The sequence below is a fragment of the Mobula birostris genome, chromosome 11 (assembly GCF_030028105.1).
Source record: "Mobula birostris isolate sMobBir1 chromosome 11, sMobBir1.hap1, whole genome shotgun sequence".
Taxonomy (NCBI): domain Eukaryota; kingdom Metazoa; phylum Chordata; class Chondrichthyes; order Myliobatiformes; family Myliobatidae; genus Mobula; species Mobula birostris.
This window is the reverse complement of record NC_092380.1, coordinates 21570382-21623232: the sequence shown is the minus strand read 5'-3', so window position 1 is coordinate 21623232 and position 52851 is coordinate 21570382. Positions and strand designations below refer to the sequence as shown.

The 52851-nt window shown below is 43.9% G+C and overlaps 1 long non-coding RNA gene across 1 annotated transcript; it reads right to left on the bottom strand.

Moving 5' to 3' along the window:
• Window positions 1-27380: 27380 nt before the first annotated feature.
• Window positions 27381-32188, bottom strand: LOC140205432 (uncharacterized). The gene is made up of 3 exons (XR_011887841.1): window positions 32069-32188; window positions 27963-28043; window positions 27381-27428 (listed from the first exon to the last, which is right to left on the bottom strand). It is a non-coding gene; the product is annotated as an uncharacterized lncRNA (long non-coding RNA).
• Between the last annotated feature and the right edge of the window lie 20663 nt (window positions 32189-52851).

Genomic DNA, 52851 nt, shown 5'->3' with positions numbered 1-52851 from the left:
TCCTGTCTATCCAGATAATTATATATACCATTTCTAAGAATACTTTCCATCAATTTACCCGCCACTGACGTCAAACTCACAGGCCGATAATTGCTAGGTTTACTCTTAGAACCCTTTTTAAACAATGGAACAACATGAGCAATACACCAATCCTCCGGCACCATCCCCGTTTCTAATGACGTTTGAAATATTTGAAAAACCTGATTGCATGAATATTGATTTCTCCTTCCAGTAAAAAAATCCCCCCCCATCCTTCTTCTATTTCCCACTCTGGTCTCCTACCTCTTCTCACCTGCCTCACCCTCCTCCCTCCCCCAGTGCCCTTTCTCCTATGGTCCACTCTCCTCTCCTATCAGATTCCTTCCTCTCTAGCCTTTACCTTTCCCACCCACCTGACTTCACCTATCCCCTTGTGTCATCCTCCTCCCCCCAACTTTTTATTCTGGTATCTTCCCCTTCCTGTTGAAGTGTCTTGGCCTGAAACGTCGACTGTTTATTCATTTGCATAGATGCTGCCTGACCTGCTGAGTTCCTCCAGCATTTTGTCTGTGTTGCTTCTACCATAAGTTGCACAATCAATTAAGTGATTTCACAAAAACCCGGAAGCAGAAGATGCATAAAGTAAAACGAATAATAAAATCTTCCTCATGGTCTTTTGAGTGTCGTGGCAATGTTTGCTTTTTACGTTGGAAACAGTGATTTTAGCTTTTGTGGTCTTTCTGCTATACAACCTTCTAAGACCTAAGTAGAACAATCAAATGAATGATCCCAAAACACACAGCAGCATAAGATACATAAAGTAATGCCATTTAGCCATGTTTTAGAGGAAAGTAGCAATGTATGCTTCTCGATCCAGAGACACCAATTTATCTTGTGTGATCTTTTTGTTACACAGCTGCATATAACTTTTAAGATTTAAATAAAATCATCAGCATAAGATGAATAAAATAAACATGTTTAAAACAAGTTTCCACATGTTTTTTGAGGGAAGTACAATGTGTGTTTTCTACTCTGGAAACACTGATTTATCTAATGTGGACTTCTTGTTCTACAACTGCACATAACTTCTAAGAGTTGCACAATCAGATAAACAATTCCACATACTCAGCAGGATATAATATATAAAATAAAGTTGTTTAAAACAAGTTTCCACGTGGTGTTTTTGAGGAAATTGGCAATGTTTGTGTTTTGTTGTACTCTCTAAACACTGATTTAACTTTTTGTTATTCAACTGCACATAACTTCTGACACTTAAAGTAAGTTGCACACTCAAATGGCAGTGGATTCTGGTTAATCGGGCCACCGGTTAATCAGTGCAGCACTTATTTGGACAACCCTTAAAGAACAAGCACTAATCAAGAAAATAGCTGGAATTCCCTTTGTTTATTTGGCACACTACGCTGCTTAATTGGGGCAGTTTCTAACGAGCATCAGTCATATGCACTGGCGTGGCTGTTAGACACTACACAATGCTTCCAGTTTGCACATTGTGCCTTTGAGGAAGTTAGCCATGTATGCTTTTTCTGAAGTTGTCTTTATGTTATATAACTCACACTTAATTGCTCATTCCAAACCACTAAACAGAATATGATACATTGAATAAAGACATTTAAAATAAGTTTCCCAGTAATGTTTCTGGGGAAAGTGCTAGTATATGCTTTTATTTTTGTCTGGAAACTTTGATTTTGCTTTTGTGGCGCCTTTGTTATACAACTCATGTAACTTTTAACATCCAAGTTACACAATCAAAAAAATGACGTCAAAGCACTCAGCAGCATATGATCTATAAAATAAAGTTGTTTGAAACAGTTTCCATGCAGTGTTTTTGAGGAAAGTAGAAATCTATGCTTTTTACACTGGAAACATTGGTTCATCTTCTGTAGCTTTACTACTGTAAGGATCTTCAAAGACTTAAGTTGCATAACCAGGTAAATGATTCCAAAACAACTCAGAGTGACATTAGAGACTGAATCGGATGCACATCAGCTCTGGCAAGGTTTGCAGGCCATTACTTCCTACAAGGCGAAATGTAACATTATAAATGGCTCCAATGTTATGAGCTCAACACCTTTTATTCACGCTTTGAATGAGACGATGAACGAATAGGCTGTACCAATCCACACAGCATCTGGCAACCCTGTGTCACCTATCCCAGAGGCCGGTATCAGAACGTCTTTGAAGAGGGTGAACTCTCACGAAGCATCAGGCTCTGATGGTGTACCTGTTAGATAACTGAAAACCTGTGCCAACCAGCTGGCTGACATGTTCAAGGACTTCTTCGATGTCTCACTGCTGCAGATCTCTCACTATTCCCACCTACTTTAAAAGGGCATCATTCCCACTTGTGTCCAGGAAGAGCAGGGGAGCTGCTTTAACGACTATCGCCCAGTTGCACTCACACCTACTGTGATGAAGTGCTTTAAGAGGTAGATCGTGGCTAGAATTAACTCCTGCCTGAGCAAGGGACTAGACCTAAGCCTGATTTACACTTCTGCGTCAACTCGACGCCATAACCTACGCGCATTGTGAGCATTTATACTTGTGCGTTGGTGTGTCTGCATCGCTCTGCAATTCGTGCACATCGCGCATGCGCACACAACTGCCCATGCAAGGCTTCATGGTCATGGTAGTCCTTCTCGGGTAAACAAGACGCGAGCGTCTTTTTTCGTAAAAGCGAAATGTGTCCTCCGTAATTTCGGAGGTCTGTAAAGCTTTATGGAAAGCATTGCAGCCAGAGTTCCATCCCTGCCCTTCAGTCACCCAATGGGAAGCTATTGCAGTGTAGGAGGAGATGCAATGCTACCAAGCGGACCAATCACAGTTGTTGCAGTCTGTGTTGCCGCGATGCGTAGTTACATTTTGGCAGAGGTGAGTGTCAGGCTCTGGCGTAGGGATCCGCGTCGGTTCTGCGTAAAGTTTGTGGCAATGCAGTACTTATGGCGTCACGTTGACGTAGAAGTATAAATCAGGCTTTACTGCAATTTGCCCAAAAAGTGTCAATAGCAGATGCAGTCTCACTGGCTCTCCACTCTGCCTTGGACAACAGCAATACCTTTGTCAGGCTTATTGATCACAGCTCAGTGTTCAACATCACCACCCCCTCAATGCTAATCGAAAAGCTTTGAAACCTAGGCCTCGAAACCTCTTTCTGCATTTGGAACCTTGACTTCCTCATCCGAAGACTGGTCAGTGTAGATCAGACATAACTTCTCCTCCTGGCTGACAATCAGCACTGGAGCACCTCAGGGGTGTGTGCTTAGCCCACTGCTCTACTCTCTCCACACCCTCAACCGAGTGGCTAGGCACAACTCAAATGACACCTATAAATTTGCCATTGACACAACTGTTGTTGGCAGAATTTCAGATGGAGACGAGGAGGCGTACAGGAGTGAGACAGATCAGCTGGTTGAGTGGTATTGCAATAGCAAACTTGTACTCAACATCATTAAGGCCAAGGAATTGATTGTGGACCTCAGGAAGGGGAATCGAGGGATGACACACCAGTCCGCATCGAGGGGTCAGCAGAGGAAATGATGGGCAGCTTCAAGTTCCTGGTGTCAATATCTGTGAAGGTCTACCCAGGGCCCAGCGTATTGACGCCAGTACACCAGTGGCTATATTTCATGAGGATTTTGAGGAGATTTGATATGTCACCAAAGACTCCAGCGAGTTTCTGCAGATGCACTGGGCAGAGCATTCGAACTGGTCGTGTCACGGTCTGCTGTGGAGGGGCCGCTGCAGAGGATCTGAAAACGTTGCAGAGGGTTGCAAACTCAGAACGAACCTCCACACCATCGAGGGCACCTTCAAAAGGCGATGCCTCAGAAAGGCAGCATCCATCGTTCAGGAGCCCCAACACCAAGGACATGCCCACTTCCCATCACTTCTCATCAGTTCATCACCTCTTCTCATCACTTCTCACCAGACAGGAGGTACAGGAGCCTGGAGACACGCACCCAACATTTCAGAAACAGCTTCTTCCCCTCCACCATCAGATTTCTGAAAGCTCAATGAACCCACGAACATTAGTTTTGCTCTTTTTTGACACTACTTATTTAACTTTTTACCTGTTTTTCTTATTGTAATTTATAGTACATTGCACTGTCTTTCACGACAAATTTCATGACATACATCGGTGATAACAAACAGGAGAAAATCTGCAGATGCTGGAACACCAGAGCAACACACACAAAATGCTGGAGGAACTCAGCTGGTCAGGCACCTTCTGTGGAAAAGAGTAAACAGTCGATGTTTCCCCCTCTCCTGGTTTCACCTGTCACCTACCACCTTGTACTTCCTCCTCCGCTCCCCCCACCTTCTTACTCTGACTTCTCTCTTCCTTTCCAGTCCTGCCGAAGGGTCTCGGCCCAAAACATCAACTGTACTCTTTTCCATAGATGCTGCCTGGCCTGCTGAGTTCCTCCAGTGTTCTGTGTGTCTTGCTTCAGTGATAAAAAACGTGATTGTGAATCTGATTCTGGCTCTATGATCAACTTGAGGTGAATTATTTTTCTCTCAGGTTACCGAGGCTCAAGGTTAGTCAGACCAGGTGTGATCTTATTCAGTACTGGAGCCAGTTTCAAGGGCTCGGTAACCGAAGCCTGATTCCACACCTAAGTTTGTATGTATGTTTATAATTTCATAGCTTGTCTCCTCCTGTCAGCATTCCTGTGCTCAGGGGACAGCACTTTTCCCCCTAAACCATCATAAAATCAATAAAGTTTGGCCTTTTCGGTCAGGAACCACTGCAGGAAGCCAGAGGTTAAAGTTCATCTAGTATGATAAGGTCGTTGCCGAGGTGCTGACCTTGTCATGGGTGTAGCAGACAGGTCTCTCCATAAAGGGCAGAAGCTGCAATGCCTTTCACTTGATCTGGACAACAGTCTCTGGATAGTCGGTACTTTTTCCAGTGGCTGAAGATCTCTGCGAATACTTTTAAAAGCCTCTTCCCAATGTGTGAAACCAGCGCTGGATGCCTTCCCAGAATTCCCGGACACCCCTCCCAGAAGCACCAGTGTCCAGCACAACCCTTCCCACAGTGACAGCACCTGGTTGCAGAGAACTCCTGACCCCTGCCCACTGCACAAGTATGAAGGACTCTCCCCTCAGTCTAGTGACCCGTAAGCGTGAGTGTGGCGGGAGCTGAATGGCAAACAGGAGGGTGAATGGAAAAGCAGGAGGCAGGCAAAACTTTTCTTGACTCAGGGCATGGCTGGAGCCAAACGGCAAACAGGAGACAGGCAGCAGACAACACTTACCTTGACATGGAGAGACAGAGTTACACAGGTAAACCTCGAGACTGAAGTAAAATATAGAATACACAATTCTAAGCGGCCGGGAACGTGAATTACCACACTGGCAGAAACAATGATCTGGCGATGAGTGGATGCAAAGCCGGGGCATTTATGCAGCAGGTCTAGATGAGAATCAAATATGCCGCAATCAAAGGGAATTAGGAGAATATGGGGAGTTAACGGTTGGGATCGTGACACTTAGATAACCTTCTCACTGTCCACCACAACCCCAAACCCACGACGTTACTACCCATGCCAACTATAATCCCATCCAAATCAAGTCAACCCTCCACTATCCTCCCCGGAGCCATCAGGCCATTTTTGTATCCCATTGGCCAACTCTGCCCAGATCCCAGACTAGCCTACCACGCAGGACTTTGTTAGGAATTTGGCTGCAGCCCACTTCAACAACTACCAGCCTGCCCTTCTAAATCCTCCTGATCATCTCTTCTGAACACTCAATCAATTTCATGAGACACTGTTTCCCATACTGACCCTTCCTTTCCAAATGCACATGGATCCTATCCCTTAGACACCACTGACGAGCCTACTGGCCTGGAGTTAATTGGCTTGTCCTTGCCACTCTTCTTAAATAAAGACACAATGTTTGCCATCTTCTAATCTTCTGGCACCTCTCCTATTGCTGACGATATACCTATCTCTACCTGGTCTCCTGGAATTTCTCCCCTGGTTTCCCATAATGCACTTGGTTAGACCCCTGGGGATTCAACCACCTTTTTGTGAGTTAAGACCACCTGCACCTCCTCTCTCTTCTCGTGGACATGATCCAAGCTATCACTATTCTCTCCCTGAATTCCCGAGCTCCCATGACCTTCTCCACACTTAATACAGACAGCACGTGGGCAACAACAACTGTTGCTGAGGGGATTTTACCTCTCTGAGTGTCGAGCTGAGGCAGGAACAGCTTCAGCACACGGGGGTGGGATACAACTCAGTCCCAGTACCAGTCCCATCAGCAGCACTCGAGCATAGGACCAAGGCTCCATGACCTGTTAGAGACACAAGAAACAACGGCCTGAATGTTCGTTTCAGGCCCACGGTAAAACACAGGGCAGGCCCTATGTGAAACCAGTGGAGTTGCATTGTCCTTGATGCTGAAAACCTGAAATAACAGCAGGAAATCTGGGAAATACTCAGCAGGTCAGGCAGCATCTGTGAGAAGAGTGAACATTTCAGGTCAAAGACCTGCTGTCTGAACTAGGAAGGAGACTAGTGAAGCTTGCTTAGCAGCAGGGAGAGTGGGAGAGTGGGATGTCACCCAGAGGGTGAAATTGGGATGATGTGCAGGTGGTAGCCAATGTTACCCAGTGAATGGGAACAGTTAGAGAATGAGAACAGAGGCCAGAGAATGAGGCAGTTGAAAAAATGTGGAGCAGGTAGGTGAATCCAATCTGATCGTGGCTGTTTGTGGTGAACAGGTCTCAGCGGGAGTTTCTGGTTGTGGTCAAGAAATCTCTCATCCCTGCACTTCATGGAGATCTACCCCAGGGTGTTATACATTGAATAAAGGGTTCAATCTGTAAGGGGGATCTGGTGGCCCACTGTTGCTGAATAAATAGTAGCCCCTTGTGTTGATTGGTGCATTCTGGTGGCTGACTGTTGCTGACTGGTGACCTCTTGAGAGTGACATGCCGATTGGTGCATTCTGGTGGCTTACTGTTGCTGATTGGTGGCCTCTTAAGAGTGACATGCTGATTGGTGCATTCTGGTGGCTGACTGTTGCTGATTGGTGGCCTCTTGTGAGTGAAATGCTGATTGGTTCATTCTGATGACCGGCCGTTGCTGATTGGTGGCCTCTTGTGAGTGACATATTGATTGGTGGGTTCAGAGGGGGAAGGAATTGTACTTATTTTTTTGTTTCACAAGATTTGATGTCAGTGGCACTGCTCACATTTAATGTTCATCCCTAATTGTCTCTAAAACAATAGGACTGTTGAGAATAAACCTGTGGGCTAGGCCGGTAAGGATGGCAGACTTCCTTCTCCAAAGGACATCATGAACTAAGTGCCATTTACCATTACTGAGAAGAGATTGTTTGTAAGGTTAAAATTCCAGATTTAAGAAATAACTTACATGGGAATTCGCTAGCTGTCCCCTAGAGTTTCAATTCACAATTCACTCCCAGTCACTGCATTGCTGATCACTGGGTTCTGGTGGGTGGGAGCCAGCGATCAGAGGACTACGGTGATAGAGAATTGGGTTGCAAGTGCCAATGGATGCAGGATTTCCCTGCTGATCAACGGATTAATGCAGATCTCTGAACTGCATCGCAGTGAGGTACCTATTCACTTTCATATTCATTTCAGTTCTGACTTCACTTTCGCAAAGAAAACATTGTACTCACCAGAAATACTGTGTTTCAGTCTTTGATATCAGACAAGTGTCTTAGTGATAGTGGATGGATGTCAGTCGGCGTGAGCTGGTCTCAGTGTTGGTAAGTGTGTGCTCGACCCTATACTGCTGGGTTTATACAAGACTCGGACAGGGCTAGTGACATCAATAAACTCATTAGGGAAATAAAATTCTAACAATGCCATTCTTTAAAGTTTATAAAAGTGCATTTCAAAAGACAGCTGGGAGATAATGAGGATGCTGTGGGAACAGAAACTTGGAGCAAGTCACTAAATTCCCTTGGTTTCAAGTCACTTGCCCTGAACTTGGTTTTAATAAACCTTCTGTGTGTCAAGTCCCTGTTGTTGTAGAACAAAACTCAGCAACCATTTCATTTAAATCTTTGAAGTGGACATGAAAGAATGGTTGCCACGGCTCTTGAACATTAAAAGATGATGTTCTGTTTCCTCAAATATGGTTCAGATTGTGTGTTCTCTGCAAATTAAAAGCTGTCCTTTAATGAGCGATGTAGATCTGGAAGATGAGATGTGATTCACTCTCATTAACCAGAGGCCAGGCCAGGCCCAGATGTTGATTCTCAGCATCTTCTCATTAGTTCATGTTTCTTCCCATAGATGTTGGGATGGTATTGAAGTGGCAGACACACCCAGCATCAGATGGTTACAGAGTATGAGTTGCGAGATGGTGTGTTCAATGAAGTGAAGGCGATTTTATTGGGCTCGAAGTTAAAGTCATGCAGTCAACATGACAAAACATGAGGTGTTGCGCTTTGGGAAAGCAAATGTGAATGAAGGACAGTATGCAGTAATGGCAGCTCCCTTAGCAGTGTTGGTGTACAGAGGGATTTAGGGATTTATAATTCCCTGAAAGTGAATGCACAGGTTGAGCAGATGGTAAAGAAGGCATGTGACATGCTTGCCTTTATTAATCAAGGTGTTGAGTTTGAAAAAAGATAGAGTAGACATGCAGTGTCTTTTACCCAAGGTTTGAAAAGTTTAATACCTGAGGGCATGCATTTAAAGCAGGGCTTTTATGCCATGGACCCCAAGTTAGGAAATCCTGATTTAAAGTAAGTTCAATTAATTGTGCAGGGCAAGTTCTTTTACACAAAGCGGTGGGTGTCTGGAATGCACTGCCAGGGGTAGTGGTGGAGGCACGCGGGATAGAGGCGTTTAAGAGGCTCTAAGATAGGTATACAAATGTAGAGAGATGGAGAGATAAGGACTTGTATAGGCAAAAGGAATTGGTTTAGTTAGGCTTTCAATGACTAGTTTAATTAGCTTGGTACAACATTGTGAGCCAATGGCCTGTTCCTGTGCTGTACTGTTCCATATTCAATATTCTCTGACCAGAGGCACCCCACTAGTCACGGCCCTCCAGTCTGAAAGTAACATCCTCCCTTCATCATCCTCTGCTTGTTATAATCAGGCCAATTCTGGATCTACTTAGACAGCTCTGCCTGGATCCCATGCAGCCAGATAGCATTCTACCACGTAGGACCTTATCAAAGTCCTGACTGAAGTCTACAAACACCACAACTAACCAACCCTCATCGACCTTGCTTACTGCTTCAGAAACCTCAATCATAGTGGCGAGACACTAAACCTGCAACTCAGTACGAGACTGGGATCTGAAAGGCTTTGTTTTCCTCTCGTTCAGCATGGTTCAATTCTCAGTGGCTGTTGGAGGGACCTGACAGACGCAGTATCCCAGGAGGCTTGATTGTAACTGCCCTGGGTGGGAAGGGGCTGTACAGGAGGAGGAACAACTGGCTGCGACTGTACCCAGAGGACATGAGTGTAGCTACACTGTATTGATGGGAGGGGGGTGCTGTTTGGTTTCTGTGGGAACAGTGAGGAGGGGATAGGCGAGACACTGCTGGTATGTTCCTGTTATGGGAAAAGAGAGGAGAGGAACTGGTGATTAGCGGGGAGACCCAAATGGTCAGGCACCACTTCCCAGGGTTACACGTCACAGACCCATGATCTCATGTCCTCTCTACTCCTTAAGTGTATTCATGTTTCATTTTTTATTTTGCTATTCCCAAGATTTGGAAAATATTTGAATACAAACATTGTGTATTTACTATTTCAGTAATATTTGAGTAATATTGTAAATAAATGGTTTGATTAAGTATTCTTTGTTAATGCAGGTTATATGTAAAAGTAAGTAAATGGCATATGTCATCACACCACCACGTGATGACATATGCCATTTACGTACTGTGTGTGTGCGCAATGCTTAAAGTAAAATCAAAGTTAGACTCCCATTTCAGACTCTCTGTCTTTTCCTTTAAATTAGTTTTATGTTTTGGAGTTACAAAATTTAACAACGTACTCAAGTGGAATTTAATCCTGAGCCTGTTGTCCCCATTATAAACCTATGGACTCTTAACCTGTTGGAGTCAGCTCTGCAATAACGTACAACAGAATCAAAGAGCAACCTCACAACCCCAGTCCCTGCAACTTGATCCTGAAGCAGTACCTTACAGTCAACTAATTGATTTGCAGCAACTTGCAGTTGACTGTGTGATTATTAATCAGTCATTAGCTAATCCCTGCTAGCATTCTCCTAGTTTAGCAACTATCATGGAGGGAGCTGCCACTGACTGAATGGCCATTTATTAATAGCTTCCTGAGAAAGCTAAAGAAATTTGGCCTGTCCCCCAAAACCCTCACTAATTTTTATAGATGCACTGTAGAAAGCATTCTTCTAGGGTGCATCACAACCTGGTATGGAAGTTGTCCTGTCCAAGACCGGAAGAAGCTGCAGAAGATCGTAAGTACAGCCCAGCACATCACACAAACCAATCTTCCATCCTTGGACTCACTTTACACCGCATGCTGTCAGAGCAGTGCTGCCAGGATAATCAAAACACGACCCACCCAGCCAACACACTTTTCGTCCCTCTTCCCTCCGGGAGAAGGCTCAGGAGCTTGAAGACTTGTACGGTCAGATTTGGGAACAGCTTCTTTCCAACTGTGATAAGACTGCTGAACGGATCCTGACCCGGATCTGGGCCGTACCCTCCAAATATCCGGACCTGCCTCTCGGTTTTTCTGCACTACCTTACTTTCCATTTTTCTATTTATGATTTATAATTTAAATTTTTAGTATTTACTATCAATTTGTAATCCAGGGAGCGCGAAGCGCATTATCAAATATCGCTGTGATGATTGTATGCTCTAGTATCAATTGTTTGGCGACAATAAAGATATTGATTATTTCCATTTATTATTTGCCTTTTAGTTAACTATCACCAGTTCATGCTAATTAGTTGCTAGTCACTCACTAATTAACTGGCTCTGGTTAACTGCTGCCTGATTGACCGTTAATGATTTCTGCTGGTCACTTGCTGCTCACTAATCAATAATGTTCAATGGCTAACATCCTATCAAATAATTTATTAATGGTTATTTGGCACAAGTAACTGTGGTTTAACCAGCACTGAGTAAATTGGTTTACTAGCTAGTTACCCTTTGGTTAATTCATGCTCCTGATGATGCTGTTTAAAAAAATAAAGGTTTTTTCTTTGGTTTATAAAGGTTATTTATAAACCAGCTTATTAAATACCCCCGATCATTTGTCTGCTAGTTATTTATCACTAATTAATGATTGTTTGTTGAACTCTGACTAATTAACTGCCTGTAAGTTCATTGCCACTGATTGCATGTCACTGGCCACTGGTAAGGATTCTGACAATTGCTATCACACTACGAACAGAATTCTTTTCTAAATAACTTGGTCCCCAGCTATATGAAGCTTACGGTTTCCTTCTGTGGGTGTGTTGGACGGTGACCACGTCTGTTCAACGATGCCAGCGGGCAGAGGAACCAGAGGAGGAGTACAGGACACTGACTGACGGACAGGGAGCTCTTTCCCTTCGGTTGTTGCCGGGGACTGAGCCAACGTGTGAGCAGCTTCCTGGGTGCTGTCTGTTGCCACTGAGGCAGACGGTGCCTTTAATGCACCTGTCAGCTCACTCAGTTGTACAAAGACCCACCCCTTCTCCTCCCCTGCCCTGGAACTCAGTCTCAGTGAATAGCTCAAAGCCATTGTGCAGAGGGGAGGGACTGCTGAACAGTTTCAGGGGAAGAAAGCCTGGTACCCACACTCAACACTGCGCTCCTCAACACTATTCTCTTTGCTTTTTATAAGAAAGATGTATTCTGTCAAGATCTTTTCAGATGTAACATTCCTTTTCCCTCCCTTCTTTCCCCCAAAGCCTTTTGAGAAGCTGTTAAAGACACAAACACAGAACAGAACCGGAACAGGCCATTCGGCCCATCGTATCTGCACCAACCATGATGCCAGCCTAACTTACCCCATCTGCCTGTATATGGTCAATGTCCTCCATTCCCCGGCTGAGTAAAATCCCCTTAACCATTTGCTCTCATTTCTGCTTCTACCATCTCCCCTGCCAACACATTCCAGGTACCCACCATTCTCGCTGTAAAAAAAAGTCTCATAAATCTTCTTTAAACTTTCCCCCTCTCACTGAAAAGCTGTGTGTTTTAGTGCTTGACATTTCCTTAGGGAAAAAGACTATCTAAGTCCCTCATGATTTTATATACCCTACCGAGTCATTCCTCAGCCTCCAGCCCTCCAGAGAAAAACATTCTAAGTGAGACCAACCTCTCCTCATACCTACAACCTTCTAAATCAGGCAACAGCACCTTCTCCACATGCTTTCTATAAAGTGTCCAGAACTGCACACAACACTCCAAATTTGATAAGGTGCCACACATGAGGCTGCTTAACAAGATAAATTCCTATGGCGTTACAGGAAAGATACTGGCATGGAGAGAGGAATGGCTGACGATTGGAAATCGTCTCCACCTTGCTGACAATCAACCCTGCCACAGCTCAGGGATATGCTGCTCTACTCTCTCTACGCCCACAACTTTGTGGCGAGGCACAGCTCAAATTTGCTGATGATACAACTATGGTTGGCAGAATCTCAAACGGAGATGAGAGGGTGTACAGGAGCGAGATGTAAACACAAAATAATCTGCAGGTGCTGGGGTCAAAGCAACACTCACAACGCGCTGGAGGAACTCAGCAGGTCAGGCAGCATCCGTGGAAAAGATCAGTCGACGTTTCGGGCCGGAACCCTTCGTCAGGACCCTTCACCAGTCCTGGTGAAGGGTTCCAGCCGGAAACGGCGAGTGCAGTAACTCGTTGTGAGTGTTGCCAGGAGTGAGATGTACCAGCTGGTTGAGTAGAGTCGCAGTGACAACCTGGCACTCGTTGTCAGTAAGACCAACAAGCTGATAGTGGACTGCAGAAAGGGTCAGACGAGGGAACACAAACCAATCCTCATGAAGGGATCAGTAGTGGAGAGAGTGAGCAACTTCAAGTTCCTGGGTGTCAATATCTCTGGCGATCTACCCTGGACCCAACATATTTATGCAGCTGCAAAGAAGGCAAGACAGTGACTATATTTCATTAGGAGTTTCAGGAGATTTGGTACATCAGCAAAGATACTCATAATTTTCTACAGATGTACTGTGGAGAGCTTTCTAACTAGCTGCATCACTGTCTGGTATGGAATGGGGAGGGGGTTACTGCACAGGATCGAAATAAACTGCAGAGAATTATAACCTTAGTCATGGGCATCAGCCTACGTAATATTCAGGACACCATCAGGGAGAGATGCCTCAAAAAGGCGGCATCCATTGTTAAGGACCCCCATCATCCAGATCATTGCTTGTTCTCGTCATGAAGGAGGTACAGGAGCCTGAAGGCACATACTCAATGAGTAAGGAACAGTTTCTCCTCCTCTACCATCTGATTTCTGAATAGACATTGAATCTATGAATCCTCACTACTTTTTAATTTCTATTTTTTTCGCCCTACTTATTTAACAATTTTATATATATATATAGTTAAATATTATATATATTTTAGCTCACAAGAGGTGATAGTGGAAGGCTGTTTCTCAGACTGAAGGCCCGTGACTAGTGGTACGCCTCAGAGATCAGTGTTGTTGTTTTGTGAGAATGGATCCAGGGTCAAAGGTGTGAACTTCATTCCAGATGTAGGAGATCTGGGAGTCCTCCAGTCTCCGATATTTACATCTGTGTGAAGTGCATCCAGCTCCTTACAGACCATATTAGGGAACTGGAGCTGCGTAACCTTCTGCTGACACAGAAGATTGAGGAGGTGATAGGTAGGACCTACAGGGAGGTATCACTCCTAAGTTAGAGGAGGAAGTTGCTTAGTGACTGTGAGGTGAAGGAAAGGAAATAGGCAGGTAGTACAGAGTACCCTTGTGGCCGTTCCCGTCAATAACAGGTAAAATTTCTTTGGATACTGTTGGGAGGGACAACCTACAAGGGGAAAGCCACAGTGATCAGATCTCTGGCCCTGAGCCTGGCTCTGTGCCTCAGAGGGGAAGGGGAGAAAGGCAGAAGAGAGTAGAGTGGTGATGATAGGGGGATCCATAGTTAGGGGAGCAGACAGGAGATTTTGTGGATGTGAAAGAGACTGCAAGGGGCAGGAAGGTCTCAGATTGGGTCAACAACATTTTAAAGGGGTAGGGTGTGCAGCCAGACCTCATGGTACATGGTACCAATGACATAGATAGGAAACAGGTTGAGGTCCTGAAGAGAGAATATAGGGAATTGGGTAGGAAGCTTAAATACAATACTTCAAGGGTAGTCCTTTCTGGAATGCTTCCTCCCTGGATCTCCTCTGGGGGATGAGTGACCTGTACAAAGAGGACGGATTACACCTGAACTTGAGGAGGACCAATACCCTTGAGGGCAGGTTTTCCAGAGCTGTTGCCAAAGATGAGCACTATCTTGGCAGCAGGGGTTTAGGAATCTGAGCGATAGGTCAGTTTGTATACCGGTAGATACAGCACGGATAGAGACTGTGAAGAAGGATAGGCAGTTGATAGGGCAAAGTTGCAGTTAGTGAGATTGGTTGAAGTGTGTCTATTTTAGTTCAGGTGCTAGGGTTCTGAACTTAGAACATGGGTCAGTACATGGAACTGTGATGTTGTGGCCATTACAGAAACTTGGCTGAAACAAGGGCAGGGATGGCTACTGGATGTTCTGGGGTTTAGATGTTTCAAAAGGAACATGGAGAAGGGTAAAAGATGTGGGGAAGTGGCTTTAATAATCAGGAATAGTATCACAGCTGCAGAAAGGGAGGGCTTCCTGGAGACCATGTTTTATGAGGATAGGTTGAGCAAGCCAGAGCTTTTCTCTTTGGAGAGGAGAAGGGTGAGAGGCGACTTAGACCATAAGATCTAGGAGCAGAAGTAGGCCATTCGGCCCATCAAGTCTGCTCCGCCATTCAATCATAGGCTGATCCAATTCTTCCAGTCATCCCCACTCCCCTGCCTTCTCCCCATACCCTTTGATGCCCTGGCTAATCAAGAACCTATCTATCTCTGCCTTAAATGCACCCAATAACTTGGCCTCCACAGCCGCTCGTGGCAACAAATTTCACAGATTTACCACCCGCTGACTAAAGTAATTTCTCTGCATCTCTGTTCTAAATGGACGTCCTTCAATCCTGAAGTTGTGCCCTCTTGTCCTGGACTCTGCTACCATGGGAAATAACTTTGTCATATCTAATCTGTTCAGGCCTTTTAACATTCAGAATGTTTCTATGAGATCCCCCCTCATTCTCCTGAACTCCAGGGAATACAGCCCAAGAGCTGCCAGACGCCTCTCATATGGTAACCCTTTATTCCTGGAATCATTCTCATGAACCTTCTCTGAACCCTCTCCAATCTCAGTATATCCTTTCTGAAATCAGGAGCCCAAAACTACACACAATATTCGAAGTATGGTCTCACGTGTACCTTATAGAGCCTCAACATCACATACCTCCTCTTATACTCTAAGACTTGACAGAAGAGTACAAGATAATGAGAGGCTTAGATCGAGTGGACTTTTCCCAGGGTGGAAATGGCTATTACAATGGGGGCATATTTTAAGGTGATAGATGGAAAATATAGGAGGTAGAAGTTTTACACAGTGAGTGGTGGGTGCATGAAGCCTGCTCCAGGAGTGGTGGTAGAGGCAGGTACATTAAGCACACTTAACAGCCTCTCAGATAGGCATGTAGATGACAGAAAAATGGAGGGCTATGTGGGAGGGAAGGGTTAGAATGACTTTGGGTAAGTTAAAAAGTTGGGACAACATTCCAAAGGGTCTGTACTGTGCTGTAATGTTCTATGTTATATCTATATAAACAAATGAAATGTAAATACACAAGGCATGGTTACAGAGAACAGCACAGGAACATGCCCTTTGGCCCACTATATTTTGGCAAACTAATTAAAGAAGTAATTAAATGCCTAACTATTCCCTTCTGCCTCTGCAATGTTCACATCTCTCCATTCTCTGCATATTCATGTTCTTATCGAAGAGTCAACTTCACACTACAGTATAGACTTTCTAAACCAGACAGCATCCTATTAAACGTCCTTTGTGTCCTCTCCAAAATCTCCCCATTCTTCCTGTAAAGGGGCAACCAGAATTGAATTCCATACTCCAGATCAAAGTTCAAAGTAAATTTATTATCAAACCACCATAAATGACCGTGAGGTTCATTTTCTTGCGGGCATACCCAATAAATCCATAATAGAATAATAACCATAACAAAATCAATGAAAGACCGCTCAACCAGTGTGTGAAAGACGACAAACTGCCAAATGCAAAAAGAAAGAAATAATAAATAAATAAACAATAAACACCGAGAACATGAGACGAAGAGTCCTTGAAAGTAAGTCCATTTCAATGATGGGGCAAGTGAAGCTGAGTGAAGTTATCCCTTTAGTTTAAGAGCTGGATGGTTGAGGGTTAGTACGGTGTAGTCTATCCAGAATTTTCTATATCTGCCTCATAACTTCTGGACTCTTGCACTCAATTTGTTGACTAATTAAGGTAAGCCTGCTGCACACCTTCCTTACCACCCTGTTAATCTGTGCAGCCACTTTCGGGGAGCTATGGACTTGGATCTTAAGGTCCCTCTGTACATCGACCCTGTTAAAGATGCTATCATTAATTGGGTTCAGTCCCTTTACATTTCATCTTCCAAAGTGCTATAACTGGACACTTGTCCAGTTTAAACTTCATCAGCCATTTCTCTGCCTATGTCAGCAGCCGATCTATATCCCACTGTATCCTTTGGCAATCAGCCTCATTACTTAATAAGTCTGATACTAAATCAAGTGTTATGTTGACAGTGAAGAAGGTTATCAACAATTTCAAGGGGTTCTTGATCAGCTCGATAGGTGGGCCAAGGATTCAATTCAGATAAATGTGAAGTGTTGCAGGCTAGGAAATCAAGCTATGGTAAGATTTACGGTCAAGTCCTGGGGAGTGTTGTGGAACAGAAGGTCTGAGGAGTATAAGTACAGAGTTTGTTGAAAGTGGTGCCACAGGTAGACAAGGTGGTTAAGAACATGTTTGATACACCTGGCCTCATTATTCAGAGCTTTCAGTATAGGTGTTTGGTTGTAGTAAGTTGTACAAGGTGCTATGAGCCTATACTTTTTGAGCATAGTGTTCAGTTTTGGTCAGCCTGTAATAGGAAAGACCCGTATAAACATTATTGGTTGACTCTGTCTCTGGGAGTGGGATTTTTGGTTTGTGTCTGCCAACGTGATGATTGCACACTGATCAGCTGAGCAGAGGGCAGGGTGGCCATGCCATCCTCATTTCCCACGGACAGCCAGTGACTGGTCCAAGCAGTGCCCTGTGAGCCACCCACTGCTCCCCTGCCGTGTTGCCTACCCCATCCCAACTTGTACATCCAACCTGAGAAGCAGCAGGAGCCTGAAATTCAACTAAAGGCAAAAGTTTAAGTATGAAACAGAGAGAGTGCTCAGGAGGAACTGGAATAAATCCACCCAAAGTCAATACAACCAGCATCCACAGACCCAGCACACGGAGATGATAATCCCTCCCCTCGAGATTGGATCCAGTTCCAGATACTGGAAGTGAGGAGCTGGTGATTGAGCCATCTTTCATTGCACCCACAAAGTACTCCAGTGTCTGCCTCACTGTTCATCTGATCTATCCGCACTCTGCCCTGTGTCACTTCAACTGATGGCTCCAGTGTAATGTGAAAGGTTGGTTTACTTGCTGGTCAAAAGCCGCTTCCACCGTGCCACTCATTGATGGCCCATTTGAGGGATACAGCAGCTCTTTCCATTGGTTGCCTCGCGAGCCACGGCACCGGTGTCTGGTTTCAGGCCCCTCAGGGGTATAAGAATAGCACGTACGAGAGACTCACTGGCTTTCCTTTGTCTCCAGGGGCTCCTCTTCACACTGAGGTCACAACCAATGCTGGAGAACCATTGGGAAAGTACGCTGCAGATATAGAAGGGCTCACAGGCACACTTAGCTAAGTATCTGTTGAATGTTTAGTTCTGTAGTTGTGTAACTTGGGGAGACTTAATGAACTATCTGCTGAGTGCGAAGTGTTACTGAATGTTTAGTGTCATAGTTTTTGTTAACTTAGGGTGGCTTAGATGAGTACTTACTTGACTTAGGTGCTTTTACTGTTTGTCGGTAAATAACTGCATCTTCTGTGTCACTTACCAAATCCGCGAGCCTGCTTCCCCATAACATCTGTCTGTCCATTACACTGTGTAATGGACATCTGTCCGTCCATTACACTGTGTAATGGACACCTGTCCGTCCATTTCACTGTGTAATGGACACCTGTCTGTCCATTACACTGTGTGTGCACTTGTCACCGTGACACCACAGCACTCCCATCCATACAGCCTCTCTCGCCCTGTGGCCCAGATTCACTGTACACCAGTCCCAGCCCACAGGTCTGTTCCAAACTTCATGATACTTTCACTGGAAAATCCTGGACTTGGTTCCAGATCTGAGCACACGGGAGATGTCCTCACACTGGAACTGGAGGGTCCTAAGCTGACCCCTAAAGTCTGAGGTCAGATATGAATGATGGAAAGAGCTGGGGTTTTCGAGCTGAAGTGTGGGAGGGGGGCAGGGAGGAGGGGACTAGTAATTATAGGTCCACGGAGCAGGAAAGGAGATAATATTGCAAACCCAAGAACATACAATCTGGCCAAAAAGAGCATAAATTAAACATATGGGTCATGTGTAAATTCCCGTTTAGAATCAAAGCAGACCTTAGATGACAAGTAGGAAGAAAAGTGACACCACTGGAGTCTGGATAGGAAACACGAGAGGCCAAGTCATCTTCACTCCTATAGCAACCCTCGATGTGTCCGGGTTATGGTTGAATCACTGGATTTCTAGAAATTCTCAGGCCAAGACACAAAGACGGGCAAAACACGCATCTTTTTTAGCTTGACTTTATTAGCAAAGCAGTTCAGTAGCATTTATTCCAGTTAAATCATCTCAAGGCCTTGTCTCCGTCGCGGAGATTGGCAGTCATGCAGGAGTCTGCCATTGCTCAGGTCAGGCGTCTTGTGTCTGCTCTGTCAGTGCGTTTTCCAGGTTATTCAGGGCCAGGATCCCTGTCAAAAGCAGCAGAAAGCATGAACAATTTAATCGCAGGATATCCAGTTCCCATCAGTTGTCACACTGTAAAGGTCAGCAATCACAAACTGTCAGCTCTGTGACATTTAGAAATGTCTTCGTAGACACTGATCAACAGTCTGAATGTATAACCACACTCACACCACCACTGTAACTGGGACTCCAGCTCCGGTTACTGAACAGGAATGGAATTCTTGGGACTGGCAAACAGGGATGTTGATGGCTGTGGGTTGGAGTAAAAGGAATTAAGACGGGAGCTGGCCAAAGTTGATTAGAAGGAGACACTAGCAGGGATGACAACAGAGAAGCAATGGCTGGAGTTTCTAGGAACAATTTGGAAGGCACAGGATAAATACAACCCAAAGAAAAAGTACTCTAAAGTCAGGATGACGCAACCAAGGAACAACAAGAAAAGAAGCTTGACCTTAGTGGTTAGGAAGATGTTGGAGTTGATTGTTAAGGATGAGGTAACAGGGTACTTGGAGGCACATGATAAAATAGGCCAAAGTCAGCATGGTTTCCTTAAGGGAAAATCTTGCCTGATAAATCTGTTGGAATTATTTGAGGAAATAGCAAGCAAGACAGACAATGGATGATCGGTGGATGTTGTGTGCTTGGATTTTCAGAAGGCCTTTGACAAAGTGCCGCACATGAGGCTGCTCAGCATAAGGTGTTACAGGAAGGGTGTGGATAGAGCATTGGCTGATTGGCAGGAGACCAAGAGCGGGAGTAAAGGCAGCCTTTTCTGATTGGCTGCCGGTGACTAGTGATGTTATGAAGGGTTGGTGTTGGGACTGCTTCTTTTTACAATAAATGTCAATGATTTGGATAATGGAATTGATGGCTTTGTGGCCAAGTTTGCAGAGCACAGGAAGACAGGTGGAGAGGCAGGTAGTGTTGAGGAAGCAGGGAGGCTGCAGAAGGACTCCCTGCTTGGGTTGGATGAATGGGCAAAGAAGTGGCAGATGGAATATAGCATTGGTAAGTCTTTGGTCGTGCACTTTGATATAAGGAATAAAAGCATAGACTATTTTCTAAACAGGAAGAAAATTCAGAAATCCAAGAAGCAAAGGGACTTAGGAGTCCTGTGCAGGGTTCCCTAAAGGTTAACTTGCAGGTTGGACAGGTGGTGAGGAAGGCTAATGCAATGCTAGCATTCATTTTGAGAGGACTAGAATATAAAAGCAGGGATGTAATGCTGAGGCTTTATAAAGCACTGGTGAGGCCTCACTTGGAGTACTGTGAGCAGTTTTGGACCCCCTGTCTAAGAGAGGATATGCTGACATTAGAAAGGGGTCAAAGGAAATGCATGAGTATGATGCCGGGAATGAAAGGGTTATCATATGAGGAATGTTTGATGGCTCTGGGCCAATACTCGCTGGAAGTTAGAACAATAAGGAGGGATCTCATTGAAACCTATCAAATGTTGAAAGGCCTAGGTAGAGTGAATGTAGAAAGGTTGTTTCCTATACTGGGGAGTCTAGGAGCAGAGGGCACAGCCTCAGAATAGATTGATGTCTATTTCAAATGGAGATGAAACATAGAAACATAGAAAATAGGTGCAGGAGTAGGCCATTCGGCCCTTCGAGCCTGCACCGCCCTTTATTATGATCATGGCTGATCATCCAACTCAGAACCCCGCCCCAGCCTTCCCACCATACCCCCTGATCCCCGTAGCCACAAGGGCCATATCTAACTCCCTCTTAAATATAGCCAATGTACTGGCCTCAACTGCTTCCTGTGGCAGAGAATTCCACAGATTCACCACTCTCTGAGTGAAGAAGTTTTTCCTAATCTCGGTCCTAAAAGGCTTCTCCTTTATCCTCAAACTGTGACCCCTTGTTCTGGACTTCCCCAACATCGGGAACAAGCTTCCTGCAGCTAGCCTGTCCAATCCCTTTAGGATTTTATACGTTTCAATCAGATCCCCCCTCAATCTTCTAAATTCCAACGAGTACAAGCCCAGTTCATCCAGTCTTTCTTCATATGAAAGTCCTGCCATCCCAGGTATCAATCTGGTGAACCTTCTTTGTACTCCCTCTATGGCAAGGATGTCTTTCCTCAGATTAGGGGACCAAAACTGCACACCATACTCCAGGTGTGGTCTCACCAAGGCCTTGTACAACTGCAGTAGTACCTCCCTACTCCTGTACTCAAATCCTCTCGCTATAAATGCCAGCATACCATTCGCCTTTTTCACCGCCTGCTGTACCTGCATGCCCACTTTCAATGACTGGTGTATAATGACACCCAGGTCTCATTGCACCTCCCCTTTTCCTAATCGGCCACCATTCAGATAATAGTCTGTTTTCCTATTTTTGCTACCAAAGTGGATAACTTCACATTTATCCACATTAAATTGCATCTGCCATGAATTTGCCCACTCACCCAACCTATCCAAGTCACTCTGCATCCTCTTAGCATCCTCCTCACAGCTAACACTGCCACCCAGCTTCGTGTCATCCGCAAACTTGGAGATGCTGCATTTAATTCCCTCATCCAAGTCATTAATATATATTGTAAACAACTGGGGTCCCAGCACTGAGCCTTGCGGTACCCCACTAGTCACCGCCTGCCATTCTGAAAAGGTCCCGTTTATTCCCACTCTTTGCTTCCTGTCTGCTAACCAATTCTCCATCCACATCAATACCTTACCCCCAATACCATGTGCTTTAAGTTTGCACACTAATCTCCTGTGTGGGACCTTGTCAAAAGCCTTTTGAAAATCCAAATATACCACATCCACTGGTTCTCCCCTATCCACTCTACTAGTTACATCCTCAAAAAATTCAATGAGATTCGTCAGACATGATTTTCCTTCCACAAATCCATGCTGACTTTGTCCGATGATTTCACCGCTTTCCAAATGTGCTGTTATCACATCTTTGATAACTGACTCCAGTGGTTTCCCCACCACCGACGTTAGGCTAACCGGTCTATAATTCCCCGGTTTCCCTCTCCCTCCTTTTTTAAAAAGTGGGGTTACATTAGCCACCCTCCAATCCTCAGGAACTAGTCCAGAATCTAACGAGTTTTGAAAAATTATCACTAACGCATCCACTATTTCTTGGGCTACTTCCTTAAGCACTCTAGGATGCAGACCATCTGGCCCTGGGGATTTATCTGCCTTCAATCCCTTCAATTTACCTAACACCACTTCCCTACTAACAAGTATTTCGCTCAGTTCCTCCATCTCACTGGACCCTCTGTCCCCTACTATTTCTGGAAGATTATTTATGTCCTCCTTAGTGAAGACAGAACCAAAGTAATTATTCAATTGGTCTGCCATGTCCTTGCTCCCCATAATCAATTCACCTGTTTCTGTCTGTAGGGGACCTACATTTGTCTTTACCAGTCTTTTCCTTTTTACATACCTATAAAAGCTTTTACAGTCAGTTTTTATGTTCCCTGCCAGTTTTCTCTCATAATCTTTTTTCCCCTTCCTAATTAAGCCCTTTGTCCTCCTCTGCTGAACTCTGAATTTCTCCCAGTCCTCAGGTGAGCCACTTTCTCTGGCTAATTTGTATGCTGCTTCTTTGGAATTGATACTATCCCTAATTTCTCTTGTCAGCCACGGGTGCACTACTTTCCTTGATTTATTCTTTTGCCAAACTGGGATGAACAATTGTTGTAGTTCATCCATGCAACCTTTAAATGCTTGCCATTGCATATCCACCGTCAATCCTTTAAGTGTCATTTGCCAGTCTATCTTAGCTAATTCACGTCTCATACCTTCAAAGTTACCCCTCTTTAAGTTCAGAACCTTTGTTTCTGAATTAACTATGTCACTCTCCATCTTAATGAAGAATTCCACCATATTATGGTCACTCTTACCCAAAGGGCCTCTCACGACAAGATTGCTAATTAACCCTTCCTCATTGCTCAAAACCCAGTCCAGAATAGCCTGCTCTCTAGTTGGTTCCTCGACATGTTGGTTCAGAAAACCATCCCGCATACATTCCAAGGAATCCTCTTCCTCAGCACCTTTACCAATTTGGTTCACCCAGTCTACATGTAGATTGAAGTCACCCATTATAACTGCTGTTCCTTTATTGCACACATTTCTAATTTCCTGTTTAATACCATCTCCGACCTCACTGAGATGAGAGGGAATTTGTTTAGCCAGAGTGAGGTAAATCTGTGGAATTTGTTGCACAGGTGGCTGTGGAGGCCAGGTTGTTGGGCATATTTAAGGTGGAGTTGATAGGTTCTTGATTAGTCAGGGTGTGAGGAAATTGGATCGGCCATGATGAAATGTTGGGGGAGACTCGATTGGCCAAGTGGCTCAATTCTGCTCCTATGTCTTATGGTCTCATGGTGTCCAGGTTCTCTCACTTCCAGATCACCAACCAGTGAACCTGTGACTGACCCAATGGTCTGGTCCTCTGGAAAACTTATCTAATCTCCTCTCATCCATCACCTTCCCTTTCTCCAGCCCCTCACCCCTCCCCTCCAAACCACTGCTTATGCCAGGAGCTCTGCTCTTCAGCCTTCCCTGTGAGATGTCAGTGACCACATCCACACTTTATTTCCATGGGTCCAGAGGTCTGAGCTGTTGCAGGGTTTTTTTTGTGCACCAGGAGACCTCAAATCCAAGCACTATTCCATTCCCATGTAGAGAGTAGAGTAGGGCCCTGGTAGATTTCTCAGCCTGGGAGTCTCTGTGACCACAGCATTCAACAGGAAGCCACATCCCAATCGGGGGAATTTACACATCACAACCCAACCTAGGACTTCCCACCGATGGGATATCCCACCCATTACATCCCAACCTGTGACATCCCACCCATTACATCCCAAACTGGGACTTTCCACCCATTATATCTCAAAATGGGACCTCCCGCCCATTACATGCCAAATTGGGACATCTCACCCATTGCATCCCAGACGGGGAGATCTCACCCATTACATCCCATCCTCAGGAAGTCCCACTCATTACATCCTAACCCCAGGACATCTCACACATTACATCCCAACCTCAGGATGTCCCACTCATTACACCCTAACCATGGGACACCTTACCCATTACATTCCAAAGTGGGACATCTCACCCATTACATTCCAAACGGGGAAATCTCACCCATTGCATCCTACCCTGGGACATCTCACCCATTACAGTCATGGAGCCACATGAAGCCCCAGGTTATCTCAGCCATGATATGGAGACAGTCCTGGCAGTCATGCACTGCTGACTCTGCCTTGGAGCTGCTTCCTCAGCTGTGCATCTCAGCAGCATCCGTCTACACTTACCTGCCAGGCGTGAGTAGGACAGCATTTCCACCAGTGGCTGAATGGTATCTCCTGTGGGAGAATTCACAACATTGCCAAATGGTAATGGAACCAACTGAGATACCAAAGCAGCCTCTGCCTCCCTGAATTTACCCCACCACCCACCAAACCCAACTCATCCCCACACTCCTCTCCTAAACACCTCCACATCTCAAACCACCCACACCCAAGCCCCAATCCCCCACACACCCCCACATCCCAAACCACCCACCCACTCCTCTCCTACACACCCTCACATCCCAAGTCCCTATCCCCTACACACTCCTCTCCTACACACCCAACATCCCAACACATTCACACCTGTCCTTATTCCTCACACCCTCGTCTCACATCATCCTTCCATCCCAACCCACCCACACCCCAACCCATACCCGACACAAACCCCTCTTCGACACACCCTTCCAATCCAAGCCATTCACATCCCACCCCTGTCCTACACACTGTCAACTCCAACTACCCCAAACACCCCTCAGTCACAAATCCACCTCAACCATACTCCACCTCCTGTCTCCACCAACCCCCTCCCATGCACCCTCCTAACCCAACGCACTCACCCCCACACCAATTTCCCGCACCACCCCTTTCCCTCACCCTGCCAGCCCACCTTACCCAACCTCACCTGAGTGAACACTGCCCACCCCACTCATCCCACACACTCTAGGTGCCCTCTCTCCACCCAGCCTAGCCCTCTGCCACTCAGGAATGGGATGGCCCTCTTATTTCAAGGGCCTCATTAGACACCCGGCATCTCGCACTGCAGAGCATGGAGTTACACAGTAATCAATGATCCTCACTGTGGTCTGCACCATCGGAGTTGGACCTGGCTCCAGCAATGTCCCTTTTCCCAGCGAGGCCAGGCCTATCCATCAGCAACCGATGACCATTTGCAGCATCTGAAGTGAAAGGACAGAAGCAGCTCAGCTCTCCCCAACACCAGACCATCAACAGTTTGAACACCGGGAGACACTTGTAACAGGTACCAGCACCAACATTCAGAGTTACTGGTATCAGATGCTGGGACCAACACTGGGAGTGACTGATAACAGACACTTGGACCAACACTGGTAATGATTGGAAATGGACACTGGGGCCAACACTGGGAATGATTAGTAATGGACACTGGGGCCAACACTAGGAATGATTAGTAATGGACACTGGGGCCAACACTGGGAATGATTAGTAATGGACACTGGGGCCAACACTAGGAATGATTAGTAATGGACACTGGGGCCAACACTGGGAGTGATTGGTAAGGGACACTGGGGCCAACACTGGTAGTGATTGGTAATGGACACTGGGGCCAACACTAGGAATGATTAGTAATGGACACTGGGGCCAACACTGGGAGTGATTGGTAAGGGACACTGGGGCCAACACTGGTAGTGATTGGTAATGGACACTGGGGCCAACACTGGTAGTGATTGGTAAGGGACACTGGGGCCAACACTAGGAATGATTAGAAATGGACAATGGGGCCAACACTGGGAGTGATTGGAAATGGACACTGGGAGTGATTGGAAATGGACAATGGGGCCAACACTGGGAGTGGTTGGTAATGGACACTGGGAGTGACTGATAACAGACACTGGGAGTGACTGATGAAAGACACTGGGATCAATACTAGGAGTGACTGGTAATGGGCACTGGGGTCAACACTGAGAGTGATTGGTAATGGGCACTGAGGCCAACACTGGGAGTGACTGGTAATGGACACTGGGGCCAGCACTGGGAGTGATTCGTAACAGACACTGATATCATCACTGGGAGTGGCTGATAATAGACACTGGGACCAACACTAGGAGTGACCGATATCAGACACTGGGACCGACACTGTGAGTGACCGATAACAGACACTGGGACCAACACTGGGAGTGACCAATAACAGACACTGGGACCAACACTAGGATGACCGATAACAGACACTGGGATCAACACTGGAATGACCGATAACAGACACTGGGACCATCACTGGGAATCATTCTCCAAGGAATAAAAGAAGCCTGCCCTGTTTCTCTATATATCTCAGGCCCTGTAATGTCGGTAATATTTGTGTAAATCTTTTCTGCTCTCTTTCTAGTTTAACCACATCTTTCAGATAACAAAATTATATACAGTACTCCAAGTGTGGCCTCACCAATGATTTATATAACTGCAACATAACATCCCAACACCCACAGTCAGTCTCCTGACTGAAAAAGGCCACCGTGCTAAATGCTCTTTTTCACCATCCTGTCTACCGGTGACATCGGTTCCAATGAACTATCTACTTGTACCCGTAGTGTAATGGAACAGATACTTATACTTGTATCTGTTCCATTACACTCCCCAGTGCCCTACCGTTCATAGTACAAGTACCATGCTGATTTGACTTTCCAAAATGCATCATCTCATACTTCTCTGTGTTGAAATCTACTTGCCATTCATTGGCTCACTTCCCTGACTATACAAGATCCCCTTTTTTGTATCTCAGTACGCATGACAATAATAAACCAATACCAAATCTCCCCAGATTTACAGTCTGCAGTGAGCAACCCGCACGTTTCTGGGATCTGGGAGGAAACTGGGGAGGTAGAGAAACCCCACAGGGAGAATGTGTCAGCACCCACGGTCAGGACTGAACTAGGATCTCTGGCGTGAAGGCAGCAGCACTTGTTGCTGCACCAATGTACAGATATAAAAACCTGTTAGTCTTTTGATTATTACCTGGAATTCTTCGTGACTTGTTCATAATTTTGTACATGGGAAATTCCCTCCTAATATTTGTGTCCAGTGCATTTTGCATATGACAACAATATGCTGCAAAGTTCAAGTCTTCCCTTTTCTTCTCATCAATGAAGTCCACCTTACCGGGCGTATAGCAGGGGGAGTTAATTCAGCTGCTGCAGTGTGGGAGGAGGTGTGACTGTTACTTACCAGGTCCTAAGAGATAGCCAGCACTGTTCAGTGTCCAACCTCTTCCTTCTTTTGGCTGAAAAGTAAGCTTAACAGTTTTAGTTTACAAAGGGACATTATTTTGCGATTTTTTTTTACATTATTTCGCCCAGCCTTTTCAGTGGCAACCACATGCTGTGAAACTCTGACCAAAAGCGCCTCCATCTCAGCACCATTACAGAAAGACTTAGCTTCAGGGGCAAAATGGAGATCTTGAAAAGTGAGGAAACAGCCACAGGCTCTACGGACTCTCCTCTCTCCTACGTCAACACAAACACATTCCCCCTAGAGCTGAGATAAATTAGTTAGGGCCAACTAATTCACTGCACGTAGATGCAGGCACTAGCAGCATCCAGCACGTTCAAAAGTTAGCAAGTACTTAGAGGAAGGGTATCTTCAGAACTTGCCTTGGCACAGTGAGAGACAGAGGTTCCAGCAGCCCTTCACAGATTATTCACCTGTTGATCCAGTTTTATACCTTCTGTCCTCTCCCATCAGCTGTTTTAGCCAGCACTGGACAGAGGCAGAGGATTAAACTGTGACCCCACTGCCGAACACCCAAGATAATTACCATCAGAATGAATCCGAAACATCCCATTGTTAAGCCACAGAGGATCAAAGAGGTCCGGATGAGGGAGAGGCCTCGCCACATCTGGGGGGAGAGAGAGAAAATCGACAGTGGTGAGAGGACCACGCCGCAGGGACCCCACTCTGGAGCCCTCCCAGAGACCCAGCCTTGGCCTGCTCTCACTGGGCATGCCCGAATCCCATCCTCTGCCAGATTAGAGCTGTATTTGCTGCCAATGGATCTTGTTGAGTTTGGGAAGCAGAGAACCCACAGGCACCCACAGCACCATGGGACGAGGTAGGGGTGCGGGGGGAAGGGGAAGTGTGTGTGGAACTGTGTGGGAGAGGAGAGATGTGATGGGAGCACCTCAGGGACTGCAGTGGTTCAAGAAGGCAGCTCATCACCAGCTTCTCAAGGGTAGCTAGGGATGGGTTAGCTGGCGATGCCCACATCTCGTAAGTGAATAAATTTTTAAAAATAGCCAAATGGCCTAATTCTGCTCCTATGCCAGAGGTCTTATGAGAGTGTGGGGGAGGGGGGAAGAAAAGGATACGAGGTGTGAGCAAGGAGTAGGAAAGGGTGTGGTGGAGTGGTGTGTGTAGGGGAGGAGAGGAATGAGATGGGGGGAGATGTAGGTGGGGTAGAGGGAGTGTGGGGGCATGGGAGAACATGCCAGAGAGAGGAAGAGTTGGGATGGGAGATGTGGGTGGAGGGGAATGGAGGTGTGGGTGGGTAGAGGGGAGGTGTGGGGGAGGTCTGTGGGGGAGGGAAGTTGTGCATGGGAGGGGCAGTGGAGAGGAGGGGTACTCACAGGGGGTTGACGTCACTGGGATGTCTGTGTGATGGAGGAACCATGACTAGTGTTTGCAGAGTGGGGGGGGGGTGGGTGATTTGGTGGCAGTGAGGGCAGAAGCACTGACATCTCTCAGAACTACGACTGTACCTGCTTCTAAAATTGCTTTGACCAGCTCCTTCCATATATTCATACTCTCACATCCTCTTTAAATCTCCCCCCCCCCCCCTTAAACCTATGCCTTCCAGTTTCAGATTCCCCACCCTGGGGAAGAAGATATGATCATGCACTTTATCTGTGTCCCTCAGGATTTGATAAGGTCACCCTCAGCTTCCTACACTTCAGGGAAAACTGTCCCTGACTAATAATAAGTACTTTGTTGATCCCAAGTGGAAAATTCTTTTGTTACAGCAGCCACATTTTAAAATACACTTAGCTGTGTTCAGACTTAATAATAACAATATACACAATAATATACTATCCAATTCTTCTTATAATTTAAGCCCCCAATCCCCGCAATTTTCTTGTGAATCTTTTCTGCACCTTCTCCGCTTAATCATAGACTTCCTATAGCATGGTGACCAGAACTGCACACAATCTCCATTATCCCCTCTGACTCAGTGTAATGTTGTATGTCATTGGCTAGTTCACCCTGCATCCCATGTAATCTAACCTTCTGGAGCAGACTACCATCTCTAAAACCCATCCTAAAGTCCACACAGACAGTATCTACCATCCTGCCATACATAATTTAATTGGTCACCCCCTCAGAAGATTCATTCCAATCCATGATGCATGATTTCCCACACACAAAGCCGTGTTGACTATCTCTAATCAGTCCTTGACTTTCCAAATGCAGGTAGATCCTATCCTTCAGAATACCCTACATTAACTTTCCCACTGTAGTTTCCTGGCTTGGGATTGTCCTTGCTGCCATTTTAAAGTAAGGCACAACATTCCCAACCACCAGTCTTCTGGTACCTCACTTGTGGCTACAGATGCCAAAATCTTTGTCAGAAGCCCAGCAATTTCTTCCTTTGCTGTTGCACAATGTCTTAGGGTGCACTTGGTCAGATCCCAGAGACTTATTCAATTTTGTGCTCCTTAACTCCGCCAACACCTCCTGTTTTGTAACAGTGATATGTTTCAGATCTTTTCTCTCATGAATTCCTCAGCTCTCATGATGCTTTCCAAGGTAAATATAAGACAGTATTTTATTTATGTATTGATAGATATAGCACATTTACAGGCCCTACCAGCCCAATGACACACACCGTCCAATTACACAATGCGACCAATTAACCTTCTAACCTGTATTCCTTTGGGATGTGGAAGGGAACCGGAGCACCCAGAGGAAACCCATGCAGTCATGGAGGAGCAGACAAACTCCTCATAGACAGAGGTGGAAATTGAATCTGGGTTGCTGGTGTTGTAATTGTGTTACACAAACTGCTACCCCACTGTGTAGCCACCATAGACCATAAGACCATAAGACATAGGAGCAGAATTAGGCCATTCGACCCATCAAGTCTGCTCCACCATTCCATCATGGTAATTTATTAACTCTCTCAAACACATTCTCCTGCCTTCTCTCCTTAACCTTTAATGCCCTTATTAATCAAGTGCCTACCAATCTCCTTTTAAGAATACTCAGTGACTTGGTCTCCACAGCCATCTGTGGCAATGACTTCCACAGAGTCGCCACACTCTGGCTAAAGATATTCCTCTGCTCCAAAGTGGTGTCCTTCTACTCTGAGGCTGAATATACTCTTCAGTATAGGAAACTTCCTCTCCATGTCTATTCTATCTAAACTTTCGAATATTTGCTGGTTTCAATGAGATGCCCCCTCATTCATCTGAACTCCAGCAAGTACAGGCCCAGAGCCATCAAATGCTTCTCGTACATTGACCCTTTCATTCTCGGGATCCTTCTCATGAACTTCCTCTGGACCATCTCTAATGCCAGCACATCTTTTTTCAGATAAGGGACCCGAAACTGCTCACAATACTCCAAATGTGGTCTGACCATTGCCTTATAAAGTCTTAGCATCACATCCTTGCTTTTATATTCCAGTCCTCTTGAAATGAATGCTAACATTGCGTTTGTCTTCCTTACTATTATTCAACCAGCAAGTAATCCTGCTCAAGGACTCCCAAGGTCCCTCTACACCTCTAATTTCTGAATTTGCTTCCCATTTAGAAAATAGTCCATGCCTTTATTCCCTCTACCAAAGTGCATGACTATACACTATATTCCATCTGCCACTTCTTTGCTCATTCTCCTAATCTGTCTAAATACTTCTGTATATTCCCTGCTTCTTCAACAGTACCTGTCCCTCCACCTATCTTTGTACTAACTGCAAACTTGGCCACAAAGCCATCAATTCCATCATCCTAATTACTGACATATAACATGAAAAGAAGCGGTCCCAACACAGTCACTGGCAGCCAGCTAGAGAAAGGGCACAATAATATGCTTGCAGTATCTCTTTGAATTCCCCTTTACCTCATCAGTTAAGAGTACCTCATACCCTTTTTTCCTGTTCTAACCCCAAACTCCTTAATTTTTCTAATATACTGACAACTGACTGATCTGCTTTTTAAAAATAAACTTAATGATATGTCCTCCATTTCCCTCTGAGATAGAACATTCTAAAAGTTCATCACTGTCTGACTTCATCTCCATTCTAACTGACCAACCCCTTATTTGGAGATGATGTTGTTCTGGATTCCTCACTCCCTGTCCACCCTGTCAAGCATTCAGATCACTGCAATTCTGTTGAAAGATCATCAACCCAAAATGTTAACTGTTTCTCATTGCACAGATGTTGCCTGACCTGTTGAGTGTTTCCGGCTTTAATTGCATTAAAAAAAATTCTAACTCTTTGTAGGTCTCAATGAGGTCATGTTTCAATCTTTTAAACTTTAAAGAAAAGAATCTTGGTCTGTTGAGTATCTCCTGATATGACAGATGAACCATCCTAGAAACCTGACCGGGGTATCTTTTCTGCACTCCCTCTGGCCTACAGCAAGTATATCCTTCTCTAGTTAAGGAGACTAGTATTTTAGGCATGGTCTTAATAAAGCACTAGGAAAATATCACCACTCTTTTACACACGCAAGAATGGCCAACAAATTATTGGCTTTGCTAATTATCAAGAAGTTAGTTTTAGTGATTTGTATACTCAGATCCCTTCGAACACCAACTTTTCTCAGTCTCTCTACATTTCTCTCAACATGCTGGTAACCCAGTGCCAACACACTTTCCAAATTCTGACAGAATAAAGAAAGTTATAAGGTAATAAAATAAATTTACCTTGATATGGATGAAGAAAACACCCGTTTGTTTCTGAAGTTTGGATGAATTATTTGAACTTGGGAGGATTCAATTGTTTCGCAAGCAGAGTCTACGTGGAGTACAGCAAAGCTCAGATGACAACAGATGAATGTTGGAGCAGAGAGAGTGAAAGCTATATATATAATGTAGAAAAAAATTAATGCCTGCATTATTTTCAAGTTCTCTTTATGTAAATGTACTCAAAATTTGAGAAGCATAAAAGCATTAAAATGTGTGCCATTTCTAGCAATAATTTCTGTCAGGAAAATGGAGGTAATTATCGATAATTGGCTCATCTCTATGCTGGAGATTAATAGGAGAAGGCTGTTTTGGAGTGCCTTTTTGAAAAACAAACCATTTATCTGGAGGAGGAGGAGGAGGAGGAGGAGGATCACTGATTCAAAAGAATAAATACCGGTGGTGGCGGTGGGGGGGGGTCGTTGATCATCCACCACACCACGTGGGTTGGAAAGGACTTATCCATTGAACACAGGACACATAATGCAGAACAGTACGGCATTGGAACGGTACCTTCATCCCTGAATACTGTGCCATTTCTTTTCCCAGGGTCAAAATTCTAGAGGGCATGCATTAAAGGTGAGAGGGAGGGTTAAGTTTAAAGGAGATGGGCAGGGCAAGCATTTTACACAGAGAACGACGGGTGCCTGGAATGCACTGCCAGGGGTAGTAGTGGAAGCAGATGGGTTGAGTGTCTCTTCGATGGGCACATGAACGTGCAGAGAATGGAGGGATATGGACATTGTGTATGCAGAGTGGACTAGTGTTGTTAGGCATTTAATTATGAGTAAAAAAAAATCATTCAGCTGAATAATGTGGGCAGAAGGGTCTGTTCCTGCACTATACTGTTCTATGTCTTATGTTCTATGTTTGGCAACTTTGTAATCCTCTGGAATGAATATTTGACACCCCAACTTCAGGTAAACTGCTCTCTCATCATTTCCATGATGGTGCTGATGTTCCCGTCCCACCTGGTTCTATAAAATTCCTTCTTCAGTCTTCACTTGCTCAGTCTGTTACCTGATCTGTCCAAAGCAGCCTGCACACAGATGTTTGTCTTACACCCCCACCCCCACTGCTTAAAAAAACTGTTGCCCACCTGGTTCTGAGGAAGGGTCCTTGAGCTGAAACATTGGGTTCCTTTTTCACAAATGTGGTTTGACTGGCTGGGTTCTTCCAGCATTTTTTGAGGTAAGGGATAACGGGTTAGAATGAGGTAACAGGTTGCAGTGAGGGTAACAGGTTGAGGTGAGGCGTAGGGAGGTTGGGGTGAGGGGTGGATGTTTTGCAGTGAATTTTATTGAAATATTTTGTACTTACAAAGATGGAGAAAGTTTTCCTCCTGCTCTGACAAGTTAATTATTTTGTTTCATTCCTCTCTGGAGAGACAGATTCTGTCAAATGATTCACTGGTTCATTTTCACATCAAAGTCTTGTCATTTTGCTCTGATTAATTGCTGCTTTCAGCAGGTTTCACTGTGGAGACAGCGTTCCGATGGGTACCTCCTCAGGACTAATTTCAATTCATTAGTAACTGTCCCATTGTTTACCTTGGGTGCTTTTTGGCAGGATTAACAATGATTAAACAGAATGTAATGAAATCATCTTCACTCTCAGAGGAAATGAAATATCTGCATTAACAGGTGACTGAGCTCGGGGCCTGGCTGATGTTCTCGTAGTGGGTGTCTGACCCCAGTGGGTGGATAATTGGAAGTTCCTGGCTGAGTTACTAGTTACAATGATCACTGATGTTTTCAAACAAATTTCAATTTAATAACAACTGCTTTTGAAAAGACAGTCACGTGTCATCTCAAAGTATCTTTACTGAGATTTGTTACATGAATCAACAGCTTTAAATGTCACTTTAGATCAGACTTTCTCCATTAGATATTCAATTTTAACCCTGTAATGAAGATCTGGAGGCTGCAAAACTTCCTTACACACCCACTGACAGTGAGTTTACACACCTTGAGAGTGTGTTCCTCCTTACACCCCACCTGGCATATCTTCCTTACACACCCACTGACAGTGAGGTTACACACCTTGAGAGTGTGTTCCTCCTTACACACCCACTGACAGTGCTTACACATCTTGAGGGAGTGCTTTTGCTTATACACCCATTGACAGTGAGCTCCTCCTTACACACCCACTAAGAGTGAGCTCTTCTTTACACACAGTGAGCTTCTCCTTATTCAGCCACTGTGAGCTAGCTCCTGTTTACATACATATTGACCATGAGTGTGTACGTGTACGCTTGCTCACTCATCTGTTGAGACCACAGCTGTTGGGTATTTAATATTTCAGTAATATTTGAGTAATCTTGTGTATATATTATTTGATTAAGCATTCTTAATAATATAAATAATTCTTTATAGATTACATGTATAAATATGTGAATTGCACACGTCATCACGCTACCCCGTGATATGTGTGTGCTTTGCTTAAAGTAACACAGAATTAGACTCACATTTCAGATTCCTGTGTCTTCCTTTGAATTAGTTTAATGTTTTGAAGTTAAAAACATAACATTGGCAATGAAGGTGGGATTGAAAAACTCAAATCAAATCATGTTTAATTATCATTCAAATGATACAGATACAGCTGAATGAGACAGTGTTCCTCTGGGGCCAAGGTGGAAAACATTCAGAAATAGCTTTTATCATTCAAAATGGCGAGCAAAGAAGCATATTCACTCAAAATAAAAACATATATAGTCCTGAGTGACAATGTCCAGCAATCGATGATACAGGTCTCCAGGTTGTACAAAGACACACACCTGTCATTTTATTGTTTGAACACAGGAAGGCAGCACCGACAGGCAAGGCCAGGTCCCATTGAGATGCTTCTGCGTCTCTCACTTGGTCTGCAGCAGCAGGCAAGCCCAAGGCTTGAGACCTAGTTCCCGCTACAACTGAGGCTACACAGCTCCCATGTCGACTATCCCTCCGCCAGACAAGGTGAGGGAGAGGGAGAGGGAGAGGGAGACCCTGGTGCCCTTCTTGGTGTTTTTACTATCCTCTGTATGGTGTTGTGGTCTGATACCTTGCAGCTCTGTACCACACAATGATGCAGCCAGACGAGACCCTCTCAATGGTACTCCTGTAGAAAGTTGTTAAAATGGGAGTGGAGAGCCTTGCACACCTCAATCTCCTCAGAAAGTGTCACTGCTGCTATGCCTTCTTGACTAATGAGGAAGTGTGGGTCCAGACCTAGACTCTCTCACTATTGGAAACATCCTCTCTACACCTACTTTGTCTCAGCCTTTCGACATTCAATAAGTTCACAACTCATTCTTCTAAACTCCAGCGAATACAGGCCTAGAGCCATCAAAGGCTCTTCATACATTAACCCTTTAATTTCTGGGATTATTCTCATAGAAACATAGAAAATAGGTGCAGGAGTAGGCCATTCGGCCCTTCGAGCTTGCACCACCATTCAGTATGATCATGGCTGATCATCCAACTCAGAACCCTGCACCAGCCTTCCCTCCATACCCCCTGATCCCTTTAGCCACGAGGGCCATATCTAACTCCCTCTTAAATATAGCCAATGAACTGGCCTCAACTGTTTCCTGTGGCAGAGAATTCCACAGATTCACCACTCTCTGTGTGAAGAAGTTTTTCCTAATCTCAGTCCTAAAAGGCTTCCTCTTTATCCTCAAACTGTGACCCCTCATTCTGGACTTCCCCAACATCGGGAACAATCTTCCTGCATCTAGCCTGTCCAATCTCTTTAGGATTTTATATGTTTCAATCAGATTCCCCCTCAATCTTCTAAATTCCAATGAGTATAAGCCTAGTTCATCCAGTCTTTCATCATATGAAAGTCCTGCCATCCCAGGAATCAATCTGGTGAACCTTCTTTGTACTCCCTCTATGGCAAGGATGTCTTTCCTCAGATTAGGGGACCAAAACTGCACACAATACTCCAGGTGTGGTCTCACCAAGGCCTTGTACAACTGCAGTAGTACCTCCCTGCTCCTGTACTCGAATCCTCTCGCTATAAATGCCAGCATACCATTTGCCTTTTTCACCGCCTGATCCTCTGGATCTTTTCCAATGCCAGAACATGCTTTCTTAGATAAAGGCCCAAAACTGCTCACAATGCTCCAAGTGTGGTCTGATCAATGGCTTATAAAGCCTCACCATTACATCCTTGCTTTTATATTCTAGTCCTCTCAAAATGAATGCTAACATTGCATGTGCCTGCCTTATGATTGACAACCTGCAAGTTAACCTTTGGGGAATGTGCATTAGGAGTCACAGGTCCTTTCACACGTCTGACTTCTGAACTTGCAGCCTGTTTAGAAAATAGTCTGTGCCTTTATACCTTCTAACAAAGTGCATGAACATACACTCTCCTACACTGTTGCAGGAAAGCAGCATTCATAATCAAGAACCCCCACCATCCTGGCCATTCTCATTGCTGTCATCAGGAAGGAGGTACAGGAGCCTCAGGACCCACACCACCAGGTTCAGGAATGGCTACAACCCATCAATCATCATGCTTCTGAACTAGAGGGATTAACTTCACTCAACTTAACTCACCCCAACTCTGAATGTTTCCCACAACCTATGGACACACTTTCAAGGACTCTTCATCTCATATTCTTGGTATTTATTGCTTTTTTATTGTTATTTTTTTTGTATCTACAGTTTGTTGTCTTTTGCACACTGGATGTTTGACTCGTGTGTGATTGTTCATTGATTCTCTCCTGTTTCTTTGTACTTACTGTGAATGCCTGGAAGAAAATGGTGACATGTGGGCCGAAGGGCCTGTTCCTGTATTACACTATTCTATGTAATAACAAGCACAAACAAGGGACAGATGAACGGTGGTGGGGAAGAGAGAGGAGGCTCTATTCTTGCTGTCCAGTACTGTTGGAGGGGCTAACTTGACCAAGGAAAATCAAAAGGTTTTAGCAAATATTTTTCACCCAGACAGCTCCAGCTGACCGGGGTCAGGTAATTGTGGAGGAGAAAGAATTCACTAATGTTAAGAATGAGACATTTGAAGTCTTTGTTTTCCTTCAGGCTCACCCTCCATCCCACAGATCTTTCAGCCACTTCAATCTCCTCCAACAGTCTTCTGTTACACAGTTACCAACTTCTAGTACATAAGGCATATCTTTCTTCCTTCGAAAGTAAGGTCCTCTCCTCTCTCCCACAGCAAACATTGTTGGGAGAACGGGTTCTCCTGTCTCCATGCAACACACATCATCAAAGTTGCTGCGTTCACCAGCAACTTTGATGTGTGTTGCTTGAATTTCCAGCATCTGCAGAATTCCTGTTGTCTCCTGTCTCCATCTTGCTTTTTTAAAGTCATGAAACGGGAAATCTGCAATAAATCGACTCAATAAATCAGGCAGCATCTGTGGAAAGAGTTAACGTTGCAGGTCCGTAGCCGATTTTGATGATGGAACGTGAAATGTTTCCATAGATGCTGCCTGACTCGTTGAGCTGTTCCAACATATTCTGTTTTTCCTTTTTGTGACCTGCTCGGTGCGTATCCGTGTGTTGCTAGGATACCTGTTGCCCCCTCTGTCACGTCAAGTGTGGCCCGGGTAAGAGGGCAGAGGTGCAGACAGTGGGACGGGACGCGACGGACCGGAGTCGGAGTTGCAGTTCCCGTTTCTGGAACTCACCCGCACAACGCGCATTTTTCAAAGTCGCAGTCGAAAGCGGCGCAGGGCTGAGCGGAAGAAACACTGTTGTGGCTCTGCCGACATCACTGCTGCACAAGCAATGATGCTGTGTTTCGCGGTATTTCTTTGGCTGCCTTTCCTCGCTGTAGCCGCTCCTGCCGCCTTGGTAAGTGAGGGGGAAGCAGGGAATAGAACATTTTCTGCTGACCGTGGAGAAGACTGCGGACTGAAAGAGGTGAGAGCAGAGATTTCAATTAACCCACCGTTCCTGAGAACTAGGTTTATTTATAATGTAGAGTTGATGTTCTAAAACACACCACGAGACTGTGTGTGTGGGGGTATAAGTTCTCAACACAGAATTACTCTCATTGCTGTGAACCCCAAGATCAAACGTTTGGCTAAGGAGTAATAAAATAAATCTAACTGAAATCAAAACCTCCAGTATACAACAGTGACCTGAGGAGTGGGGAAGGGGTGTAATGACTCTGTTCCTGAGTTTTAAATGCTGCATTTAGTATTTTAAAATTTGACACCACTTAGTGAAATGGTATTCTGTGTTGTGAGTATAAGTATACTCCCAGATCATTTTTACGAATATAACATCTTTTGTTTATATTTTGATTGAATTGAAACTTAACTGGAGGACTTTTGACATCCATTTTTTAAATTTTGTTTTTCAGATTTGGGAATGAGGGCACCATTCCAACTGAAAGAGGACTTCTGTAGTTTGCTTATGGTCTTTGTTGGAATCCTATATTACTTCAAGTCCAAACTTTGTGTCCCTGAACACACTACAGGATAATTTTCAGTTTTATCAAACCTGTCCAGAAACAAACTCCATTTTATGACATCGCAAGAACTGCCCAATGGCAGAATTGCTTTCTCATCACATCATAATGGAGCAGGACCATCTGACCAGCACCAACCCTTCTGCCACCATTCAATCATTATAAAAGCTAGCTATTCAAAAATCATTTTAACATCGACATGAACCACATATTGAGTCTCCACTGGGTTAAAATCCCCTCATTGTCACTAAACTTTAAGTTACCCAAGGTATCAAGAGAAGTCAAGGATTTAATAATAAGTCAAGAGTAAATGATGAGGGATAGAAAGTAACGAGGATCAAAGTGAAAGGAAGTTGGGGAATTTTACGACGGATTTTAATGATCAATCATTATTCCTATATTTAAGGACAGGAATATAATGCATGTTTTTCAAATTTGTACATCACACAATAATTGGAATGTCATAAGCAATGAGGATACTGACAGTAAGATTTAAGAGCGGTTGCAAGATAATTGACCTTCAGTTACTTATAAGGAAGTAGGTAATTTGGGATTTCTTTCCATATAGAGGAGATGGTTAGTCACAGATCTAGTACAGGTATTCTAGAATCCTGAAAAATTTTGACAGTGTAAATGAGAAGTAGTACTTTCCAGTGGTGGTAGGGTCAGTAAACAGATATGCAAGAATTCATGTTAGTTTGTTTTTGTGCAGAAGATTGTAATCTGGAATGTGCCCACTGCTGGAAGCAGTTTCAACAGTAAATTTCAAAAGGGAACTATTCCCGTCGAATAGTTTTCAAACAATGAAGTATTGCACTTCCATTTAGTTTACTTTAGTATTAAATGATTTCATGAAGCTACAAGTATATGATTTTCTGCCTGCATGAAGTCTGAGGTGCAACTGCTCCATTGCTTAATTGAAGTCTCACTGTGGACCACTGTAAACTGCCTTTAGCCTTTCTTAGCGATAGGCCTTATTCTGAACTGTGAGGGTTGCTATAGTGTTATTAACGTAGCTGAAAGCGTAGACCCCTCAAAAGAAAATCAGTTGGAAATTATTTAAAGAAAGATTAATGCTTCAATGGAAAAATACATCATTTGACCCTGGAACAAAATCAAAAAGTATGCAGATGAAAAGTACCCTCTCTCTGAGAAGGCAAAGTGTTTATCACTTTAGAATGCTCATGTAACGTTTTAAATTTTGAAGTCACAGCTTGAAGTGACCCAAGCCTAAAAAGTCTGATAATTTGTTTTATAGATAAGTGTTCAATATATTATTGCAAATGGAATTCTTTTAGTTTCACTTCCTTAAAGCATAATAAAATATTCCACTTGAAGTGGTACAGCCCTGAAGGTATTACAAAACTAAAATATTTATCCAGACAACAGACCTTTTGATTCATTTTCATTTTCCTGTGAAATTGTGAAAATAATATTGTTCTAGTCTTGGTATGATGGTAGTGGCTGGGGAAATGCTTAACAGAAATGATAATAGACGAAGTGCAATGGGGTCCTACTCTGAGACTCTGTGTGTGTGTGTGTGTATACACATGTATGTATAAAATACTGGAGGAACTCAGCGGGCCAGACAGCATCGATGGAAAAAAAAGTACAGTTGACGTTTTGAGCCAAGACCTTCGGCAGGATTGGAGAAAAAAAGATGAGTAGACGAGCACTCCTCATCTTTATTTCTCCAGTCCTGCCGAAAGGTCAACTGCATTTTTTTCCATAGATGCTGCCTGGCCTACTGAGTTCCTCCAACATTTTGTGTGTGTTGCATCTGAAGATTTTCTCTTATTTATGTATGTGTGCATCTTCTATGAGTGGGGGCAGCTTCAGTACATACTTATTAGTGTCTCAATAAGGGTCTAAATTAGGGATCCCAACCTTTTTTATGCCATTGACAGAACCCCTGGTCTAAAGGAAATGGGGAAAATGCAATGTCTGCACATTAAATGAGGGCTTTTTTCTTTAACAACCTTCAATACCTTCTTTGGGCAAAAAGGCTCATTGCATTGGGTATCACTTTTAAAAGATTCACTAAATACTCTATATTGATTATATATGTTATTGTGTCAGTGATATCGAAAGCAATACGTATTACTCAGTGTTAATTAAGTGTGAATATTGGGTCACATTTCAGGAGGTTAAAAGTGAGCCTGATGGATTTGTGAAGGTGGTTGACTTTGATAGCCTGCCTTTGAATTATCACGATGAGGAGAATGAAGAAGAATTGGTTGGAGACAAAATCTTCCACAAATATGAAAAAATTGACAAGGTAAAAAAAGATTATTTTGATGTAATTGGTGGCAGGTGAACAGTTTAAGCAAAATGAAGACTGTTTTTATTGGTATTGCTTAGTCTAAGCATATTATTTGTGATTAGCACCTGTCAAAGTATTGCAGGCTTTGAAGGCTCTTTACTCATGTTTATAATTTATAATTTTATAGGTGGCACAGTAGCATAGTGATTAGCACAATGACTCACAGTACCGACGACCCAGGTTTAATTCCTGCCACTGTCTGTAAGGAGTTCGTACATTCTCCCCATGACCGCGTGGGTTTCTTCTGGGTGCTCCAGTCTCCTCTCACTGTCCAAAGATGTACTGGTTGGTAGGTTACTTGGTCACTATAAATCGTCCCATGATTAGCTTCCAATTAAAACAGGGGATTACTGGGCAGTATGCCTCGAAGGGCCTATTCCATGAAGTATCGCAATAAAATAAATAAATACACCAATTGGAATGAACTTGACAAATTGGGCAGGAACACATAAGGATTTAGCATAACTTCCTTGCTTTAGTATTCGACTCATATTTAAGAGAGACTTTTATTTCTACCGTCCTTATATCCTGTTGGTTGTTGACGCAAAATGACACATTTCACTGTGTTTCGATGTAAATAAAGTTAATCTGTAGGTCTGAACTTTCACTCCTCACTTAAAATACATGCTCACTATTTTGACCTTGGATAAAAGACACAAACCATTCTTGCCTCTCACAATTTTATAAACTTCTCTCTGATCTTCAGCCTCTGACACTCCAACTCTAGTTGTCCAACCTCTCTTTATGGCAAGGGCCCTCTAATCCAGACAGCACCCTGGTAAATCTCTTCTGCACCTTCTCCAAAGCCTCTATATCTTTCCTGTAATGAGGCGATCATAATTTAGAAACATAGAAACATAGAAAATAGGTGCAGGAGTAGGCCATTCGGCCCTTCGATCCTGCACCGCCATTCAGTATGATCGTGGCTGATCATCTAATTCAGAACCCTGTACCAGCCTTCCCTCCATACCCCCTGATCCCTTTAGCCACAAGGGCCATATCTAACTCTCTCTTAAGTATAGCCAATGAACTGGCCTGAACTGTTTCCTGTGGCAGAGAATTCCACAGATTCACCACTCTCTGTGTGAAGAAGTTTTTCCTAATCTCGGTCCTAAAAGGCTTCCCCTTTATCCTCAAACTGTGACCCCTCGTTCTGGACTTCCCCAACATCGGGAACAATCTTCCTGCATCTAGCCTGTCCAATCCCTTTAGGATTTTATACGTTTCAATAAGATCCCCCCTCAATCTTCTAAATTCCAACGGGTATAAGCCTAGTCGATCCAGTCTTTCATCATATGAAAGTCCTACCACCCCAGGAATCAATCTGGTGAACCTTCTTTGTACTCCCTCTATGGCAAGAATGTCTTTCCTCAGATTAGGGGACCAAAACTGCACACAATACTCCAGGTGTGGTCTCACCAAGGCCTTGTACAACTGCAGTAGTACCTCCCTGCTCTTGTACTCGAATCCTCTTGCTATGAATGCCAGCATACCATTCGCCTTTTTCACCACCTGCTGTACCTGCATGCCCACTTTCAATGACTGGTATATAATGACACCCAGGTCTCATTGCACCTCCCCTTTTCCTAATCGGCCACCATTCAGATAATAATCTGTTTTCCTGTTTTTGCCACCAAAGTGGATAACCTCACATTTATCCACATTAAATTGCATCTGCCATGAATTTGCCCACTCACCTAACCTATCCAAGTCACCCTGCATCCTCTTAGCATCCTCCTCACAGCTAACACTGCCGCCTAGCTTCGTGTCATCCGCAAACTTGGAGATGCTGCATTTAATTCCCTCATCTAAGTTATTAATATATATTGTAAACAACTGGGGTCCCAGCACTGAGCCTTGCGGTACCCCACTAGTCACTGCCTGCCATTCTGAAAAGGTCCCATTTATTCCCACTCTTTGCTTCCTGTCTGCTAACCAATTCTCTATCCACATCAATACCTTACCCCCAATACCGTGTGCTTTAAGTTTGCACACTAATCTCCTGTGTGGGACCTTGTCAAAAGCCTTTTGAAAATCTAAATATACCACATCCACAGGTTCTCCCCTATCCACTCTACTAGTTACATCCTCAAAAAATTCTATGAGATTCATCAGACATGATTTTCTCCGGAGGCGGCCTAGCCAGCATAACTTTGTTGCTTTTGAACTCAATGCCTCAATTAATAAACACAAGCATACCTACCTTCTTTACCTACATTTTTATTTATGTAAAAACTTACCTTGTTGATGAAATTTTAGACACCAGGCCAAACACCCCTTTATGTGTTGTTACACTCCTGTGACAGCCCTGTACCATTTCACTGTGTGAAAGGAGAAAAACAACATACGAAAGCAGCTTATTATCATTTAAACTCCAGAGTTAAAAGGATGTTTTGTTTTCTCATTTCAAAACATATATTTGCTGTGTCCCTCTTCAGTACATGGATGTTCCACCCTGTCCCTCAATCTCGCCATAAACAAATGAAAGTCATGTTTTCAGTTTTAAAATGAGACCCACCTCAACCACTCTCTTTATCCCAGCCACCAACATCCTCACACCACTACCCTGCCCTCTTTCAGCAGGCATTACTCTGTTGGAAAACATAGGACCTACATAATTGATATGTGCTTGACTGTCATATAGACAGGTTCTTTGGCCCACCATGACTAGACTGATTATCATTTACTAATACTTGGTCTGTGGATTGTTTTGCCTTGGTAATTCAAATGTTTATCTAGATACTTCGTTATGTTGTGAGAGCACTGCATTGTAGATAGCAAGATCCACTGGGTAAAAAAAACCCTTTCTCAGATCCCTTGATACTGCTTTACTTCTCACCTTTAACCTGTGTCCTCTGATGTTAGTTAGATAACCCCGCCTTGGGGTAATGTTTCTTATTATCTACACAACCTATAGCCATCAATTTTATATACTCTCATCAAAACCCACTCAGTATCCTTTGCTCCAAGGAAAGTAAATCTTCTAATCCAGTCTTTCCTCATAATGAAAACATTCCACAGTAGGTAAAAAAAATACTGATGAATTGCCACCGGTGCAATCAAATACTTGCTATGGTTTGCTGGCAAGAACTGTATATAGTATTCTAGCTGTAGCCTGAAAATGTTTTATAACCCTGTGCTGACCACACATACTGTGCTTTGGTTAATGAAGGTAATCATCTTATATACCTTCTTCACTAACTTTTCTACCTGCTCTTCAGGGATCATTGGACTTTTTCCTTCATACTCCATAAGGTTTTGCCATTTTCAATATGTTATAGAGTCACAGAGTCATAATGGCTGATGCCACCTGCCATTTGTCAATCATATTACCAGTCTGGATGAGAAGGTACTTGACACAGTTATTGTGGTGTGCTGGAAGGTGAAGAAGGTTATTTAAAATTACAATGAAAAGGGGGCCAAGGAATGGGAGATTGAATTTAACTCAGACTAGTGTGAAGTGGGAAGTTACATGAGCAGGACACGCAGTAAATGGTGGGGCTTTGGAGTGTGTTGAACAGAGAGACCGAGGGATACAAGCACACACTTCCCTGTAAGTGGTGATCTAGGTAGAAAGGGTGGTGGAGAAGGTGTTAGCGTTGTCGCCTTCATCATTTAGAACATTGAGCACAAGAGCTGGAGTGTTTTATTACAGCTACCCAAAATGATAGACTGTATTTGTATTGTGTGCAGTTCTGGTCACTGACCGATAGGGAGGAGGATGTTCAGCTGGAAAGAGTACAGTGAATGTTTTGACATTTGATACTGAACTGTTCACAGCTGAATCAAAAGTTACAGCAGCCATCCTGCAATCACTGTTTACTATAATCTGGGAACAGGGACAAGTATCCAAGGACTGGACCAAGGGAGTTATTGTTGGGATTCCCAAGAAAGGAGCGCTGTGATTGCATCAGCTGGTGTGGCATCCCACTTTTGTCAGTGCCCAGCAAGATTCTCGCGAAAGATTTGTCCAATGGATTACAGATACTATTAATGTGTGCCTGAGGAAAGGGCAAGCTGGCTTCAGAAGGAACAGAGGGTGTGTCGACCAGATCTTCTCATTGCGTAACTTCATAAAGCAGTGGCAGAGACAATTGTATGTGAATTTGTGGATTTCGAAAAGGCTTTTGATTGCATCCATACAGAGAGCCTCTGGCGAATTCTCAGATCATATGGGATCCCTTCCAAAGTTGTCCAGCTCACCCAGAGTTTCTGTGCTAATTTTGCCTGCACAGTTGGGGACTACAATTGAAGTCGACAGGAGTTCAGGCAAGGCTATGTGATGTCAGTGGTATTGCTTAACCTGGTTATTGACTGGGTTATGAAGTAAACAATGAAAGATAAGCAGAGGTACTAAGTAGACTCTATTCTCTACTTTAGAACCCCTTGACTTTGCAGATAACCTTGCATTGCTACTACATACATACAAGAGAGAACTCATTGCCTGTGGCCCTTTGGTGGACAGGTTGGCCTAAGTCAGCCAGAAAAAGAATGAGACCATGGCCCTCAATATTACTCTCCTCCTCTCATCAAGGCATATAGTGTCGACTTACGCAGCACTGGCAGATTCACCTACTTGGGTAGCATCATTTGCAGGATGGTGGGACCAAGGCTGACATCCAGTGCAGGCTCAGCAAAGATAGAAATGTTTTCAGATCAATGAGCAACATATGGGGATCAACCAAGTACAGTGTCCACACCAAGGTGAAACTGGCCCAGAGCTGTGTTCTGACCGCATTCTTGTACAGGTTAGAATACTGGCGCTTGACAGAGAATGAGCTTGCCAAGCTGTCATCATTCCACACCATGAGCTTCCGGAAGATCCTTCAAATTTTCTGGCCAAGGAAGGTCTCCAACCACATCATGCTCCTTCAGTGTCATCAAGAGGACACAACTACAATCATCATGAGGAAATGTTGGAGATGAATTGGGTATGTGATGAGAAGAGAGGCCAACCTCATCTTCAGTACAGCACTTTATTGAGAGGGCGGAGGAAATACGGGACACCGAAGACAACTTGGCGCTGTATTCGTAGAGGCAGAAATAAGGACCTTGGACCACACCTGAGGCACATTAGAGAAGATGACCAAAGACAGGCGGAGATGGAGGACCTTCATTTCTGCCCTAACTGCCATCAGTGTAATGGGCAGTAACTAACATGAATGGGAAGGGCATGGAGGACTATGGTCTGGTGCACACCAATGGTTTGGCTTGGACTAGATGGGCCAAAGGGCCAGTTTCAGTGCTGTAGTGTTCTGTGACCCCATGACCCAAATGGATTCTGAGTTTCTCCAGTAGACTGTTTGTTGCCCTAATAATATTTATCAGCCCTTAATGCAAAATTACTGTAATCAGCTATTGAGAATTGAATCTAAGATTTGAGAATTTGGCATTCTGTCAGTAAAATTGTGAGTGCTTCTATTTTCTTGCAGGAAACTGATGATATAACTGGAGATACAATCCTTTCAGAGAGGGAAGTTATTGAGGAAGATGATGACGATTTCCCTGAAAAAAGGGTTTGTAAACCAGAATCATTTATGATGAGCAGTAATTTTATATTCAATGTGGTAGTCTCATCCAATGAATACTTTGAGGTGTGTTGAGTGCTGGCTATTGATTACCTTGTTTAATGTTTATAAGCTTCTTTGACATTAAAAACCACTTCATTTATAGTGGAAAGCCTATTTAAAACTATGTTCATATTCCAGGCCAGTGAATAATGAATAAATCCTTCTTCTCAGTGATCTGTATTTTTAATAAATAGTTTAAGAATACAAAGCTTATTTTAGATATATATTAACAATTAATGTGAGATTCTAATGTCACCCACTTTTAACTTTTTACTGTAATATTATGTCTTATTTGTTATCTTAAAATTTCTTGATTTTAAACAACCACTCTCTGAAAATGGAGCTTCTCCAAAATTTACTGCCTGTATCTCACTTGTTTACTTACTGCCTGTAATGCCACTGGCATTTAGGGCAGCAATGAAGGTGAAAGTCCTTGGCTATCTTCTCTATTGTGCCCCAAGTGTGGTTCAAGGTCAGCCATGCAAGGAGACTGATGCACACAGATGTAGAAGGATTCTTCGTTGAAGTTTCTGTAACAATTTTAGTTGACCAGTCTGAGTTGTTAGCCTTGAGTTGAACCCCCAAACCTGAAGGACCGGTGGTCCACTTTGTCCAGATCCTCTACCCTTTGACCTATTTGGTATGGGTGATCCTGCCAAGAGCTAAAGCATAAAGTCCCGACTCCAGCCAGCATGGCTCTCCGGGTCATTGAGGCACGCAAGCACCTTCTTTTCTGTAATCCAGGTACATTCCATTACCTCACTATTCTTTTGCCACAGTTCTTTAGACCATCTACCTGTCTCCCAAGCAAGTAAAGATGCAAAAGTTTCATTTAAGATCTCCCTCATTTCTTTGTGCTTCTTGCATAGATGACCTCACTGGTCTTCGAGATCAATTTTGTGCCTTGATATCGTTTTGCTCTTAATATATCTATAGAAGCTTCTGGAAATCTCCATCACCTTGTCTACCATAGAAACCTCATGCCCTCTTTTAGCCCTCCTGATTTCTCCTTTAAGTGTTCTCTTGCATTTCTTATACTCCTTGAGTGCCTCATTTTAATTTATTTGGAAGGAAATAATTCTGTTAGAGAATGGGAAAAGCGAGCCTTTAATTCAAGTTGGATTAGATGGGAAAAGCGAGCCTTTAATTCAAGTTGGATTAGATAAATGATCTTTTGGTGTGTTTGGAGCTTAGAGGAAAACAGGTCCACTGATAGACAATGGAGGGGATTTACTCTGGGAGCCAGAGGAAGTGGGTGACGTGCTTAATGAGTACTTAATATAAGTATTCAGCAAGGGGAAGGACATGAATATTGGTTAGATCAATGACATGTAAGTTGATATTGAAGGGCAAGCTGATAAAAACAGAGAAATACAGCATGGAAACAAGGCCCTTCAGCTCAGAATGTCCATGCCAACCACAGCATTCTCCCTGTTAGTCCCAGTTACCTGTGTTCAGCTCATAACCCTCCAATCCTCTCCCCTCCAGATGTCTCATGTTGCAATTCAACCACTTCCTGTGGTAGCTCATTATTCCTGTGGCAGATGCAGCATGAATTCAACAAAGGCAGGTCCTGTTTGACAAACTTACTGGAGTTCTTTGAGGATATACTCTCCGGCTATCCATCCCATAGGATGATGATGGTTCCTTTCAGTCAGTTAGTGGGATTTGATACGTGCATCCTAGAGTGGCTGTCCATTCTATCTAGGCTTTTCAATATTCCTCCTTCATTCTTCTAAACTCTAGTGAGTATAGTTCCAGAGCCATCAAACGCTTCTTCTATGTTAACTTTTTCATTCCCGGGAACATTCTCGTTAACCTTCTCTGGACCCTCTCCAATGCCATGACGTCTTTTCTTAGATAAGGGGCCCAAAACTGATGATAATCTCAGCATTACTTCTTTACTTTTATATTCTACTTCTTTTGAAATTAATGGTAGCATTGCATTTGCCTTCCTTACTGCCAACTCAACCTGCAAGTTAACCTTTAGGGAATTCTGCATGAGGACTCCCAATTCCCTTTGCACATCAGATTTCTGAATTTTCTCCGTTTAGAAAATAGACTCTGTCTTTATTCCTTCTGCCAAAGAGCGTGGCCGTACACATCCCTACATTATATTTCATTTGCCACTGCTTTGCCCATTCCCTTAATCTCACTAAGAACTTCCTGTGGACTCCCTGTTTCCTCAACACTTCTTGCCCCTTCACTATCTTTGTATCATTTGCAAACATGGCCATAAAAGCCATAAATTCCATTATCTAAATCATTGACATATAACATAAAAAGAAGTGGTCCCAACTCTCACCCCTGTAGAGCACCACTATTCACCAGCAATCAACCAGAAAAGCCCCCTTTATTCCCACTCTCTGCCTCCTGCCAACTAGCCAATCTTCTATCCATGCTAGCATCTTTCCCGTACTACCATGGGCTCTTATCTCTTACCAGCCTCATGTTGGCACCTTGTCAAAGGCCTAATGAAAATCTAAGTACATACCATTATTCTGCAGTAGTTTTGGTTATACTGAGGTGCTACTAAAAGGAAATTATGCCCAAAGCAAGAAAATTCTAATATAAGAACTTTTTTTCTTTGGAATAAAAAGATTAAATTTCAATTTACTTTGGAAATATTTACTGAGGAAACATATATTCCACACTGATTTTCTCTACTGGGATTCAAAATCTTATTTAGTGAGGTTTCAACAACTTGCATTGTCTTGTTACATTATTATGTATCTGTTATATGCAGTTTAAAGAGTCAAAGAGTTATATAGCACCTTTGGCCTAACTCCACCAGTCTGATCCATTTTCCTGCATTAGGACACATCCTTCTACTTTCCTATCCAACTGTTTTTAAGCATACTTTATTTCAACCTCTGCCTCCTCTTTCCATATAATTGTCACCCTCTATGTGAAAAACTTACCCTCCAACCTGCTCAATGTTTCGCCTCTCTCGCCTTAAGCTGTGCACTCTAGTTCAGATTCAGCTGCCCTGTGAAAAAGACTTTATCTACTCTATTTATGCCCCTTCTAATCTTCTAGATCCCATAGGTCACCCTTCAGCCTTCCAAATTCCAGTGATAGTAAACCCAGCTAATTTAATCTCTCATTATAACCAGAGTCTTGTATTCCAGCCAACATCCTGGTGAACCTCTTCAGCATTCCCTCCATTGCTACCTCATCCCTCCTGTGATGTGGCAGCCAGAAGTTTATACATACTCCAAATGCAGCCTAACCACATACGGCTTTGTTTAATAATCCAAATGTGGATTATAAGTGTCAATGTTATCTCTCCCTAATCTTCCTTGAGAAAGAGCTACTTTTTTGAACTTTTAGGTGGAGTCAGACAAGGGCAGTTACAGGGCTAAGACCCAGTAAAACAGAAAGAACTTGGTATATATTTCTAAGTCTATTCCTTAAGGGAAAAAGTACCACATTTAAACATCCAGATATATAACAACTTCATATCATATTCCATTGTACAGTAGGATATAGTTTCACTTTTCCATTACAGCAAAAGTGTTACTGTTTATGAACAATGGGGAGTGGAGGTGAACTGGTTAGTCAAATATGTATGCAGCAGTGAGCCACCATAGAAGTTCAAGCTGTCTCTAAATTACAGATGCTCAATAAGGAGTTCCTATAATATTATTAAATTTAGAAGTCCAATGTATGTTCATTTAATCATTCCTACAAGTACAGAACTGGTTTCCACCTTGAGTTATTGTACTTTCTCGTCAAGTCTTTTATATTTTTTGATACAGTTATTACAATACTTTAGAACAGGGGTTCCCAACCTTTTTTTATGATATGGATGAATATCATTAAGCCAGGGGTCTGTGGACTCCAGGTTTTGAATCCCTGTTGTAGAAGTATGGTTACCATATAGAATCCAGAGTCAGAGTTATACAGCACAGATACAGGCCCTTCAGCCCAACTGGTCCTTGCTGACCAAGATATCCCATTTGTCAGCGTTTGGCCCATAACCTTCTAAACTTTTCCAATCCATGTACATACCCAACTATCTTTAACAAGCTATTATTAGATTCGCATCATTTCTTTGGCAGCTTATTTCACATAGATACCAGTCTTTGTATAAAAAAAGTTGCCCCTCACATTCCTCTTAAATATTTTCCCTCTCACCTTTAACCTAATGCCCTCTAGGTCTTGATTCCTGAACTCCTGGAAAAATACTGAGTGCATTCACTCCATTCATGCCTCTATGATTTAATCCACTTCTGTAAGATCACCTCTTAGTCTCCTAAATGGTAAGGAATGAAGTCCTAACCTGTCTAACCCTTCACTCTAACTCAGTCCCTGAAGTCCAAGCAGCATCCTTGTAAACCTCTTCCGGTGAATAACACCTTTTCTATGACAAGGCGACCAAAACTAAACACAACACTCTAGCTGTGGCCTCACCAGCATCTAGTACAACCACACAATGCCTTCCTAACCTATATACTCAGTGCCCTGTCTAATAAAGGCCAGTGTGTCAAAAGCCGCCTTCACTATACTGTCTATTAATGACTCCATTTTCAGTCAACCGTGTACTTGTACTCCAGTGCCCCATTGTGCTACAAGTCCTTAGGGCCCTGCCATTCACTGTACAAGTCCTATTTGAATATGACTTTCCAAAGTACATTTATCCATTATTGAGCTCTATTTGCCATTTCTTGGGCCCAATGCTCACCCCTGAGGCATACCACTAGTTACGGGCATCTATTCTGAGAAACAACCTTACAACATCACCCTCTGCTTTCTACCATCAAGTCTATTGTGTATCCAATTACCCAGCTCTCCCAGGATCCCATACAATCTAACCTTTCAGAGTAGCCTAGCATGTGGAAGTATATCAAAGATCTTACTGATGTCCATATAAACTATTTCTACCTTCCTACCCTTATCAATATTCTTCCCCACCTCAAAAATCTCTGACAAGTTCATAAGACATGATCTCCCATGCACAAAGCCACGCTGACTATCCCTAACCAACCCTTGTCTTTCATATACCGAGCATAGAACAGTACAGGAACAGGTCCTTCAGCCCACTATATCCGTGCCAACCATAATGGCAAATTAAAATCTGCTCCATTCCCTGCTTGTTCATGTATCTGTTTAAATGTCTTTTAAACTTTTCTGTCACATCTCCTTCCACTACCACACCCTAGCATCCTGTTTCAGGCACCGATCAGTTTCAGTGTTAAAAAAAATGCACATTTTAGCTTTCCCCCTTTCTCTACATTAAACCTCCAATATATCCTCTAATATTTGCCATTTGCTTGTTCGGTAATCTCTATCTTCTCACAAAGACTTTTAGCCTTTTCAATCAGCATGGTCAGTTCACCTTCTGAATTGGTTCAATGCAAACATGAGGAAATCTGCAGATGCTGGAATTTCAAGCAACACACATAAAAGTTGCTGGTGAACGCAGCACGCCAGGCAGCATCTCTAGGAAGAGGTACAGTCGACGTTTCGGGCCGAGACCCTTCGTCAGGACTAACTGAAAGAAGAGCTAGTAAGAGATTTGAAAGTGGGAGGGGGAGGGGGAGATCCAAATTGATAGGAGAAGACAGGAGGGGGAGGGATGGAGCCAAGAACTGGACAGTTGATTGGCAAAAGGGATATGAGAGGATCATGGGACAGAAGGCCTAGGGAGAAAGAAAAGGGGGAGGGGGGGAAACCAGAGGATGGGCAAGGGGTATAGTGAGGGGAACAGAGGGAGAAAAAGGAGAGAGAGAGAAAGAATGTGCGTATATAAATAAATAACAGATGGGGTATGGGGGGGGCGGGGAGGTGGGGCATTAGCGGAAGTTTGAGAAGTCAATGTTCATGCCATCGGGTTGGAGGCTACCCAGACGGAATATAAGCTGTTGTTCCTCCAACCTGAGTGTGGCTCCATCTTTACAGTCGAGGAGGCCGTGGATAGACATATCAGAATGGGAATGGGACGTGGAATTAAAATGTATGGCCACTGTGAGATCCTGCTCTCTGTGGCAGACAGAGCGTAAGTGTTCAGCGAAATGATCTCCCAGTCTGCGTCAGGTCTTGCCAATATATAGAAGACCGCAACGGGAGCACCGGACGCAGTATATCACTCCAGCCAACTCACAGGTGAAGTGTTGCTTCACCTGGAAGGACTGTCTGGGGCCCTGAATGGTAGTGAGGGAGGAAATGTAAGGGCATGTGTAGCACTTGTTCCGCTTACAAGGATAAGTGCCTGGAGGGAGATCGGAGGGGAGGGATGGGGGGAACGAATGGACAAGGGAGTCGCATAGGGAGCGATCCCTGCGGAAGGCAGAGAGGCGGGGGAGGGAAAGATGTGCTTAGTGGTGGGATCCTGTCGGAGGTGGCAGAAGTTACGGAGAATTATGTGTTGGACCTGGAGGTTGGTGGGGTGGTAGGTGGGGCCAAGGGGAACCCTA